The 71,708-nt window shown below is 45.2% G+C and overlaps 3 protein-coding genes and 1 pseudogene across 8 annotated transcripts; 1 reads left to right on the top strand and 3 right to left on the bottom strand.

Annotated features, from left to right (window-relative positions):
* Nucleotides 1–41,598: 41,598 nt before the first annotated feature.
* LOC136510110 (phosphoglycerate mutase-like protein AT74H) lies at nt 41,599–52,921 on the bottom strand. Of its 5 annotated transcripts, none has more exons than XM_066504674.1 (5): nt 52,779–52,903; nt 51,650–51,763; nt 44,233–44,406; nt 42,414–43,209; nt 41,599–42,295 (listed from the first exon to the last, which is right to left on the bottom strand). In XM_066504674.1, the coding sequence occupies exons 4-5, from the start codon at nt 43,012–43,014 to the stop codon at nt 41,853–41,855; spliced, it is 1,044 nt and encodes a 347-aa protein (XP_066360771.1). In that variant the 5' UTR covers nt 43,015–43,209; nt 44,233–44,406; nt 51,650–51,763; nt 52,779–52,903; the 3' UTR covers nt 41,599–41,852. The 5 variants fall into 5 exon arrangements, with proteins under 5 accessions (XP_066360771.1, XP_066360773.1, XP_066360770.1 ...); XM_066504676.1 differs by lacking the exon at nt 51,650–51,763 and adding an exon at nt 45,615–45,702 and having other exon boundaries at nt 52,779–52,861; XM_066504673.1 differs by lacking the exon at nt 44,233–44,406.
* A 1,891-nt stretch (nt 52,922–54,812) lies between these two features.
* LOC136513621 (uncharacterized) lies at nt 54,813–57,175 on the bottom strand (annotated as a pseudogene).
* Nucleotides 57,176–57,193: 18 nt separating this feature from the next.
* LOC136513620 (uncharacterized) lies at nt 57,194–63,757 on the top strand. 2 transcript variants are annotated; one of them, XR_010773397.1, is made up of 5 exons: nt 57,194–57,497; nt 57,630–57,734; nt 60,698–60,824; nt 61,939–62,368; nt 62,528–63,757. XR_010773397.1 is itself a non-coding variant. In XM_066507593.1 (4 exons), exons 1-4 carry the CDS (start codon nt 57,285–57,287, stop codon nt 62,154–62,156), a joined length of 663 nt encoding a protein of 220 aa, XP_066363690.1. In that variant the 5' UTR covers nt 57,194–57,284; the 3' UTR covers nt 62,157–62,509. The 2 variants fall into 2 exon arrangements, 1 of the variants encoding a protein (XP_066363690.1); XM_066507593.1 differs by lacking the exon at nt 62,528–63,757 and having other exon boundaries at nt 61,939–62,509.
* A 24-nt stretch (nt 63,758–63,781) lies between these two features.
* On the bottom strand, nt 63,782–67,078 carry LOC136510435 (probable LRR receptor-like serine/threonine-protein kinase At3g47570). The gene is made up of 2 exons (XM_066504878.1): nt 64,184–67,078; nt 63,782–64,062 (listed from the first exon to the last, which is right to left on the bottom strand). Exons 1-2 carry the CDS (start codon nt 66,489–66,491, stop codon nt 63,782–63,784), a joined length of 2,589 nt encoding a protein of 862 aa, XP_066360975.1. The 5' UTR covers nt 66,492–67,078.
* Nucleotides 67,079–71,708: the final 4,630 nt, after the last annotated feature.

Below are 71,708 nucleotides of genomic sequence, written 5' to 3'. Positions count from 1 at the left end.
ATTAGGGGCGTGCATGAATTCATAAATGTGGCCAAGACAAACACGCGGAATGGTTTCATGTGTTGCCCATGTGTTCTATGTAAGAATGAGAAGGATTATTCTTGCTCAAGGATCCTACACGAACACCTATTTATGGCCGGTTTCATCACAAACTATATTTGTTGGACTAAGCATGAAGAAAGAGGTGTTATAATGGAAGAAGATGAAGAAGAAGAAGAAGAAGGGGATGATGACAACATTATTATTCATGGTTTTGCTGAATACGGTGCCTTTGATGATACTACAATGGGGGAAGCTGAAGAAGAGGTAGCGGCAGAAGATGAGCCCACTAATGATCTTGGTTAGGCCATCCGTGATGCATAAAGAGAATGCGAAAGTGACAAGGAGAAGATCAAGTTCGAGCGCATACTAGAGGATCACAAGAAATTGCTATACCTGACTTGCGAAGAGGGCAAAAAAAGTTGGGTACCACACTTGAATTGCTAAATGGAAGGCAAAGAATGGTGTATCCAACAAGGGATTTGGGGAGTTACTGAAAATCCAAAAGAAGATGCTTCCGAAGGATAACGAACTGCCCGCCACTACGTACGAAGCAAAACAGGTAGTCTGCCCTTTGGGATTAGAAATCCAGAAGATACATGCATGTCCTAATGACTGCATCCTCTACTGTGGTGAGTATGAGAATTTGGATGCATGCCTGGTATGCCATGCATTGTGGTATAGGGCGACGGTGAACGTCCCAGGAAGATAATCCCTACCAAGGTGATGTGGTATGCTCCTATAATACCACGCCTGAAATGTTTGTTTAGAAACAAAGAGCATGCAAAGTGCTACGATGGCACAAAGAAGACCGTAAGCTAGACAATATGTTGAGACACCCCGCTGATGGGTCCTAGTGGAGAGCAATCGATAGAGAATTCTTGAAGTTTATAGAAGACGCAAGAAACTTAAGCTTTGCTTTAAGTATGGATGGCATGAATCCTTTTGGGGAGCAGAGCAGTAGTCATAGAGCTTGGCCTATTACTCTATGTATCTACAACCTTCCTCCATGGCTATGCATGAAGTGGAAGTTCATTATGATGCCAGTGCTCATCCAAGACCCAAAGCAACCTGGAAACGACATTGATGTGTACCTGAGGCCATTAGTAGAGGAACTTCTACTTTTATGGAGCAGCACAGGCGTACGTGTGTGGGATGAGTACAAACAGGAACACTTTGACCTGCGAGCATTGTTGTTCATAACAATCAATGATTGGCCTGCTCTTAGTAATCTTTCAGGACAGTCAAACAAGGGATATAATGCATGCACACTGTTGGTGGTCCTTATCGAGCAAATTCGATCGCCAAATAAGACACAAAAAGAGGAGAACTAGCATAACTTACACACATATGTTATTTATATTGATATATTTCCACATGTATTGGTGATTTACTGTTTTACAGACACAAACGCAAATATGGTGGAATTATAGTCAAAAGGCGCAACTCCGAAAGCGTAAACGCGGCATCCGCGCTAAGGAAAACAAAGAAGGCACATCCAACCTACACATCTGGGCCAAGCACCATGAAGGCTGCACTCCAAGTCCACCAAGGAACCGACCAGGCTAAGGAGGAGGCGAATGGGCCGGCCTAGGATGGTGCGGCCGCACCGCCCCCAAGCCCTCTCAACCTCTCTCTTCTCTAGCAGTTGCATGGCGGCATGTAATGATGGTGCATGGTGGTTTCCTATTTTTCCACCCCCGAAACCGACCTCACTTAGCTATAAATAGATGGGGAGAGTTCCATTCACAACACACAACACATTTGAGCCTATCTCCCTCAACTTGTATCTTTTACTATTTTTAGTGTTAGGAGCTTGGCAAAGCTTGTAATTGGAGATCAAGAACATTTTGATGATATTTGGTATGATCAATACAATGTTCTTCATTGTGATTCATGTCATGTTCTTCATCTTGTTCTTGTTCTTATCCTATCATTATAGCTATGTTATGAAACTAGAGCAAAGTCCTTATGTTATTCATTTAGCATATAGAACTTTATGCTTAATCTTTCATACATATATGTTTAGACCAAGACCTAAATTGAGGTAGTAGGTTCTACTTTAATATTAGTTTTGGTCGTTATATTCTTGCAGGTTCGTCGTCTGTCCCCATGGCAAGTGCCCTAGTAAGAGGACTCCTGATAAAGATGAAAGTTCCAGGCCACCGCTAGAGTAGTAACCGATAGCGTAGACATGGTGTCTATGTTAAAAGTTACCTTCGTTTGCCTTGTATCCCACGGTTGAGGGGTAGGCGATAGGTGGTGACAGCCCTGTCCGTCCCATGTAATCTCCCACGTTCGGATACGTCATAGAGCTACAGGCTGGCCTTGCCTGGCAGACCAGGTGTGATCTGATGCCCGAAGTAAGTTTATAGTGACCAAAGCTATCTTAACTTAGGATCCCTACCATTAGACATTCATGTATTTGTATAATCTGCTAATATTAGCATAGCTATAGAAGATAACCCTGCTCCAGTTTAGGTTTATTCTTTTATTCTTTATTCTTTCTTTTATCTTTATCCTTGAGATTGGCTTTAGTGTGTGTGTCACACTATCCAACATTTATCATGGTTTACCTCTATTATGAACTTTGGTCTAGTATACAGTCATGTTATCTTGCCCATGTCCCTACTAGAGACTTTTACACCATGCCTTCCTTTGGGAAAATATAAATGAATGATACCCGAATACTTTCGGGTGAAATGCTACAACAATATATCCGTGCACTTGCTGAATATTTCTGCATGCGTTCAAAAATATCATCATGGTGTTTCTGGTGCCATTGCAGGAAATAACAATCCTAGTGATTGCGCTAAGAAATGCCAATAAGCATTTCTAGCGCCGTTGCCGGGGATGGACTTAAAACCTCCATACTTGGTAATTGCGTTAAGAAATGCCAACCCATGCACTATTTTCATGACATGGAAGGTATATTTTTGAAAAAATGTTGAAAGGTCATGTACATGGGCCATCGTCAATTTCTTCCACTGAATCGTGCCCTAAGAAAGAGAGGCAAGCATTTTAAAGGTAAGACAGAGCGCCAAACAAAGCCTGACAACCATAGTTTTGAGGATGTATTCAATATGGTCAAGGATGTACAAGTAGTCTTTGGGAACGGACCTGGCGGCCAACCTATTCCAAATGATGCTAACAGACACGCACCCATGTGGAAGAAGAAGTCCATATTTTGGGAGCTACCCTACAGGCAAGTCCTAGAGGTCCACAGCATGATCGACGTGATGCACCTAACGAAGAATCTTTGTGTGAACCTTCTAGGCTTCATGGTTGTGTATAGGAAGTCTAAGGACACACTAGAAGCAAGACATGACCTACAGTGTATGAAAGAATGAGAGAACCTGCATCCAGAGAAGGTAGATGATGGACGCCAGTACTTAAGTCCTGCTAGCTACACTCTTAGCAAAGAAGAGAAGGAAAGCATGTTTGAATGCCTAAACAGCATCAAGATCCCATCTGGCTTCTCCTTGAATGTAAAGGGGATAATAAATGTGTCAGAGAAGAAATCCCTAAACTTAAAGTCTCATGACTACCACGTGCTTATGACGCAATTGCTTCTGGTTGCATTGAGAGGGATTCTACCTCCAAATGTACGATTAGCCACCGTGAAACTATGTGCATTCCTCAACACAATTTCTCATAAGGCAATCAATCCAGCGCATCTAGCAAAGCTACAGAATGACATGGTCCAATGTCTTGTCAGCTCTGAGGTGGTGTTCCCGCCATCCTTCTTTAATATTATGACGCACCTCCTAGTTCATTTGATCAAAGAGATTAGTATTCTAGGTCCTATGTTCCTACACGACATGTTCCTCTTTGAGAGGTTCATGGGAGTCCTGAACAAATATGTTCACAATCGTGCTCGGCCAGAAGGAAGCATCACCAAGGGCTACGGAACAGAGGAGGTCATTGAGTTCTGCATTGATTTTATTCCTGACCTCAACCTAATTGGTGTTCCTAAATCACGACATGAGGGGAGACTAAGTGGAAAGGGAACACTAGGGAAGAAAGCATATATTGGTAAGAAGGACGATTATTTCCGTAAAGCACACTACACAGTTCTACAAAACTCCTCACTGGTGGATCTGTATATCGAGGTACACAAGGACATTGTATATGGCGAATTCTCGGGGAGGACTGAAGCCTATATTACACATCGCCACATGGAAACTTTTGGCGGTTGGTTGCGAAAACGATGTCAGGGTGACGAGAGTTTAGATGAGCAACTGTACTTGTTGTCTAGGGAACCATCTTGGCATATCCTGACATTCAAAGGGTACGGGATAAATGGCAATACATTTTACACGATAGCCCAAGATAAAAGGAGCACCAACCAAAACAGTGGTATCCGCATAGATGCCACAGACCCAAATGGGAATAAGGAAACATATTATGGCCGCATAGAGGAGATATGGGAACTAGACTATGGACCTTATTTTAAGGTCCTTTTGTTTCGATGCCAATGGGTGAGGGTGACCGGAGGTGGGGTAACAGTTGACCATCAGTACGGAATGACAACAGTGGACCTCAACAATCTAGGGTACAGAGACGAACCATTCGTCTTAGCCAAGGATGTGAATCAGGTGTTCTATGTGAAGGACATGTCCACCAAACCAAGAAAGGGAAAACAACAATATCTCAAACAATAAGCCAAAGCACCACATAGTTCTTTTAGGGAAAAGAAACATCATGGGAATCGAGGATAGGTCTGACATGTCAGAAGATTATGAAAAGAATGACGAAATTCCACCCTTCACAGTGAACAGCAACCCAAGCGTCCTACTAAATGATGAGGACACTCCATGGTTATGGGCGATCATAACCAAGGGACATACGTCAAGAAGAAGTTCGTTGTTGTTCCCGCTTGATATGGTGATGTATTAGACCCATTATGTAATAATTGTGACTTCAAATTTTTCTATTGTGTTTTTCATATTTTCTACGATTTAAATGAATTTTCTGCTTGACGGTGGATTTTCTATGGAGAATGTGCGATGAAAAACCAAATGATCAACGTTAATAAGATGTGAAAACTAATTTCCTATCGAAAAGCAAAAGTTTTAATGATTTTAATTAAGAAGTACGTTTTTGCATGGTGGAAATTGTGATTATTATTTACACTATGTTAAATATTTATATGGTAAAACAAAAGAGTTTAGGTTATAGATTTTTCTTGTGTACAATAACACAAAACCAGGTCCAGGAATTTTTTTTGTATTTTTTTACTAATATTTTGTTTACTAGATAATTAACAACTCACTAGATATTTATATAAAAGAAATATATAAAAAAAAGGAAAAACTTCTAGAAACTAGCGGGAAGCCAAACTGCAGCCCACCTTTACTCCTGGGTGGATCAACCACTCGGGACTATAGATGGGCTGCGTTTTCGCGGCCCACCAAAAATCGCCTTTACTCCCGGGCCATGGCTGCACCCGGGACTAAAGGTTAGAACTTTAGTCCTAGTTCTAACCATCACCCGAGACTAAAGGACCTTTAGTCTCGGGCCGTGGCTTCACCCGGGACTAAAGGTCCCTCCTATATATCGCCTCCTCTCTTCTCCCCCTCCATCATCTCATCTTCTTCGCCCGAGAGCCACCGCGCCGTCGCCGCTCGATCATCAACTCCTCCATCACCGCCTCCATGCGCGCACACCTCTCTCATCGTCTTCACTAGTGGCTCAGCTCGTGCCTCTTAGGTCCATGCACAGCGCCCAGATCCGGATCCGCTGCCATCGTCCTCGTCCTCGTCCAGATCTGATTTGGATCTGCCGATGTCGTCGATCCTCATCCTCATCATCATTGGCTCCATGTGCCTACCTCTAGCACCGCCTCTCATCACGCGCGCGCTTCGTCCCTGGCTCCACGCGCGTCATCCTTGTCTACACCATCTTTGATCCACCACCAGCCCTCGTCCACGCGCGAACTTCATCCCTGTCTAGCTCTACGCGCACGCGCTCATCATCCTCGTCTCCGGCTGGCCGCTGGCGCATCGCGCGCGCCTCGGCCCCACTGTGCTAGATCGTGCTCATGCTCTTGTGCTCGTGCTTGTCGTCCTCGTCCCTCACCGTGCTCGCTGGAGGAACTCCATTTGCACACATGTGAGCAACAGTGTGTGCATATGTGGTGTGTGTATGAGTGTGTGTGTGTGTGTGTGTGTGTGTGTGTGTGATGTGTGTGTGAATATTATTTTTTGGCATAGAAAAAATAGATAGATTTTATTTGTAGACAAAATAGAAAAAAATGTAGTAGCTTACTTTAATATATATATATATAGAAAAAATGTTGAGTGCTATGAATTGTAGAAAAAATGTAGTTGTGTACTACAATATATAGTTATAGAAATATATTTGAATCTTTGTCATAATTCAAAAGATTGTTTTTATTAGTGCTATGAATTTTTGGGTATATATCTGAATTTTGATATATTGACATTATTAGTGTGACATGAATTTTCATATATTTATATACACTAATGTTGATATATATCCTAATATCCTGAGCTCCGCTCAAAACCCTAACCTGACCGAGCTCCGTTCCAAACCCTAACCCGGCTAAGCTCCGCTCCAAACACTAATGAAGGCGTAAATAATAACCCTAAATTCCATATAGTTATATATATTTGAATTTGATTCTTCATAATTATTGTGACATGAATCCGCCCCAAACCCTAACCAGATCGAGCTCGGCGTAAATAATAACCCCTGAAGTCTATATATAGTTATTTAAGTTTAAGCCACTGACTCGCTACATTTGCATATGCATGACTAGTGTATGGTTTTCATTTATATATAGTTGTAATACTTAAGATGGTCGAGCCGCAAGACGACTACGACCAGAATGAGGCCATGATGAACATTATCAATGCCGGCACTCAATATGGCCCCAACCAGAACGAGGCCGACCCGAAGTTCGATGACGGCTCTCAATACTTACTGAATTTTGAAGATGAGCAAGAACTTCTTGTGCAAGAAAATCTTATGTAAGAAAATGTTGCGCGAGGTATATTTGTTAATAATCTTGCATATCTTATATATATATGAAATTAAACATAGTTCCAATAATTCATATATATATATATGTATTACTGAATATTTGTGTTTCTACGTATGTAGCCCTCTGGATCGACGACGTCGATGAAAAGTAGTAAAAGTGTACGAGGCCCAACAAAACCATTGGAGGGCCACTACATAATCACAGAAGTCGATGCCACAGAAGTCGATGCTAATACCGGCGAAAACAATGCAAAGAAGTTCGTAAACCACTATGGGGTTCTTGTTAGGGATAGGGTCCCAATCAGCGTCCATAAATGGAAATAGAAGAAGGATGACCCTCTGATCAGTTTTGTCTCTGAGCGAGAGAAGGACCTTCTTTGGGATTCAGTCACTACAAATTTCAATCTACCAGTAGGTGAAGATTTAAGAAAACTAGTTAAAAGTTGGGCTCTCAAGAAGATAGCCACACAATTCTAGACCTAGAAAAAGAAGCTGTACAATGAATTTGTCAAGAAGAATCTAACTCTAGATTTTAGTCAAAATAGCCCATACCAAAAGTTGAGGGACGACTAGCCTAAATTTGTGAGGTACAAGACCTTAGAAGAGGGTGAGTAACGGGTGAGAAGGAACCAACAGAATACACGGCAGAAGGCATACCATCATAAAATGGGATCAGGTGGCTACAGGAGTGCCATTCCAAAGTAGCAAAGAATGGAAGTAGACCTGCTTGCCAAAGGGATCCATCCATTTTCACTCAAATGGCCCAAACGCTCCAAGAATTGGTTTTTCGCGCATGGGGGATCACTGGACCCACAGACCAAGGAGCCAATTATTGGTGGGGAAATCAGAACAGCAGCACAAAGACTTATTAATATTGTAGATGCTTCTGCTAGTGGTGCCTTTGTGCCCAACCGAGAGAAGGATGAGCTGACGTACGCCCTCCAGACTTTTGAACACCCTGGGCGAACATGAGGCAAAGGGTTGATTTTGTGGCAGCATGGCTTCCTTGAGGACGCCGCCACCTATAGAAGCCGCCAGTGAAGGAAGGATGAGGAGGTAGAGCGGATCCATGGGTTAGAGGAGGCGGCGCTTCAATCACGAGAGCGAGAACTAAACATGGACATGAGAGTGCAAGAGGAAATCAAACGGCAAGTGGCACTACAGTTGAGTAGCCAGATGTAGTCATCAACATCAGAGCATGTAGTCAACATTAGCCCCCCTCAACTAAGAAGCAGCTATGCTTCCACTGAGCTCCCAAATCAAGATGGCGCATTGTAGCACTTCCCCGTGGATGACATCATCGTGCCTTTGATGCCATGTGAGCTGCACATTCCCTTGGGGAATACCGGTGCCACAGTCTTGGTGGTGCATGGTATTGTTTCTCTTGTGGTCCCTAAGAAGACACCAACAAGCCATGGAAATCCAATTCCACCTGGCTATTATAGCGTCTCGGTGGATAGAGTTATCAAAGACTATAGGGAAGTGCCTCTTGACTTTCCTAGAGGTGATGGGGAGAAGACCCTAGGACAAGCAGAGCATTCATTCGTTTTATGGCGCAAGCTCTACATCATTATTCTCAGTGCGACGGCTAGGGTTCCATTGCCTCCTCCTCAACTACCTCATGATAGGTGCGGATGAAAGTGAATGAAACAGTTTTTCAATAATCATTCTCAATTATTGGCTTCTCGCGTAATAATCATTTTTGTATTCATAGGTCTTCCAACCTGAGTCCAGTTCTTCCATCCCATGATGATCATCAGAGTGCTATGGATGATGATGATGCGTTCTAGGGCACAGTTGCATCTACATCTACATCACCTCTAAGGCAGTTTCCCCCTCCTCCGCCTCCCGCACCGCAGAGCCAAAAGAGGCTCCCGCCCCCAGTGAAGTCCCCGGTGAAGAAGAAAGCCAGCCATCATAAAACAAAGCCCCTCCAGAGAAGTTTCCTTATAAGAAGTCTGAAGAGGAATCAAAAGCGGCGGCACAAAAAGATTTGGATAATTGGAAGCAAAGTTTAGCAGAATCAAGAGCAAGGAGGTTGGAACTTCAAAAAACCCACCAAAGCCGCACTACATAGCTCAACAAGAACTAAGGAAAAAAATCAATGAGCATGAGAAAAAGCAGTGTGATGCACATAAGCCCTTGCCATTATCGGACTATGAACGCTCTCTCGACAAGTCATATAAGGCGTCGCTAAAAGCGAAGAGAGCAGGGAAAGATATTGCATAGCTCGGGCAGCAATCTAAGCAATCAATCGACCCGCTAGTTGTTAAGGATGATTGTACAAACGCACAAGGCGGTCCAATCGATAGGGAGGCACTCCAAGACTTCATGGCCACAATAGGTCTCACACCTCAACAACTCATTGGAGGAGGATCCATACCAACAGCGAACTTTGATATTTACCGGACCTATAGTATGGCAGGAGTCTTGTCAACCCTAAGTCCTTCTCATCACTGGGTACGCAAATGTTCTTATTAAATAAGTGGTACTTAAGAGGATGTGACAACGAAGAGGCATGGCTTGTTATCATAATTACTCCAGTGGCTATGACGTTTTACATTTTGAGTTCAATGAATTACACCAACTATTAAACCGGGATGCTCTCGACAAATCTCTCCTCAGCTGCTGGTGTCTGTAAGTGATTCTTTCTACAATTGAAGTAACTTGCATGTTAGTTCATTGTCTATATATAGTTATCCTCACACTATATATATTCTTTTTGTACTCTATAAATGCAGATATGAGATGCTGAAACTAAAGAGAAAAGGGTTAACTGATGTTGGTTTCATGGATCCAAATCGCACACTCAAGGACATTGTTACTCCATATGATAGATGGCGACCTCAAGTGGAGAATAATCTGTTCAAGTTCTTAGATAACCAACATAACAAAACACTGATACTCTTCCCTTACAACTTCAATTGAGTGTTAATGTCTTGTGCCCATTTTATTTTGCTTACTCCATATTGACTTTAGTTAATGAATTATGCTTGCGTATAAACATGGAGCTATCACTGGATACTGCTGGTCATCGATATGCCCAGAGTGCTGTAAAGATCTTTGACTCAACGATAAAACCCCGAAAAGATTACCAAGAAATGATAGATATTCTCCAATGGTAATTTCGGTCTCGCACACTGTATACTCTCTTATGCCATTTTATTAATATAACTTTATTTATTTATTTTGTTGGGCAGTGCTTGGAAAAGGTTCATCGAGAAATGCCATTATGGTCAATGGAAAGTGCCTCTGAATGTAATCCAATACCCAATAAGTACTAGCTAGGTCACCGCATCTTTATTTAGTTCAATTCATTATTACCATGCTTCATTGGTTGATGATGAATCTTTTTCTCGTAAAGTGGTATCTACAGCAGGGATCGGAGAACAGCTTATGTGGATACTACGTCTATGAGTTCCTCGTGGAGTACTCAAGGAGAACAAGTTAAGAGATCCTCGAAGTACGTAAAAAATATACATAATTTATTTATTACCATTGTGTTGGTATATATAATCATATATATATATATATATATATTCATACTTTTCCTTTCATTCGAATTGAAGATTGAATGGATGAAGCAAAAGGTTATGCAATGTGATCAGATCAAAGCAATTCAAGAGGTATTGGCAGGATTTTTTATGGATGAGGTCATAGATCCCAAAGGCGCGTACCACCATGACCCTAAAGAATTAATACCTAGTAGTCATACGACTGAAGATTAGGGTTGAATGAAATCCCAAGGATATGAATACAAGGTTTTTGTGACTTTATTATGTACATATTTCATGCATGTACAACCTCTTGAAATATTTGTATATATGTAGTTTTATACATTCTAGTGTGTTATTTATGTATAATGCTCGAACAGAACCTTATACGTGGACGTATATTAGCAGCGTAGAATTCATATATGAAAAGCTAATCGAAACAAAAAAGAATTGAATTGAAAAGAAACCATAAAAAGAAAAGAAATAAAATAGACAAAAAATGAACCTTTAGTACCGGTTGGGAATACCAACCAGGACTACAGGTATCAACCCCGGTGCAATGCCTGGGGGGCCATTTAGTTAGTGACGGACCTAGATTTTTACCTCTGGGTATGCGCAGCAAAAAAAATTCTTATGCAATTCGGTGAAAATTTCCTTTTTTATTTTTTTTACATTGAAAATTTCTACCTATCTCTATGACTAGCGGACCCCAGGGTATGCGGTGGCCCACCCTGCATACCCTGTGGGTCCGTCCCTGCATTTAGTCCTGGTTGGTAATAGTAACCAGGACTAAAGGTCCACTTTTAGTCCTGATTGCCAGAACCGAGACTAAATTAAAGGGGGTCTTTAGTCTCGGATTCACAATTCCTGTTGGAAAACCGGGACTAAAGGGATTTTCCAACTGGGACTAATGCCCAGCCCTGCACCAGTGAGTGAGGGTAACTTGTCGATGGGCCGCTGGACTTGGATGGGCTCTAGCTCGATCATCGCTTAGGGCCTAGCTCTCCGTACAGTTTGCTGTGCTGGGCTCTGGTCCACCGCTCCGTCTGCGGAAATCTTTGCACTTTCTGATCCAGACACTGCTGACATACACGATTTCGATCGACTCGGATCGGATCGGAGGCTCCGAGTCCGCTTCCGGTCTCCCTCGACGTTACGTACATTATGCGTGTGCCCCACTAGTAGAGAACAGACCTTTGATCCTCTGCCAAAATGGGCTCTAGTCCTGACATTTTTTGCGCCCGGGACTAGAGATACCTTTAGTCCCGGTTGGTGGCTCCAACTAGGACTAAAGGTCCCTCCCAACGGCTACTGCGCCAGACAGAGGTGGCAGGGACCTTTAGTCCCGGTTGGAGCCACCAACCGGGACTAAAGGTAGACTTTTACTCCCGGTTGGTGGCTCCAACCGGGACTAAAGGTCGCTGCCACCTCTGTCTGGCGCAGTAGTCATTGGGAGGGACCTTTAGTCCTGGTTGGAGCCACCAACCGGGACTAAAGGTCCCCCCTTTATATCCCGGCCATCTCCTTCTTCCTCCCCGAGCCCGAGCTCAGCACATTTTGAAGCTCACTGCACTAGTGTTCTTGCTTCCTCCCTCCATTGTTCCTCCATCCATTCTTCGATTCCTCCATCGATTTCTTCGATTCCTCCATCGATTCTTCAGTTGTAAAGGTTACCAATCTCATACTCTCATTTTTTACCATTGTCTTATCTCATTTTGTTCACTATATATATATATGGTTCTTTATTGTGGTTTTTTCATTTGTAAGCAATTTGAGCTCAAAATCACTTCAAGCTTGCATATTTACATGAAGGAAGGTTAAAGTAGCTATTAAAAACTAGTATTCACCGTTCATTTGTAGCATGCATAGCACACTTCATTGTTTAGAGATATAGAGAATTTTAGAGTTTTTTAATTTTATTTGTTTATAAAATGAGAAATTTATAGTGTATTAAAAAATGAGTATAGGGACTAGTGCCTCCGACTGGTATGACAGATGCAATGCAAGGCCGTGCAATAGGAAGCAAATCCGTTCTCTTTTGATGATACGCCCGAACAGCAGGGCCTAACAGATTTGGTGGTTGAACGGGTCCATCGGCCATCGCCGTGCAACTGTACGACAAAGAACGGCATCGATCGACCATAGTATTTTATTGTCCGGAGTCCGGTCCGGGGTGCAATGCAACGCAATGACAATTGACAATGCGTTGCTAGGTCAAAATATGGTCATTTCTATGGACTCCGTGACTAAACATTTTATTTTAACTTTTTATGAAATGAAAAACTTAGAAAATAGTTAGAAAATTATAGAAAATCCGTACTAGTTGAACTTGCGGACCGTGTTCAGCTCGGCGAGCATGTTCTCTGCCGAGCGGTAATGGACATCAAGGAGGAGCTTTGATTCTACGAGGGAGAGCGGCAACGGTCGTGGAAGACCGTGTTCCCTTCCTCGTAGAATCGGAGCTCTTCCTTGACCAAGTACGGTGCCGTCCGGTGGAGAAATGCTTGCCGAGATGATCATGTAAGCAAGGTCAACTAGTATGGATGGTTATTTATTAAAACATATTTTTGAGCTATAAATCCTGCTGGCCGTCTTCTTCCTCCCCGAGCCCGCCCGAGAGCTTAAGTTCAAATTTAAGCAGTGTTCTTGCTCTTTCTCCATCCATTCTTCGATTCCTCCATCGATTTCTTCGATTCCTCCGTTGATTCTTCGGTTCTAAAGGTTACCAACTTCATACTCTCATGTTTCATCATTGTCTTATCCCATTTTGTTCACTATATATATGGTTCTTTATTGTGGTTTTTTTCATTTGTAAGCAATTTGAGCTCAAAATCACTTCAAGCTTGCATATTTACATGAAGGAAGGTTAAAGTAGCTAGTTGAACTAGCGGACCGTGTTCATTTCGGCGAGCATGTTCTCTGCCGAGCGGTAACGGACGTCAAGGAGGAGCTTTGATTCTACGAGGGAGAGCGGCAACGGTCGTGGAAGACCGTGTTCCCTTCCTCGTAGAATCGGAGCTCTTACGTGGCCAAGTACAGTGCCGTTCGGTGGAGAAATGCTCGCCGAGATGATCACGTAAGCAAGGTCAACTAGTACGGATGGTTATTTATTCACATGTCCCGATATCGTCGCAGTAGTCTGTCAATCACCGTACCCAAACGTAGTATATATATAAATATAAACGATAATCGATTGTTATGTGTGTACACTCCCATTCTTCTGTTAATTTGCGGAAATATCATGTGAATTACTTACCTACCGCAGTAAAAGATGAGAACACAATGACCATTAAAATATCATTGTTTAGAGACATAGATAATTTTATAGTTTCTTAATTTTATTTGTTTATAAAATGAGAAATTTATAGTGTATTAAAAAATGAGTATAGAGAGTAGATGGCAACTGCTTCCGGGTCCTCGGCCTCTCATGGGTTTCCAAAGCGACTTAGGCTGGGCCTCCCTCTCATTCCATGCGGCAAGTGTCATGATGAGATGAAGATTATGATGGAGTACCGAGTGAAGAAGGAGGGTCCCAACAAGGATCGTATCTTCTACAAGTGTCTAGATCGCAATGTGAGTTATTTTATCGTATTTAATGATTATGGTTAGTTTATACCTATTTTCATGATGGTTGTGATTAAAGTTCTAATTTTTTGTTTTAATTTCAGTGGGATGGCAGTGGACGATGTTCAGGCTTCTACTGGGAGGAAGAGTATGTTGAACTCGTGCAAAAATATCTTGCACAATAGGCAGATATGGCGGCTAATGAGGCAGTGATCCAGCCGAAGAAGGCCAAAGATGTTGCACAATCGGGGGATCTGTCTGTTTTAGTTGAGATTGGTTGCGAAATCCTTGTGCTCCTAAAATGTATTTTAGCTTTAGTTCTTTTAGTGGTAGTTGGGATTGTCTACATTGTAGCGATGCTTTCATAAATTTGTACCTTTTGTGGTGGCACGCATGTTGTATAAATAATTAATTATGATCTAGGTTTTAATATGGTATTTATATCATGTAATGCAGATGAGCCGGCATTGGATGTACAATGCTGATCGCCGCTCCCAAGAGTTCATTGACGGCGTGCATTCTTTATTACGTGCGGCCGAGGCAAACAAACGCGATAGTTTCATGTGCTACCCATGTGTCATATGTAAGAATACGGTGGAATATCCTTGCTCAAGGACTCTTCATTCACACTTGTTCAAGTCGGGTTTCATGCCAAACTATATTTGTTGGACGAAGCGCGGAGAAACCGGCGTTGTAATGGAAGAAGGTGAAGAAGAACAATGGGACGACAATTATATTATTCCTGATGGTGTGTGCTTCAATGATACTGCAATGGGAGAAGCTAAAGAAGAGGTAGCCATAGAAGATGAGCCTGCTGATGATCTTTGTCAGGTCATTCGTGACGCACAAAGAGAATGTGAAAGTGAAAAGGAGAAGATCAAGTTCGAGCGGATGCTAGAAGATCACAAGAAATTGTTGTACCCAACTTGTGATGCAGGGCAGAAAAAGTTGGGAATCACACTAGAATTGCTGCAATGGAAGGCAAAGAATGGTGTATCTGACAAGGGATTTGGAGAGTTACTAAAAATCCAAAAGAAGATGCTTCCGAAGGACAATGAATTGCCCGCCACTACCTACGAAACAAAACAAGTTGTCTGTCCTATGGGGCTAGAAATCGAGAAGATACATGCATGTCCTAATGACTGCATCCTGTACCATGACAAAGAGTACGAGAAATTGGATGCATGCCCGGTATGCCATGCATTGCGGTATAAGATCAGGCGAGATGACCCTGGTGATGTTGAGGGCGAACGTCCGCGGAAGAAAATCCCTGCCAAGGTTATGTGGTATGATCCTATAATACCACGCTTGAAACGTCTGTTCAGAAACAAAGAACATGCAAAATTGTTGCGATGGCACAAAGAAGACCGTAAGATAGACAATATGTTGAGACACCCTGCTGATGGGTCCCAGTGGAGAGCAATCGATAGAGAATTCCCGAAGTTTGCAAATGACGCAAGAAACTTAAGGTTTGCTTTAAGTACAGATGGTATCAATCCTTTTGGAGAGCAGAACAGTAGTCATAGCACTTGGCCTGTTACTCTAAGTATCTACAACCTTTCTCCTTGGTTATGCATGAAGCGGAAGTTCATTATGATGCCTGTGCTCATCCAAGGCCCGAAGCAACCTGGCAATGACATCGATATGTACCTGAGACCACTTATTGACGAACTTCTCATTTTGTGGAATAAAGAAGGTGTACATGTGTGGGATGAGTACAAACAGGAACACTTTGATCTGCGAGCATTGTTGTTCGTAACAATCAATGATTGGCCTGCTCTAAGTAATCTTTCGGGATAGTCAAACAAGGGATATAATGCATGCACACACTGCTTCGGTGATATTAGAGGTGTATTCTTGAAAAAATATCGAAAGGTCGTGTACCTTGGCCATCGTCGATTTCTTCCTGTAAATCACCTCGTAAGAAAGAAAGGCAAGCATTTTAAAGGGAAGGCAGACCACCTGACCAAGCCTCACAACCGAACCGGTAAGGATGTACTCGATATGGTCAATGATGTGAAAGTCGTCTTTGGAAAAGGACATGGCAGCCAACCTATTCCGAACGACGCTAACAGTCATGCACCCATGTGGAAGAAGAAGTCCATATTTTGGGACCTACCCTATTGGCAAGTCCTAGAGGTCTGCAGCTTGATCGACGTGATGCACCTAACGAAGAATCTTTGTGTGAACCTGCTAAGCTTCATGGGTGTGTATGGAAAGCCTAAGGACACATTTGAAGCACGACAGGACCTGCATTGTTTGAGAGAAAGAGACAACCTACATCTAGAGAAGACAGATGATGGACGCCATTACCTACGTCCTACCAGCTACACTCTAAGCAAAGAGGAGAAGGAAATCATGTTTGAATGCTTAAACAACATCAAGGTACCATCTAGATTCTCCTCGAATATAAAGGGTATTATAAATGTGCCAGAGAAGAAATTCTATAACTTAAAGTCCCATGACTGTCATGTTCTCATGACGTAATTACTTCCAGTTGCATTAAGAGGAATTCTACCTCCAAATGTATGTCTAGCCACCATGAAGCTATGTGCATTCCTCAATGCAATTTCTCAGAAGGCAATTGATCCAACTGATCTAGCTAAACTACAGAATGATGTGGTTCAATGTCTCGTCAGCTTTGAGTTGGTGTTCCCTCCTTCCTTCTTTGATATCATGACACACCTCCTAGTTCACCTAGTCACGGAGATTTTCATTCTCGGTCTTGTGTTCCTACACAACATGTTCCCCTTAGAGAGATTCATGGGAGTCCTGAAGAAATATGTTCACAACTATGCTCGCCCAGAAGGAAGCATCGCCAAGGGCTATGGAACAGAAGAGGTCATTGAGTTCTGTGTTGACTTTATTCCCGACCTTGACTCGATTGGTGTTCCTGAATCGAGACATGAGGGGAGACTAAGCGGAAAGGGGACACTAGGGAGGAAAACATATATTGGTACGGAGGATGATTATTTCAATAAAGCGCACTACACAGTTCTACAGAACTCCTCTTTGGTAGATCCATATATTGAGACACACAAGGATCTCTTACGATCTGAGTTTCCAGGGAAGACTAAAGCTTGGATTACGCGTAAGCACATAGAAACTTTCGGTGGTTGGTTGCGAAAAAAATGTCAAGGTGATGAGAGCATCCATGAGCAACTGTATTTATTGGCTATGCAACCATCATGGCATATCGTCACATACAGAGGATATGAGATAAATGGGAACATATTCTACACAGTAGCCCAAGATAAAAGAAGTACCAACCAAAATAGTGGTGTCCGCATAGATGCCACAGACCCGAATGGGAATAAGCAGACATATTATGGCCACATAGATGAAATATGGGAACTAGAATATGCACCTACTTTGAAGATCCCATTGTTCAAGTGCCAATGGGTCAAGGTGACCGGAGGCGGGGTAACAGTAGACAACGAGTATGGAATGACAACAGTAGACCTTAGTAATATTGGGTACAAAGACGAACCATTCGTCCTTGCCAAGGATGTGAATCTGTTGTTCTATGTCAATGATATGTCTACCAAACCAAAAAGAGGGAAAAATGATAATGACTCAACCAAAGAGCCAAAGCGCCACATAGTTCTTTCAGGGAAAAGAGTCATCGTGGGAATTGAGGACAAGTCAGACATGTCAGAAGATTATGAAAAGGATGACCGAATTCCGCCCTTCAAAGTGAACAAAGACCCTAGCATCTTGGTAAATGATGAGGACACTCCATGGTTACGACGCGAACATAACCAAGGGACATATGTAAAGAAGTTCACTGCTGTGCCCACTTGATGATATAGTGATTTAATGTAGTGTGTGTTTGAGATATTATGTAATAATTGTGAATTCAGATATTTATTATGTCGTGTTTCAAATTAAATCAATGTTTGATTTAGTGGGATTTCTCTCTCAAAAAGTTAAATTAGGATATTGAGTGATGAAAAATTAAAATATTAACGTTAAAATGATGTGAAAACAAATTTTCTGTCCAAAACCAATAGTTTTAATAATTTTAATTAAACACTACCTTTTTGCATTAACAAAATAATAAATATTAGTTACATTATGTTTTATAATTATAACAAAAAATAAAAAAAGTTAGGTTATACATTTTTCCTATGTGCAATAAAGAAAAAATCCATACTTTTAACAAAATAATTTTATGCCTTTTATTTAATTTACTATGTATTTAACAAGATTATTGCATTTTATTAAAAAAATTTGCTCAAAACGGGCCGGAAACGAAACTGCAGCCCATCTTTACTCCCGGGTGGGAAGCCCACTCGGGAGTAAAGGTGGGCTGCAGTTTCGTGGCCCGCCAAAAAAACCCTTTACTCCCGGTGCGTGTTACCAACCGGAAGTAAAGGTATACCTTTACTCCCGGTTGGTAACAAGCACCGAGAGTAAAGGTACCTTTACTTCCGGTTGGTAACATGCACCGGGAGTAAAGGACCTTTACTCCCGGCTGGTGGCTGGCACCGGGAGTAAATCTCCCTGGTATATATGCGCCAGTGCCTGGCGCAAATCGATCCCCTCCTCTTCTTCCTCGTCGAACAGCCGCCCTTTCTCCTCTTCTTCCTCGCGCCACCGTCGGTCACCACCCCACCTTGCGCCAACGAGCCCTCCACCGCGCGCGCCTCCATAGTCTTGAGGTGAGTTCTCTCAGACGCCGTCCTCTCCTCGGACAACAAGGCCGTGTCGTGCCGTGTTCGTGTTCGTCGAACAGCGCCGTGCCGTGTCAGTCCACAAGGCCGGCCACCTTGGACGGCGCCGTCCTCTCCTCGGCTGCGAAGAAGGGCCAGAGCAGGACGCACCCGGCGATCCGGATGACGGGGTCAAGGATGAGCTGCCCACTGCCATACCAGACGGCGACGTGGTGCGCGATGTTTGCCGCCGGCCGAGTCGCCGCAGACGAACACCCTGCCTAGGTCGGCCGAGTCGTCGGCCAGCCACGGGTCGGCCTCAGCCTGGGCGCGGAACCACGACAGGACTGCCTCGGCGTCGCGGTGCATCGCGGGGAGGCGGTGCTCGGGCGCCAGGCGGTAGTCGGCGGAGAGCACGAGTGCTGGAAGCTCCGCGGTGAGCCTGAGCGTGTCAGCATGGAAGTGGGGCAGCTCGAAGCTACACAGGCAGAAGCTGCCGCCGTGGAAGTAGACAAGCACCGGTAGCTTATTATTGGCCGTCGTCTGAAAGGTCCTTGTTGGTTTTGGTAATTGAGTGACAACCTAGGTGGACTAATTGTGTTTATGTGAGATACACAGGTGATTAGTCCACAGGTACATGTGTGTGAGCAACATATGCCATGAAGGTGAAAATGGCTTGGAGATGTTGCAAAGCTCACACATGTGATGATGAAGGAGCTTAAATGCACATGAGACATGACATTGAGTCATGTGATCAAGGTGGAGAAGATCAAGACAAGACTTGGCTTGATGGACCGGTTGCAAGCGTGAAGGGCAAGTCAAAGGCTTTGGAGTGATGGACCGCGTGGCGGTGAAGCTTGAGCAAGACTTGGCGCCGATGGACGATGGCAACGGTGAAGAGCAAGTAAAGTCAAGATCGATGAACCAATATGATCATGTGATGATATGAAGTGGATCATATCATTGTTGATCGTGTTGGTGCATGTGTTGCATCGACATTGAAGGAGATGGAATGGAATGCGCAAGGCAAAGGTATAACCTAGGGCATTTCATTTCACCGGTCATAGGTGAGTAGAGAAGTTTATGACCGGGTTTAGGATAGATGGCCGTACTATCAAGAGGGGCAAACTTGTTTGCATATCGGTCATCTAGTGCCACTCGAGTGATCTAACTTTGCATTGTCGCTAGGATCGAGTGGCGTGGCAAGTTGAGTGGCTAACATCCTTTGGGAAATGATTGTGAAAATGCTAACACACATACACATGATGGTGTACACTTGGTAGTGTTGGCACATTTACAAAGGAGGTGGTGTTTGCAAGCTCGGCGGGATTCGGCGCATTCGGGAAAATGGAATGCCTACTTTCTATTGCGCCGGATGCAAACTCTTGGTGGTTGGCACATTGGAGCAAGGGTGAAGAAGTTAGAGGAGAAAGGGATTCGGTCTCACTGTTTAACAGTGACTGGACGCTGAGTCCGAAACGACCGGACGCTGAAGTAGTGCGTCCGGTCAGGCTGTCGGTCGGCACAGTGCTTAGGGTTAAGCACCGGACGCTGGTGGTGCATCCGATCGCGTTCGACCGGACGCGTCCGGTCATGCTCGGGAGCTTACTGGAAACGACCGGACGCTGAGGTCCAGCGTCCGGTCAGTTGAAGCTGCTGCGTCCGGTCAGGCTGTCGGTCGGCACAGTGCTTAGGGTTAAGCACCGGACGCTGGTGGTGCGTCCGATCGCGTTCGACCGGACGCGTCCGGTCATGCTCGGGAGCTTACTGGAAACGACCGGACGCTGAGGTCCAACGTCCGGTCAGTTGAAGCTGCTGCGTCCGGTCAGGCTGTCGGTCGGCACAGTGCTTAGGGTTAAGCACCGGACGCTGGTGGTGCGTCCGATCGCGTTCGACCGGACGCGTCCGGTCATGCTCGGGAGCTTACTGGAAACGACCGGACACTGAGGTCCAGCATCCGGTCAGTTGAAGCTGCTGCGTCCGGTCAGGTCAAGTGACCGTTGGAATCGGGACACGTGGTCATCTGCGAGCGACCGGACACTGAGGTCCAGCGTCCGGTCAACACGACCGGAGCGTCCGGTCGTCCCGACCGTTGCCCAGTGAAGGGGTAACGGCTAGTTTAGCCCTTGGGGCTATAAATAGAAGTGGCCCTCGGCCATGGCTGGTGCTGAGTACCTCAAGGGACTTAGTGTCCATGCTTGTGAGTGCTTGGGAGCCCTCCATCTCACACATACTTGATAGCGATCATCCGATTGTGTGAGTGAGCGATTCTAGTGCGATTGCATCGTGAGGTTGCATCGAGTGGCACTAGGTGATCGAGTTGCAAGCCGGTGGTGCTTGTTACTCTTGGAGGTTGCCACCTCCTAGACGGCTTGGTGGTGGTCTCCGTCGAAGCCCACAAGAAGCTTGTGCGGCGCTCCGGAGAAGTGCTTGTGAGGGGCATTGTGCTCGCCCCGCGGGAGCCGCGAAGAGCAACTCTAGTAAAGCGTGTCATTGAGCTACCCTCACTCAAGGGGTAGGTTCTTGCGGCGCCCGACGTGCGGGCTTGGCGGGTGATGCCAATTAGCCGCCGAACCACCAAGTGAGCGGTCGACACAACGGGGACTAGCGTGTTGGCAAACACGTGAACCTCGGGAGAAAAATCATCGTGTCAACCTTGTTCTTCCCATTGGTTTGCATCTCCGTTACACAAGCTTGCGTTTACTTTCATATACATTAAGCTTGTGTTGTTGTTTTTGTAATTAGTTAGCTTGTGTAGCTTGCTAATTACCTTCATGCTTGTGTAGCATAGAAGTAGCTCCCTTGCGTGGCTAATTTGGTTTGTGTAACCTTGTTAGTCACATTACTTAGTTTGTGTAGCTAAGTCTTTGCGCTCTCTAATTAGGCATTGGTTGCCTTGTTATTGAGCATTGCTAGTGAGCTTAGTTAGCTTTGTGCTTTTGCTTACTAGCATGTGTAGGAGCTCCCTTGTAGCTTAAAGTACTAGTGGCATAGGTTTGTGTGACCTTGCTTCTAGAATTGGTTAGGAGAGCTCTAACTAGCCCGGCACCTTTGTTGCATAATTGTTATCTTTGCAAGGTGCTAGTGAACATATATAGTGGGGGTATAGTCTTGGCTAGACCGATAGTTTTAATTCCGCATTTGTATCGGTTAGCCGACGCGATTAATTTTAGAAAAGACTATTCACCCCCCCTCTAGTCTGCCATCTCGACCCTTCATCGTCGTGTTGTCGTCGGTGGGCCTATACATGTGGAGGCGGAGCGCGTGCGCGACATTTTAGACGACGTACTTCCACTGGACGGGCAGGTTGGACGGCACCTCGCCCTAGAGAGGGAGCGTGGAGTACTTTGCGGAGCGCGTCACGGTGCCATCGCTAAGAAGCTGCACGATGCCGAGGCAGTCGTCCACGACGTGCGGCGCGGTCGCTAAGAAGAAGTTCACTCCTTGGCTAGCTCCACGACGTTTAGGGTTTATACGACGGAGCAACGCCGCCCTCGTTAGGGTTTATACGGCGGAGCACCGCCGCCCTTGTTAGGGTTTATACGGTGGAGCACCGCCGCCCTCGTTCGCCCTAGGGTTTAGGGTTTATACGGCGGAGCACCACCGCCCTCGTTCACCCATGTGTACAAACATATATACGACAGAGCGGAGCACCGCCACTCTCGTCACACCGCCCTCTCTCACGACCTAGTCGATCAACATTCGTATTATCGTTATCATTAATGCTAAACAATCACACTAGGGCGAATTGCGTCGGTGGCTAGGGCGAACCGCATTGTTGATGTCACCGACGTGGTTCACCCTAGTCACCGACGCAATTCGCCCTCAGCCATTTATGTATAGCCCTAATTCACCCTAGTACCGACGCAGTTCGCCCTAGTGTGGCGAATTGTGTCCGTGACCGAGGGGCAAGATTTAATAATGCATATTGTTCGTAGATTTTATGCATGTAAGCAAAGATTTAACGTATTATATATTGGTTTTGTTTTTTGAAGCTAGATGGCCAACCCGAGAAACATGGATGAGGAGAAGTTGATGATGAATTTAATCAACACTAGCACTCAAGTTGCCGGCGATGATGGTGCTAAAAATAACGTGCAAGAGGATGCAGATGACGGGAGTCAGTACTTAGCTCTTGAACAAAATGAGCAACAACATATTGGCCAAGTATATATTTTTTATTATTAGCTATTTATATTATCATATGTCTTATGTGTGCTCATGACATTAAAAATAATGTTTATGTTTTGTAGCCCTCTGGATCGACATCAACAACTACAACGAAGAGTAAAAATGTTCGAGGTCCCAAAAAGCCATTGGAGGGCCGCTTCATCATCTCGGAGTTCAATGTGGATACAGGCGAACCGGGGGGGCAAATAAAACGAAATTCATGCACCACTGTGGTTACCTTGTATAGGACCGGCTCCCGATCAGTACCCGTGAATGGAAGAAGAAGACCAATGCTCCTCATATCAGTTTTGTCTCCGATCATGACAAGACGTTAATTTGGAATGATGTCTTGGAACATTTCACGCTCCAAACAGATGGTTATGATGATATAATAGATGGTGATGAATTGAAGGAGCGAGTTAGGGATTGGGCAATGAAGAAGATGGCCACCCAGTTTCAAACTTGGAAGAAACACCTATACACGACGTATGTCAAGAAGAACATAGCACCAGATTTTACTATCCCAGGCCCAATCTCAAACCAGAGGCCCTATTGGGATGAGTTTGTATAGTACAAGACATCAGAAGAGGGTGTGAGTCGGGTGATAAAGAACCAACGTAATGCCCAACAGAAGACATACCATCATAACTTGGGATTAGGTGGCTACCTGACTGCCATTAAGAAGTGGAACAAAATGGAAGCAGACCTTCTTGCCAAGGGTATCACACCAGAATCACTCGAGTGGGGAGAGCGTGCAAAGAATTGGTTTTTCGCTCATGGGGGAACACTGGACTAGGAGACAGGGAAGTGTGTTTATGGCACAAGACTGCAAGAAGCAGCAGAAAGATTGTTTTATGCTCAGAGAGCTACTGCTAGTGGTGCGTTCAGGCCCAACAGAGAGAAGGATGAACTGACATATGCCATCAGGACTATTAAACACGGTGGCCGAACTAGAGGCAAAGGAAGTGTCTCATGGGAGCATGGATTCCCTCAGGACAGACCTTCCTACAGAAGCCGCCAGAGAAGGAAGGAAGAAGAGGCACAACATCTCCAGAGGTTGGAGGAAGCGGTGCATGAAGCACAGGAGCGGGAAAAAAACCTTGAAGCGAGAATGCAGGAAGAAATCAAAAGGCAAGTGCAAATAGCAGTGAGTGCAAGCAAGCAGGCATCAGAGCCAGGAATCAACATTAGCCAATCTGTTCAGTTGAAAAGCAGTTGCGCTTCCACAGAGATACCAAATCAAGGGGACACAGGACTACTCTTCTCTGTGGATGACGTCACTGAACCTTGTACATCATGTGAGCTACACATTCCGAAGGGGAATTCCATAATCAAGGTGGCTATTGGTCTTGTTAATCCTATCGATCGAACCAAGACACCAAGGATTCATGGGAATATAATCCAAGAAGGATATGCTACCATCTCGGTAGATAAAGCTAAAAAAGGTTTTAGTGATTTGCCTCTTGACATTCCTGGAGGTGATGGCGAGAAGACTCTCGGAGAAGCAGAGAAGACATTCATTCTATGGCGCAAGCGCTACATCATCATTCCTAGGATGTCGCCTCCACCTCCTCCTGAACTACCTCACCATAGGTGCGGATGAAAACACTACATCATTAATTTATATTGGCTTAAATAATTAATAATCTGCTCATAATAATATGTCATTCCTTTTTTTGTAGCGGATCCTCCCCCAACCTAAGTCCAATTGTTCAATCGCCAGATCATCATAGTGCTCTGTATGATGACAATGTGTTGGAAGGCGAGGCTGCATCCACACCATCTCCAAGGAGGTCTCCAACGCCGCAGCTGCCACCTCCAAGGAGGTCTCCAACACCACTGCCACCACCTCTAAGAAGGTCTCCAACGCCTCCCCCACCCCCACCTACCAAGAAGCCAAGTACTAGCAAGAGGCCAGCCCCGCAAACGAAGAACCAGCCCCCGCCGGCAAAGAAAGCCACCGTGAAACCAAGGGCTATTCCCAAAATAATATCTGAAGAGAAGGAAGAAGTAACTGATGCATATAAAAAAGATATGTCTAGATTCTATGACAAACTTAAAAAAGATCAAGAAGCAAGGAGTAACCCGGAGAAACCGTACTTCTTCGTAGCTCCAGATATTCTAAGAAAAAAGGTGGCTTCTTACCAGCAACAACAGCGGGAATCTCGTAAGCCATCCAAATCAACGTTAACGGACTATGACCGCACTCTCACCAAGTCAATTGAGGCGGCACAGAAAAAGAAGCGGGCAGGGAAAGGAGTTGCACAACTCAGACAACAATCGCACCAATCAGTCCCCCCGCTAGTTGTTGGTAATGAATATGGTTCGAATTTAGGATTAATGCATCAGGCAAACATACCTCCAGATATCGATTTGGATCACCTTGGTGAATTTATTGAAGAGACTGGTCTCGACCTTTACCAGATGTTTGGTGATGGAAACATTGAGAGTGCGGCGAAGGTTGATATTTGGAAGAAAAAAATTTGTACTAGGCCAGAGTCTATACAACCCTCAAGCCTTAGGTGATCTGGGGACGCAAATGTACCTGCTAAACAAGTGGTACATGCAGGCGTCTACCGGTGGATACTTTTGCGTTGGTGTTAGAATTAGAGACGAACATTGGTTCCGTGGCGATGATGTTATGTATGTTGACTTTGCAGAATTTCATCAACTATGCCACCTGACCTCTCTGGACAAAGTTATCATTAGCTGCTATTGCCTGTAAGTAATAATTCTTTCGATCTATTATTAAACTCATCATATGTGTGTATATGCATATAAATTATCCTAACAAGTACTATATATATGCAGATTTACAATGACAGAGCACAGAAAGAAAGGCTGCAATGAAATTGGTTTTGTTGATCCCCATATAGTATTCAAATACCTAGTTACTCCAAAGCCTAATTGGAAGTCTGAGTCAGAGAGTAACCTCATGAACTTCTTAGTGAACCAACGCCACAAGAAGGATATACTCTTTCCCTACAACTTCAAGTGAGTGTTAATAATGTCGATCATCCTTAATGGCTCATATGTTGATTCTAGTTAATTAATGAGTGTTATACGTTATATCCTATAAACACATGCAGCAATCACTGGATATTGATGGACATCGATCTGGTGAAAAGTCACTTGATAATCTATGACTCGATGAGAAAACCACAACAAAACTACCAAGATATGATAGATATTATCCAGAGGTAATTTCGGTATCTCTAGCAATACACACAAACATGATGATTAACTATATCTCATGATGTGGCAAATTTTTTATTGGGTAGTGTTTGGAAAACCTTTATTGAGAAGCAACACATGGGAAAATGCAAAGCGCCACTGAATGTAATCCCTTTGAAAGTAAGTCTCCTAAATCGCATCATCTTTATTAATTAAACATATAGCTTTCACCGGATCACCAGATTGGATGACAAATCTTTTTCTCATAAAGTGGTGTCTGAGGCAGGAACAGGGGAACAACTACTGTGGTTACTATGTTTGCAAGTTTATCAAAGAGCTCTCCCAAATAACTCCTACAGAGAGACTCAAAGTACGTTAAAAATACACTATATATTCATTTAATTATTATTATTGATTGTGTTACTATGTCTATATATATATATATATATATATGTATGTATGTATGTACATATATTAATTTATTTTCCTTTAATTCAAACCTGTATGCTCGATGGTTGGAGGAAAAGGTCATACGACAAGACCAAATCAAAGCAATTCAAGAGTCTATAGCCGGATTTTTTTAATGACCAGGTCATCGATTCCAAGGGCGAGTTATACTTTGACCCAACACTGCCATGGAAGCCAAGCTAGAGGATGAGAAGAAACTTGTTATATCACAACAACTGTAGTGCAATCTTTTGTAATATATGCACATAAAATAATATAATGTAAAATACACATATGCATGCATGCATGTAAATATATATATGATGCATGCATGCATATATATATATATATATATATATATATATATATATATATATATATATATATATATATATATATATATATATATATATATTTCTATGCTTGAATTGTGTGATTTAATACGTTCATTGTGCTTGAACCGAAACATACTATACGCGCGTATAAATGTATTATTAGCAGCGTACAATACGACTTTGAAAACCTATTTTGAAAAGAAAACAAAAAATGAAAAGAAAAGAAAAAAGAAAAAAAACCTTTAGTCCCGGTTCGTATTACCAACCGGGACTAAAGGGTGCCGGCCTCGTGGCATGTCAGGAGGCACCTTTAGTCCCAGTTGGTGTTACCCACCGGGACTAAAGGTCCCCCTTTAGTCCCGGTTCCTGACCCGGGACTAAAGGACCCCTTTAGTCCTGGATGCTTGCTCCCGGGTGGGGAACCGGGACTAGAGGGGGTTCCTCACTGGGAGTAAAGGCCGTCTCTGTACCAGTGCCCTCTCCCTATATATATTCTAGGACAAGGCACGCGAGTTTTGAGCCCTAAAAACACGAGAAACAAATCGATCCAACAACAAGCAGACAAGCAAAAGAGGTAGCTAGCCAGCGATGTTAGATTAATTTGGGCCAGGCCCATTATTTATTCTAATTAATCAAATAAACTTCAAAGGCCCACAATTATTTTTAAGTGGAAAAGTGATTAGTACCACATGGGAAATTCACTAAAAATGTTCTCAACTTAAATAGTGAGTCTTAGGACTCTCACATAGACAAGTTGAGAGGGAGCACCGGGAGGCCACACGCGCGCGCCGCCGCCGCCGCCGAGCCGAGCCGCGCCGCCCGCCCGCACGACGCACCGGGCCATGGGCGTGGGCGTGGGCGTGGGCCATGGCCTGGCTTGGTTTGGTTTGGCCTGGTTTTGTCGCTTGGCCCAACCGAAACCCTAGCCGCCGCAAGCCGCCGCAGCCAACTCCCAACGCCCAACCACCCTGTCTAGGTTCATTCCCCCGACAAGGCCTAATGGACAGATGGGGAACGGCGCGGCTATATGGGGGGCGCCCCTGTCCGGCAGGGGATAGACCCGACTCTTCCTCTTCCTCCTCTCCGCAACATCTGAGCGTTGAGCTGTTCGTCTGCATCTCCGACTGGAGTTCCCTACGCGCACAGGGAGCTTCAGTAGCAGGCCTCCGGAACTTCCCCCGTCAAGCGTACCTACACGGGTAGGTGGGGAATCAAGTTTTTGGGGAGCGCCGGCTTCCCGGCGCGACTGCTGCCTCGTCGTCACTTCTGTAGGTTCCTGTTCGGGGGCTTCTGCTTCCTGACAGGAGAGTCCCGTGCTACTGCTCCGAAACCGCACCTACAGGAGCTTCCCGTGCCACTGCTCCAACACCGCACCTGCAGGAGTCTCCCAGCGCGACCTCCTCTGCAACATGGTGGACACGAGGAGGACTGGTGGCCGCACCAACACCACCGACGGAGAAGATGGTGGCTCACTATCCGCGGGTACCGGCAGTCCCACCCTAGGGTATAAATCTAATCCCACTGTGCGCTATTGTTCATATGCTATTCTGTTAGCATTGTTAGCGTACTTGGTTGCTGCACTGTTAAATACTATCTGCAGTAGTGGTGGTGTTACAGTATGGTTAGTGGTACTGTTACTATTGTTTAAGTCATTTTTATGGATTAATATAAGTCATAAATTGACCAAATGTTCAACAATCCAAAAACTTGATAGGTCTTTTTCGGCTGCTAGTTTTGCTGCATCACTAAAACCACCACCATTGAAAGATGATGGATCCAACTATAAAGTGTGGCGTGTCCGTTCCAAGCTGTGGTTCACTAGTATGCGTTGTGAGCACGTGATCAAGGGAAAGCGCATTGAACCTCCTTTCTCTCACGAGGAGGAGATTAAGTTCAATGCGGCAGATAACTTGTTCAAGGGGGCTCTCATCAGCATATTAGCTGAAAGCACAGTGCAAGTGTACATGGATATGGACACTGGCAAGGACATGTGGGATGCACTTGAGGCCAAGTTCGATGTTGCCGATGCTAGCACTGAGCTGTACATCATGGAGAAGTTCTATGACTACAAGATGGTCGATGACCGATCTGTAGTAGAGCAGGCTCATGAGATACAGATGCTGGCAAAGGAACTCTAGAACAATGAGTGTGAGTTGCCTGACAAGTTTGTGGCTGGCGGTATCATCGCTAAGCTGCCACCTACTTGGTCGAGCTTTGCCACTACTCTAAAGCACAGGAGGCAAGTGTTCAGTGTGACTGATCTCATTGCTACTCTTGGTGTGGAGGAGAATGCTAGGGCAAAGGACACTCATGGCAACAAAAGCGCATGAGGAAGGTTCTAGCGCCAATCTGATGCAAAAGAAGAACTTTCATGCCGCACAGAGGAAGAAGAAAAACAAGCCTGCAATCAAGCCTAAAGCTGCAACTTTTAAGAAGAAGAGCAAGGAAAAAGAAAAGGGTCTCTGCTCTGTCTGCGGTGCATCTGACCATTGGGCAAAAGAGTGCCCTGACCGCAAGGACAAGCAGAAGAAGACCGCAAACATGGTTGTTAGCGAATCTGGAGGATCTGGGTACGGTAATCATCTACCTATAGTTTTTTCAGTTTGTCTCTCGCCTGAGTGGTGGGTTGACACGGGTGCTAACATTCATGTATGTTCTGATGTTTCTTTGTTTTCTTCTTATCAGGAACAAAGAGGTTGCTCCTTGCTGATGGGAAACGGTACGCATGCTGTTGTACTTGGTGTTGGTACGATCAATCTAAAGTTTACTTCGGGAAAGATCGTGCAGCTAAAGAACGTGCAGCATGTCCCCTCCATCAAGAAGAATCTCGTTAGTGGGTCTCTATTGTGTAGAGATGGCTTTAGACTTGTGTTTGAGTCCAATAAATGTGTTGTATCCAAGTATGGAACCTTTGTTGGAAAAGGCTATGAAAGTGGAGGCTTGTTCCGCTTCTCTTTGATGGATTCTTGTGATAAAATTGTGAACCATGTGAGAAATAATGATGAGTCTAATGTTTGGCATTCCCGACTCTGTCACATCAATGTTGGTTGTATGACGCGCTTAGCTAGTTTAAAATTAATCCCTAAAATCAATCTGGTCAAAGGGTCTAAGTGCCATGCTTGTGTTCAAGCAAAGCAACCTCGCAAGCCTCACAAGGCTATGAAAGAGGCGAGAAATTTGGCACCGCTAGATCTCATTCATTCCGATCTGTGCGAGATGAATGGTGTATTGACCAAAGGAGGAAAGAAATATTTCATGACTCTTATTGATGATAGCACTAGATTTTGCTATGTGTACTTGCTAAAAACAAAGGATGAAGCAATGCATTATTTTAAAATCTATAAAGCTGAAGTAGAGAACCAATTGGAAAGAAAAATCAAATGGTTGAGGTCTGATCGTGGGGGAGAATACTTTTCACATGAGTTTGATTCATTCTGCGAGGAACATGGAATTATTCATGAGAGGACGCCTCCATACTCCCCCTAATCCAATGGGATTGCCGAACGAAAGAATCGCACTCTAACTGATTTGGTTAACGCCATGTTAGACACTGTGGGACTTTCCAACGAATGGTGGGATGAGGCTATATTAATGGCATGTCATGTCCTGAATAGAGTTCCTACAAAGAATAAAGAAGTAACACCATTCGAGGAATGGGAAAAGAAAAGGTTGACTCTCTCATACCTACATACTTGGGGATGCTTGGCCAAGGTAAATGTGCCAATCATCAAAAAGCACAAACTTGGACCAAAAAACTATAGATTGTGTGTTCCTCGGTTACGCTTTACACAGCGTCGGCTATAGATTCCTAGTTGTAAGCTCTGGAGTACCTGACATGCGTGTCAGTGCAGTGATTGAGTCTAGAGATGCTACATTCTTTGAGAATGAATTTCCTATGAGAGAAAATGTACCTAGCACATCTAGTCAAAAACCTATTGATTCCCCCGTGGCACCAACAGAACATCTTGAACAAACATGTGTTGAGAATCCTGAGGAGGATAATAGTGGAGCTACTCGAAAGAGTAAGAGACAGAGGACTGTAAAGTCTTTTGGTGATGATTTCACTATATACCTCATGGATGACACTCCAAGCACCATTGCTGAGGCATTTTGCTCTCCCGACGCTGACTACTGGAAGGAAGCAGTGCGAAGTGAGATGGATTCAATTATGACCAATGGAACTTGGGAGATTGTTGATTGTCCTTATGGGTGCAAGACTGTAGGATGTAAATGGGTGTTCAAGAAAAAGCTTAGGCCTGATGGTACGATTGAAAAGTACAAGGCAAGGCTTGTGGCTAAGGGTTATACCTAGAAAGAAGGCGAGGACTTCTTTGATACTTATTCACCAGTGGCCCGATTGACCACAATCCGAGTACTGCTTGCCCTGGCTGCGTCTCATGGTCTTTTCATTCATCAGATGGATGTTAAGACGGCTTTCCTAAATGGAGAGCTAGATGAGGAGATCTACATGGATCAGCCTGATGGTTTCATAGTAGAAGGTCAAGAAGGAAAGGTGTGTAAATTATTGAAGTCTTTGTATGGCCTAAAACAAGCACCTAAGCAATGGCATGAAAAGTTTGATAAAACTATGACATCTGCTGGCTTTGTTGTGAATGAAGCCGACAAATGTGTGTACTACCGCTATGGTGGGGGAGAAGGAGTAATCCTGTGCTTGTATGTGGATGACATACTAATCTTTGGGACAAGCCTCAATGTGATTGAGGAAGTCAAGGACTTTCTGTCAAAGAGCTTTGACATGAAGGATTTGGGAGTGGCTGATGTGATACTAAACATCAAACTACTAAGGGGAGAAAATGGTGGGGTAACACTTGTACAAACTCACTATGTGGAAAAGGTACTGAGTCGCTTTGGTTATAGTGACTGCAAGCCTGTGTCCACTCCCTATGATCCAAGTGTGATCCTGAGAAAGAACCGAAGAATAATGAGGGATCAGTTGAGATACTCCCAAATCATCGGCTCGCTAATGTACTTGGCTAGTGCAACGAGGCCTGACATCTCATTTGCTGTGAGCAAATTAAGCCGGTTTGTTTCAAATCTGGGAGATGATCACTGGCGTGCTCTTGAAAGAGTATTGCGCTATCTAAAGGGAACATCGAGCTTTGGCATTCACTATACTGGGTACCCGAAGGTACTCGAGGGCTATTGTGATGCAAATTGGATATCTGATGCTGATGAGTTAAAAGCCACAAGTGGATATACATTCACACTTGGAGGTGGCGCTGTTTCCTAGAAGTCTTGCAAGCAGACCATCTTAACGAGGTCAACAATGGAAGCAGAACTTGCAGCACTTGATACCGCTACTATTGAGGTTGAATGGCTCCATGAGCTCCTTATGGATTTGTCGGTGGTTGAAAAACCTGTGCCCGCAATTTCTATGAACTGTGATAATCAAACAGTAATTATCAAGATAAACAGTTCAAAGGACAACATGAAGACCACTAGGCATGTAAAGCGGCGGTTAAAATCTGTCAGAAAATTGAGAAACTCCAGAGTAATAGCATTGGACTATGTCCATACGTCTAAAAATCTGGCAGATCAATTTACTAAGGGACTATCGCGTAATGTGATAGATAGTGCATCGAGTGAGATGGGACTGAGACCCACATGAAGTTCTAACGTAGTGGCAACCTGTCCTATGTGATCGGAGATCCCGTGAATTAGGATGGTGAAACAAGCTATGGGTAGACTGAGGGAAGAGACCCTTTTAATAAAGGTCAATCTCTTGAGTAATGCACTTCTCTTCCTATCTGTATGGCAGGTTGGTAAATACCTCAATGTGATCCGAGTGGCTTAATGAGAAGCAAAGATGTCGGCCTACAGGGCATCTTAAAGGAACACACCTATGTGAGTTTGATTGCTAGTCACAATCTATGAGATTTGGGTGATCTCTAGATACTCATGAATAGGCCAGGAGTATGACTTATATGCTCCAACCAGAGGGGATGCTACAGGCAGCCTAGTATCAGTAAAGGAATCGAGTGAGCCTCACTTTGCACAAAACTGTCAATTCAAGGCATAGTCCATTGGTCAGTTGTAAATGAGTGTAAACTCCTTTTCTAGATGGATGTTCAACTTAACAGTCTCCATTGAAACACTGGTATATCAAACAAGCTCAGAACTGAAGTCATTAACTGTGGACTTCTGAAGTTTGGTGGGGATTGTTAGATTAATTTGGGCCAGGCCCACTATTTATTCTAATTAATCAAATAAACTTCAAAGGCCCACAATTATTGTTAAGTGGAAAAGTCATTAGTACCACATGGGAAATTCACTAAAAAGGTTCTCAACTTAAATAGTGAGTCTTAGGACTCTCACATAGACAAGTTGAGAGGGAGAACCGGGAGGCCACACACGCGTGCCGCCGCCGCCGCCGAGCCGCGACGTGTCGGGCCAAGGCCGAGGCTGAGGGCGTGGGCGTGGGCCGTGGCCTGGCCTGGTTTTGTCGCTTGGCCCAACCGAAACCCTAGCCGCCGCAGCCAACGCCCAACCACCCTGTCTAACGGACAGATGGGGAATGGCGTGGCTATATGGGGGGGCTTGTCCGGCAGGGGATAGACCCGACTCTTCCTCTTCCTCCTCTTTGCAACATCTGAGCACTGAGTTATTCGTCTGCATCTCTGACCGGAGTTCCCTATGCGCATAGGGAGCTTCAGTAGCAGGCCTCCGGAACTTCCCCCGTCAAGCGTACCTGCATGGGTAGGCAGGGAATCAAGTTTTTGGGGAGTGCCGCGCTTCCCGGTGCGACTGCTGCCCCGTCGCCGCTTCTGCAGCTTCCTGTTTGGGGGCTTCTGCTTCCTGACGGGAGAGTCCCGTGCTACTGCTCCGAAACTGCACCTATAGGAGCTTCCCGTGCCACTGCTCCAACACCGCACCTGCAGGAGTCTCCCGGTGCGACCTCCTCTGCAACATGGTGGACACGAGGAGGACTGGTGGCCGCACCAACACCACCGACGGAGAAGATGGTGGCTCACTGTCCGCAAGTACCGGCAGTCCCACCCTAGGGTATAAATCTAATCCCACTGTGCGCTATTGTTCATATGCTATTCTGTTAGTGTTGTTAGCGTACTTGGTTGCTGCACTGTTAAATACTATCTGCAGTAGTGGTGGTGTTACAGTATGGTTAGTGGTACTGTTACTATTGTTTAAGTCGTTTTTATGGATTAATATAAGTCATAAATTGACCAAATGTTCAACAAGCGAGAGGATCGATCGATAGGAAGAAAGCCGATCGAAACCCAAGGAATCGAGCAAGCATGAACTCCGTGGCACGCGCGCTTCACCGGTGGGAGGTGCGCGACCGGCTCCAGCGGCCGGCGGCTACGGTTGGGAACAAGAACAAGCAGGCGGCGACGGCGGCCTACAGCACAGCAGACCGGCTGGCGGTGTACCAGTACAGAAGCGATAGCAGCTACCTGCTGGTGCCGCTTGTGGCGGTCGGCGCTGGCACCTGGCTCATCGCGATGACCGCCATGCGCTATTTCATGACGCCGCCTCGTCAGGGGAAGGCGACAACGACGACACCAGTGGAGGGATGGAGGCTGCCGGAGGTTGCCGCCGCTTCGCCGTCGGACTGAACGAAGGACCAGCCTACTAGTAGCTAGGGCAAAGAATTAGTCGGTGCTGGTTGCTCGCGTTGACCACACCTGATCCTGATCGATCGTACGTGTGCATGCTTGGTTCTAGAGTCTAGAAAATTGTTTTTTGTTTCTAAAATTCTACTGAACTGGGGCTTTGTTTCAATCGGATTATTGTCAATGCATGCTGCTGTGCATGTTGTGAGAAGAATAAAATTGATGCGTGCTGTTCTTTTTTGTATGCTGTGGATTGAAGTTATATTGGTGCCCGCTTAAAGGCCACGTTCTGCCAACAGTTACAAGAATCACCACCAAACAGACCGGCCGTATATATCTAAACAAAACTCCAATTCAAGTTATACCTTGTAGTTGTTTCAAAAAGATCTACCTTGTGTTAGATTGATCTCTAATCCTAACTGGACCCAATGGCCCACTTAGGCCTTTGATTCGCGCCTTGATCGGCCCACCATGATTGGAGGACCCCTGTCACACTGTGCTATAAAAAGAGGTGGATCAGGACGGCGGCTCTTATCACGAGGTTCGCCTAAGCCGAGCTCCCCACCGACACCTAAACTCTAACCTGATCTAGAGAGGAACGCAGCTAGTGACAGGAAGCCACCAGCCGCGCCGCCCGTTCCATCGACGTCGACATCTTCACCGCCCTCTTCACCGGTCGTCACTGCCCGTGTGCAGACTACACCGACGAACGTGATGGCGTCCTCTGAACCCTCCCCCTCTGCAGTGTCAGGTTCAACACCTTCTCCCTTCTCTCACTGTCTCTCTAGTTCTACATGTATTATGATGTACTGCGTCTTTTATCCCGAATAGGATCACTCTACCGGCAAGATCTATGATCCTAGTGATCCTATAAGTTTAACAATGGTACCAGAGCCATCGGTTTCTAGGGTTTTTAGATCTATAACGGATAAACCGATTAGAAAAGGACGTAGAAGGTTAGATCCCATGCGTGTCTAAGAAGAACAGAGGGTTCGGTTGAACCCTAACCCTAACTGGGTTAAGGAAAGGAGAAGAAAAAGAGGGTTTTGGCCATAAGAAGGTAAGAGCCGAACCCTAAACCCGTGAAGACTTCATGGGGAAGATAAACAGTGGAACCCTAACCCTAACTTCGATCCGTATCCCCAATCGGTTGAATCCGAGAACAGAAACAGAGAATCAAATCAGAGGAGATGTTACGAAAGGGGAGGCCTACCTCGCCGCTGTGCAGCGCTGCTGCCTCACCGGCGCGCGGGGAGAAGAAGGCCGAGCTGGGGACGCTGCTCGTCGGGCTCTGGCCAAAGAGGCACCGTGGCCAGGCCGCTCGACGACGGTGCGCTCACCCGCTGGGGAGCACGCACGCCGGCGAGGGGGCCGGCAACGCCGCTGGGGCTCTCTACTCGCTCTCGTCGTCGTTTGCTCTTCGCTCGGCTGCTTGGTTCTGCTGTGCTGAGGAGAGACAAGTGCGCGGCGAAGAGAGAGAGGAAAGAATAGAATGAGCTAGGGTTTCGGGTCGGATGGCCGCGACCACGATTTTGTTTACGCGATATCGCCGCTCGGCCGTCGGATCGGCATGGACGGCTCAGATCGAGCGGGCCTTTCCGCGGCCCAGGCGGGTGAGCACGCCGCGTGGCTTTGCCGTCCCAGGCCCAAGTTGCGGCCTGGGTGCGGGCAGCGCGGGCGGAGAGAAGTTGGGCCGGGCCGTTTTGTCGGCTAGGCCAAATCAATAGTGCTGAAATGAATCGGTTTTTCTTTTTCTTTTTCCAGTAAATGTTTAATTTCCTAGAAATTGATTAATGGCTTAAAGAAAATAGAAAAGAGAATTTTCCTATAGGTAAAATTCACAAAATTGAGATTATTTCTCCGCTGCATATTTAAAGATGTTATTTTCATTATTAAATTCAAACCAACGGGAGAATTTAATTTTAAAAATGGGTATGTTTTAATTGATTATAATATTGTTATTATTCTGACCAATGTTTATTAATGGCAATATTATGATGTTTTGTCATGCATTAATTCTATTTCTGCCCAATGGTGATATAGAATTAGTGTAGAGGACAATTGTATGTTTTAATTTTGACCAACGTTGGAACTAAGGCATGCAATTGTTATTGTTATTATTTATGTTCTCATTCTATATGAATTGTGTTTTCAGGCGGATATAACTTGATGGGTTGTATCAAAGAGATCCCCACTCTAAAAGGTGATAACTACACGGAGTGGAAGAAAAAGATTGACCTGGCCTTTATCTTGGCTGAGGTGGACTGGGTAGTCACCTCACCGTGTCCCACTGAACCTATGGCGCCGGTGAAGGAGACAAACGAGGCTGATGCCGCTTGGACAACCAAAGAGAGGGATTTTGCATCCCAAAGAATGTCCTATGACCTTGAGCATAGAAAGTGAGTCACTGCCAACAAGAAATATTTGGCTGTGATAAAGAACACGATTAAGCCTGCAATTGTGGGCTCAATCCCAGAGTATGACACCATCACCAAGTACCTCGAAAGAATAAAGAGTCAGTTCAGTGGCTCTTCAAAGACATGCTACCCAGTTGATAAAGCAGCTGGTGACAGAGAGATACTCAGGTAATGGTGGCATAAGAGAGCACATACTAAGGATGAGCAATTTAACATCCAAGCTAAAACCAATGAATCTGGCTCTCAAGGAAGAGTTCCTTATCCATCTGATTTTTGCTTTTTTGCCAAAAGAGTTTGACACTTTTATTGTCAACTACAATATACAGCCCGAGAAATGGGACATGGAGAGGCTCATGGCTATGTGTTTGCAAGAGGAGGAGAGAATGAAAGCTACCAATGGTGGCACTATCAATTATCTAAAAGACAATAAGAAAAAGAATAATAATACTAACTTCTCCTCAAAGTCAAAGGAAAAGGGTCCCATGCTGCATCAGCCTCAGCAGAACAAGTTCACAGTAGAGAAAGACAAGTGTCTCTATTGTAAGAAGACGTGACATTATAAGAAAGATTGTCCCGATTACTTAAAGATGATCATGGCAAAGAAAGGTGAGAACAATATTACGTTCATAAATGAATCCCTGTATGTACAGTATTCGAAATCTACTTGGTGGATTGACTTAGGTGCAACTGTTCATGTTGCTAATTCTTTATAGGGATTCCGTTCGATGAGGACTACGCAAAGAAGCGAAAGACACGTTAAAGTTGCAAATGGAGTCTGAGCAGATGTTGAAGCCGTTGGCGATCTTTCTCTAGAACTTGCTGATGGCTTCACACTTATACTTAGAGATGTTCTTTATGTTCCCTCGTTACAGAGAAACTTGATTAGTGTTTCATGCTTGGACAATGATGGATATGATTGCCATTTTGGAAATGGAAAATGTAAGATAACATTTAATAATGCATGCGTTGGTCTTGCTATCTTACAAAATGAGCTTTATTTGTTATCACTACGTGATGATGTAAATGTTGTATGCGATGATGGGAACGTTGCGTGCGACAATGTGAATGTATCCTCGTATGCGGATGTAAACAGAAAACGAAAGAGAGCTCATGATGCGATGTCGAAATTATGGCACTGTCGTTTAGGCTATATTTTGAGGGGGAGAATAGAAAGACTAGTTAAGAATGATATTCTTCCTCCATTAGAGCTCTTAGATTTAGAACAATGCAGAGAATGCATAAAAGGAATGTATGTAAAGAAAATTAAGAAAGATGTCAAACGAAGCGCATGAATTTTACAGATTATTCACACAGATATCTGTGGTCCGTTTCCTGTAAAGAGTGTGGATGGTTATGATTCATTCATAACATTCACAGATGATTACTCCCATTATGGCTATATTTATCCAATCAAAGAAAGAACAGAAGTATTAGATAAATTTAAGATATTTAAGGCAGAAATTAAAAACCAACATAATTTAAAGATTAAGATAGTCAGATCCGACCGTGGGGGAATACTACGGTCAGCATACCCCATATGGCCAAGTTCCTAGACCTTTTGCAAGGTTCTTAGAGGAGAATGGCATAGTAGCCTAGTATTCTACACTAGGCGAACCTCAGCAGAATAGAGTAGCTGAAAGACACAATCGTACCCTGATGGATATGGTGCGCAGTATGATAAGTTACTCCACCTTACCGATGAGCTTGTGGATGGAGGCGTTAAAAACCACCATTCATATTATCAATAGAGTACCAAGTAAGTCGGTGCTCAAAACACCGTATGAGTTGTGGACAGGAAGAGTACCCTCACTAAATCACTTACGTGTGTGGAGGAGTCCTACTGAGGCTAAAGTATGTAACCCAAACATTGGGATGCTAGATCTCAAAATAGTGAGTTGTCATTTCATTGGTTACCTAGAAAAGTCAAAAGGTTTTCATTTCTACTGTCCAGACAGACATATAAAGTTTGTGGAAACGACACACGCTGTCTTCCTAGAGGATGAAATGATGAGGGGGAGCATGGTAGCTCGAGAAATTGACCTTGAAAAGAAGTTGGTGTATGGCCCACTCTAATGATTCATGAGTCATTTTTCTCACTACCTGCTGTCGCTGCACCAACAGTACAAGATACTGTGGTGCCAGCACCTGTTGTTATTCCGTCTGTGGCAATAATGAATGATGATGAGGAACCTGTTCTTTAGGATTCTATAGAACCTATTGCCACACATGAGGGGAAGCAACAACAGCCTCAAACAGAAGATGTGCCAAATGTGGAGGCCCCTAGAATGTCTCAAAGAGTTAGAAAATCAGCTATTTCTGCTGACTATGAAGTATACAACACTGATTCTAGTTAGGATTAGAGATCAATCTAACACTTTGCACTCCCCACATCAACAATCGTTTCAAGCACCCACTCAACATGCATACCATCTGCCAAATATAAACACACAGCCAAATGCTTCACTAGTGGGGCAGTTAAAGAAGCGTGGTCTTCTCCACTTCGGTGAGAGGACGAATAAAAGGGAAAAAAAATAAAGACGATGCCATGACAATTCAACGCTGCTGATGCTCTAAGCCACTGGATGCAATTTTATAAAATTTAGATCTTACTCCCTTAATCCGCCAAGGATGCAATTTTCAGATCCCAAGGAGGGAGTAGTCAGAAAGGTAAAAGACACTCTTGCCCCTATATCTGTCATTCACGTGCATCTCACCCGATGTGCGAATTATTCAAGTAGAATTTTAACACTTTCAGGACGGACAGATATCGTCCCGTTAGTCATCCCTACCAATGCTATTTTAGCAGCCACAAGGCTCACGAACTCAAATCGACCCCAGGCAGGCAGGCACTACATTGTCATGGTGCATCGTTGCTTTGGATCCCAAATGGGCCTTTTAGGTCCGCCTAGATTTTTTTTTTTTTTTTTGAGCAAAGGTCGAAAGAGGAGAAAGCTCGCCTTCCGTTCCAGTAAAGGGCCAAAGGCCCATCGTCCTTGGTGCGATGGCCAAGCCCGCGCGACCGCTGATGACGTGACGAGGTCGCGCGTCCGTCCGGCGACCGGCGTCCCCGGGCAGGGCTGCGGCGCACCGGGCACCGGCTCCGGATGTGGGGGATCATGCCGCGCCCGTGACCACCTGACCAGGGGTTGCGTTGCGACTCCTGAATCTTCTCGTAACGGCCGATGTTGAGTTCGTCCACAAGTTACTAGATGCGTGTGTACCATGGGATCTATCAGGATTTGGTCTCATTGTTTTCTTCTCTGTTGTTTGCTAAGCTTTAATAACGACTTTTGTTAATCAACTGCATCGTATAATACTCTAGTAGTCCAATGGCACCGTCTCAATCTCAAACAGCATACGACCTTGATTCTATTCTTCTTTGACGATGATTTCTCTATAAAAAAAAGCTATTTTAGTTTTATCCTAGTCAAACCATTTAAAGTTGAACCAAGTCATAGGAAAGCATGTCTAACAATTACTCCCTCCGTCTCAAAAAAAAAAGTGTAAATCTTGCTTTACGAGAAGTCAAAGAATGTTAAGTTTGTCAAAGTTTATAGAAGATATTATCTGTATTTAGATCTCAGGTTTATTATGAAAATATATTTCGTTATTAATCTAATGATACTTAATACACATCATTCCCTATATATATATATATATGATTGATACTTAATGCATGAACTTTATCAAGAGTTTAGATAGTTTTACTTAAGAGTACGTGTCATGCAAATCCTAGTGCTTAGAGCATCTCCAACACTCACTCTCTAAATGCTCATTTAGAGAGCCATTTCGATAAAAAATCATTCCCTATATATTTCTATATACCAACAGCTTCTCCTTATGCACACTTTGTGGAGGAGATGTTATAGAAATAAAATGGCACTATTTGAAAATATAATTAGAAAAACTGTTGGAGAGTCTTTTTCTCCAAAATCTCTATTCCCATGATCAAAATCTCTATCCGTTCTCTAAAATCTCTATTCGCATCCATGCAAAATCTCTATTCGTATTGATACAGAAGGATATAGCATGGGATGAAAGGATATGGTATGGGATTATGATACGAGGCTCTTCCGGTTGCCCTTAGATACGCAAATCAGTTGCTGGACCAGCGAGCAAACCAAAGGACAGCCTTAATGTGTCTTTCATCCTTGGGACAACCTTTGCACTGCTTCTCTAGTGCGTTGCACGAGAGCAGAGCTTCGGACAACCGTTGCACTGTCTCTCTAGTGCGCAGCACGAAATTTGTTTGGAGTATCCAGCCTTGTTCACTGCTTGGCTAGATTACAAAAATCATGGAGGAACATGCTGCCCCATGCCAGCTGTATGGAAAAGAATCTCTGCGTTTGCGTCTTGACAAGTGTATGCTGATGACCAGCATGTGTACCGCTAGTACTGTTCATTGACAGTAATAGCCAAACAATTTTGCTGGAAAAAATGGATGTTGCTAGCCAACAAGATGCAGAGGTATATAGTATCCGGTACGCTCTCTTTTCAGAAAGGAACTTGAAATGTTGTTAGAATGCCAACGTACCCTGTAATGTGTGAAAGGACCTTGCTTAAATAAAGAAAGCTGTAGGTAAAGGAGCCATCTTTATTTTATTAGTTAATCAAAGACAGCCAACCACTGAGTTTTGTCAGTTTTCCAGCTAGGAACATACAGAATCAAGTTAGAGCTAGCACCTTCAGATACAGTGGCAGTATGTCTTTTTAGCATTTTCTGAATTTGCCCCCAAAAACATTCTAGCTAATAGCTATTATGAACATGTTACAGACTCTTGACTGTTGAGGAAGAAAGAGATGAGCAATGGCTGATGCACCATCACTGCTCTGAAGCTCTTCACCCCCATGGTATAAAATCTACTAGCAGCAGAAAACGTCATCCAATCCAATGGAAAAAATTTCAAAGAGGCAGAGAAAGAAAGGAAGAAGCGAGTGGATTGATGAATAGTTATCGTTACTCCAGCAGCTTGGTCTTGCCATTCTCCTTGTCCTCTGGTTCTTCGTCGTCCGAGGAGGAGGTCTCCGACGAGTCGTTGGGCTCCTCGAAGAAGGTGTCGATGAAGGAGGAGCACTCCTCGGCCCAGCTGCGGCGGTTGGCGGAGGCGCGCCACTGCTGGTCGGCGATCATCTCGGGCGACATGCCCCACTGCTGGAGCTCCTCCTTGGTGTGGTGCACGAGGAGGGAGTACTCACCGCCGGGGCCCAGCTGCATGACCCTGAACTCGCAGTTGTCGAAGTTGTTGAGGCGCTCGAACTGCGCCACCGTCCACTTGAACCACTTCATGAGGAACACCCGCGAGGTGAGGCCGTGGGAGACGATCACCAGGTTGGTCTCGCAGCTGGGGTCCTGGTCCAGCCTCCCCATGTCGATGTCCCGCCACAGCGACTCCAGGAAGCCTGCAATGCAATCATCCAATCCATGGGTTGGTTGATGAGTCGTCAATGGTGGAGGAGAAGAGCAGAAGCAGAGCAGAGGAGACGGTGGATCGGAAGGGAAGGGATGGGATCATCATACTGGCGACGCGGTCGAAGACGTCGGCGGCGGACTCGCCCTCGGGGAACCGAAAGAAGAAGCGGCCGAAGCGCTGGCGAGTCTCCTTTACGGCGCGCATGCGCTCCTCGACCTGGAAGTTGCCGAAGTCCTGCTCGCGGACGCGGCATTCCTCGCGGGCGCCGATGACGCGGTCCCGCGGGAAGGCGCGGCCGATCTCGCGCAGCGTGGCGCGGGTGCGCGCGTAGGGGGACACGTAGAAGTAGACCTTCCAGTTGCCTCCCGCCGACGCCACCACGTCGTGGATGCGGCGCCCCGCGGCGCGCGCCTGCTCCGCGCCCAGCGCCGTCAGCGGGATGCGGTAGTCGGGCGTGGTGGTGTAGGCCGACATGTCCAGGTTCCCCTGGCTCTCGCCGTGCCGCACCAGGATGATGCGCTTCGGCAGCCGCCGCGCGCACTGCGGGTGGTGCTGCCGCGTCATCTCGCAGAACCGGCACTCGCTTCCGCCGAGGTCGTGTGCCGCCGCCGCCGGTGGTGGTGCTTCTTCTTCTTCTTCTTCTTCTGCTGCTTGGCCTGTTGCGGCGACGGGGTGGTGGTGGTGGCGCGATGCCGTGTCGAGTGACATGGGTAGCTGGCACCGGGGGTATATAAAGCCGGTGAGGTGGTTGGGTGATGGGTGGGGCCGTGAGGGCAACGAAAGCAGTTTATTTTGTGGGGTTCCGGGCAGCGGCGCTCCGATCACCAGCTGGAGCCATGGAGGAGGAGGTGGCTGCCGCAAACAAGCCGCGGGATTCGGCCTCGCTGGCAGCCAAGCCTTACACTGCAAGGAATAATCAGGAGATTAGTAGGAATGGTATGATTACCACCACTACTGCCACAGTCATCAGGATAAAACTATCGCTGCCAGTTTTGTGAACTCCAATTGAGATCGATCACTGCCTTCAACATGACATAAGATAAAATAAATTAGTATATTGTACGGCATCTGATTTTTGTAAAGACAAGCAACACATGAACCAAATTTCACGGGGAAAAAAAAGGATAATAGGTCAGCTACAATCCTCAGGTAGATCATAATGAACCCCGGTCGATGAATTAACCAACAGCGATGCTACAAAATGTAAGTTAACAAATCAAGTACACGATCAAGTTAAACCTGAATTATTGTTACCACGGATCTAGTAGGAGTTCATATAGGTTAACATTCCCAGGCGCATAGTTCATTTGTTTTCAGAGGGTGGTGGACTGGTGACAGAGACAGACCCGACCAAGCAAAGCTCGCTAAAAAAAGGAGTACGAGTATTCCCCGTGCCTGCCACGTGATCACGGGGGACGAGGCCTTTCATGCGGACTGCAGAGGGTGTGGCCTGACTGATACGGTGGCTAGCGTATCCAAGTGTCCTTGCTCCCGTGTGAAGGAGTCGGTGCACGTGCGCCGCACCCGCAAGGGGCCACGAGAAGCAGCCGACCTCCTGCCCTGCCCCCGGGTCGGTGGGTTGAGTGAGCCATTCGCCACCCCCATCGTAAAGGCGGCACCGAAGGGCAAAACCGTGTGCGCTGACACGGCACCCACGCACCGCCGCCCCAGACGGGTAGCTACCCCACACAGCCCAGGTCCAATCTTAACACCGTACAGACAAGAGAGGACTCGGGCAGAACTGCTACACATCGCGCCGACACCCACGTCACGTCTCACCCAACACCGATCGTAACATACCATGATGAACGCTCGCCAGCATGCAGACCTGCGACGACAGCTGATGCAAGCAACAACTCTAATCTAATCCAAACGGCACAGTTTCCCCTTCCATTAGTGAACCGGATTGTCTCCCGTAAAACTCACATTTTTTTAGACCTCCGAATAGGGTGCTTGCCAAGCCTGACTTGCGTGTTGCTGTTGCTATCCTTCAGGTAATTGTTGCAAATCTGAGAGAGCAAAATTGTTGCAACCAACTATGCTATGTTCACCTACAATAATGCCGCTCTCCAATTGGGGCGGACAGGTGCATGTGATTCCCTGCAAAAGTTGATTGTTTGCAGCTTAAACCACTTTTGCACCGATAACTAACAGAATAAAAGCTTGCTCTCTCTAGTATAGAAAGGAAGAATCATGGACATGGAGTGAAGCAATGTATATGCAGGGTGCAAACGGAAACATGCAAGTGCCCCTATGATGATGTCCAGCTCCTCAAGCAGTGGCGGATGCAGAATAGGAATAAAGGGGCGCTAAATAATAAAAATTTAGAGCTAGAGCTAGCGATTAATGGTGATTTGAGACTAAATAACCGTGGTTTAATGAAGAAATCAGGCTCACTAGGAGGGTTGTAGCCCCGGCAGCCCTCTCTTTGGATCCGCCCCAGTCCTCGAGATACTAGGAATAGCTTTGAAGCTTTGTCTTTTGGGGACAGCGTTGGTGTCCCCGAAGAAGCAACGTGAATCATGCAAAAGCAAGCGTTCGGCAAAGCAACTCTAGTGTGAAGGTCGATCAGGTAGGCCTAATCTTCCGAGGACCACAGAATCCACTTTAAAACTCAAAGGCCAAATTAATGTCAGCTACCATTAACATCATCGTAAGATTGTTAAACCACTAACCAATGCAGATGTTTGTCTAAGGTTAAACATAGCAGGATATGGCTTCACCTCACCCTGTAAACTATGGGGCATTCTTCCCATGCCAGTTGAATCCGTGATCCCAACCAACACTTCACGTTCTAAGCAAAAAGAGCCTGGGCAGCAGGTCCAGCCGTGTAGCCCAATATATATATATATATATATATATATATATATATATATATATATATATATATATATATATATATATATATATATATATATATATATATATATATATATATATATATATATATATATATATGGTCTCCACCACATGCCCCCAAAGGTAGGCAAGTTTTTGGGAGCAAGTCTTCTCCCCTAAGGAAGAAGAACATCTCATGTGGCAATGTGGTGCTCCACCAATGCACCGATCCGGATAAGATAAATGGGTACAGCTTGGATTGCACTACAGTCTCAGTTCAGTTTCTTCCCATAAATTCGGTCACTTTCACACCCCCAGCAATCCATTAAACTAAGGCAAGGTTTAGTGTAGTCTGATAGTCCAACCGATTTATCCATGTTTTTTAATATTAAACAGATCACCAACCATCAAACGAAAAAAAAATGAGAGAGAGATCGATCACAAGTGAGGTGAGAAGCGACTGAACTGACATTTGTTTGGGTTGGGGGTTGGGGACGGTCGCAATGTCACTCTGTTCTTTCGGCTCCAGGCGCCGGCAACTCGTCCAGATCAGAGAGGCTGGCAGCCAGAGTAAAAAGAGAGTAAATAGAGGGAGCAATACAAGGTGCGAACAATGACAAATTTGTGTGCAATGCAACGGCGATTTTTCCTCCTAGTTTCTCGGTAGAAAATGATGGGATGAGAATGTGAGAGCTGGGAGATGAGATGAATAAGCTTTGCCGACTTCGGTGCTAAATAATGAGGTATGCATGTTTGGGCATTGAAAATTATTTCCGATGACTGACCGAGGTGTGCCCAGTTTCGCTTGCATGAGGCTCCGCCCCTGCCCTCAGAAGCAAACTCATCAAAATGTGATGGCAACAATTCGCAATTCTGCACAGGGGGAAGTTCACTGGAGTAAGCCTGGACCTCCACAAACCTCTCCCCACCTACCCACCTCCAAAACAAAACAAAAAAGGAGAAGGGGGTGCATAAACGGTCTCTGAAGCAGACAAGTGATTTCTAAAGAGATCTACTATCAAAAAATAGCATTGATATTATACAACAACAACAACAAAGCCTTTAAGTCCCAAATAAGTTGGGGTAGGCTAGAGTTGAAACCCAGCAGAAGCAATCAAGGTTCAGGCACGTAAATAGCTATCTTCCAAACACTCCTATCTAAGGCTAAATATTTGGGTATATTCCATCATTTCAAGTCTCCTTTTATTGCCTCTACCCAAGTCAACTTCGGTCTTCCTCTGCCTCTCGTCACGTTACTATCCTGGTTTAGGATTCCACTACGCACCGATGCCTCTAGAGGTCTCCGTTGGACATGTCCAAACCACCTCAACCGGTGTTGGACAAGCTTTTCTTCAATTGGTGCTACCTCTAATCTATCACGTATATCATTGTTCCGAACTCGATCCTTTCTTGTATGACCGCAAATCCAACGCGACATACACATTTCCGCGACACTTATCTGTTGAACATGTCGTCCTTTCGTAGGCTAACATCTGCACCATACAACATAGCAGGTCTAATCGTCGTCCTATAAAACTTGTCTTTTAGCTTCTGTGGTACCCTTTTGTCACATAGGACACCAGATGCTTGCCGCCACTTCATCCACCCTGCTTTGATTCTATGGCTAACATCTTCATCAATATCCCCGTCTCTCTGTAGCATTGATCCTAAATATCAAAAGGTGTCCTTCCTAGGCACTACTTGACCTTCCAAACTAATATCTTCCTCCTCCCAAGTAGTAGTGCCGAAGTCACATCTCATATACTCAGTTATAGTTCTACTAAGTCTAAAACCTTTGGACTCCAAAGTCTCCCGCCATAACTCTAGTTTCTGATTCACTCCTGTCCGGCTTTCATCAACTAGCACTACATCGTCCGCGAAAAGCATACACCAAGGGATGTCCCCTTGTATGTCCCTTGTGACCTCGTCCATCACTAAGGCAAACAAAAAAGGGCTCAAAATTGACCCTTGATGTAGTCCTATCCTAATCGGGAAGTCATCCGTGTCTCCATCACTTATTCGAACTCTAGTCACAACATTGTTGTACATGCCCTTAATGAGCCTGACGTACTTCGTTGGAACTTTATGTTTGTCCAAAGCCCACCACATAATATTTCTTGGTATTTTATCATAAGCCTTCTCCAAGTCAATAAAACCATGTGTATGTCCTTCTTCTTCTCCCTATACCGCTCCATAACTTGTCTTATTAAGAAAATGGCTTCCATGGTTGACCTTCTGGGCATGAAACCAAATTGGTTCATAGAGACCCGCGTTATTGCTCTCAAGTGATACTCGATAACTCTCTCACATAGCTTCATAGTATGGCTCATCAACTTAATTCCCCGGTAATTAGTACAACTTTGAATATCCCCTTTATTCTTGTATATCAGTACCAATATACTTCTCCTCCACTCATTAGGCATCTTGTTCGATCGAAAAATATGGTTGAACAGCTTGGTTAGCCATACTATAGCTATGTTCCCAAGGCATCTCCACACCTCGATTGAGATACCATCCAATCCCATCGCCTTACCTTCTTTCATCCTTTTCAACGCCTCTCTGACCTCAGATTCTTGGATTCTCCGCACAAAGCGCATATTGGTGTCATCAAAAGAGTCATCCAACTGAAAGGTTGTGTCCGTATTCTCACCATTGAACAATTTGTCAAAATACTCTTGCCATCGATGTCGGATCTCATCCTCCTTCACCAAGAGATGCTCCCTTTCATCCTTAATGCACTTAACTTGGTTGAATTCCCTTGTCTTTCTCTCACGAACTCTAGTCGTCCTATAAATATCCTTCTCCTTCCTTCGTACTCAAACGTTGGTAAAGATCCTCGTACGCTCTACCCTTTGTCACACTTACAGCTCGCTTTGTAGTCTTCTTTGCCACCTTGTACTTCTCTATGTTGTCCACACCCCTGTCATGGTACAAGCGTCTATAGCACTCTTTCTTCTCCTTAATAGCTCTTTGGAATTCCTCGTTCCACCACCAAGTATCTTTAGCCTCGCCTCCATTTCCTTTGGTTACTCCACACACCTCTGAGGCCACCTTTCGAATGTTGGATGCCATCTTCTCCCACATGTTGTTTATGTCCTCTTCTTCCTTCCAAGAGCTCTCTTTGATAACCCTTTCCCTGAATACCTCTGACGTCTCCCCTTTCAGTTTCCATCACTTTCTTTCAATCTTAGCTTATTTATCCCTACGGGCACGCACCTAAAAATGAAAGTCGACCACCAAAAGCTTATGTTGAGAAACAACACACTCCTATAGTATCACCTTGCACCCCAAGCATGATCGTTTGTCATTTCTTCTTGTGAGGACAAAGTCAATCTGGCTAGAGTGTTGTCCGCTACTGAAGGTCACTAGATGAGATTCTCTCTTTCTAAAGAAAGTGTTGGCTATCATCAGATCAAAAGCTACCGTGAAGTCCAGAACTTTCTTCCCCTCCTGATTCCTACTACCATACCCAAAACCTCCATGAACTGCCTCGAAACCTGCGCTTGTAGTACCTACATACACATTAAGATCTCCTTCTATAAAAAGCTTCTCACTACTAGATACAGCTCTAATCAGGCCATCTAAGTCTTCCCAGAACTGTCTCTTAGCACTCTCGTCGAGGCCTACTTGGGGGGCATATGCCCTAATTATGTTCAAAACCATATCACCAATGACAAGCTTGACTAAGATAATCCTATCTCCTTGCCTTCTCACTTCCACCACACTATTTTTGAGGCTCTTATCAATTAAAACTTCTACTCTATTTCTATTCACAACTGTCCCTGTGTACCAAAGCTTGAAACATGTATTGTCCACCTCCTTCGCCTTCTGACCCTTCCATTTAGTCTCTTGAACGCATAATATATTTACACGCCTCCTAGTCGCGGTATCAACTAATTCTCTTAACTTACCTGTAAGCGACCCTACATTCTAACTACCTAAACGGATCCTAGTTGGTTCGACTAGCTTCCTTACCCTTCGCACCCGTCGACTCAGATGTGAAGACACTTGCTTATTTTTCACTACACCCGGGCGCCGATGTAGCACGCCACTAAGGATGCGACGACCCGATCCTTACTCACTTGACACCGTGCCCATATCACGACACGGCGCGTCACGGGGGTGACGACCCGGCCCTTGCTCATTTAACACCATACCCGGGTTCCGATATGGCGTGTCGCTAAAAGGGTTACGCCCCAATGGTTTTCTTTCGGGTTTCATCTCTATTAGAATAGCTAGATTTAACGTTGGCTCACCACGCCTATCACAACCCTCCTCCTTTACCAGGGCTTGGGACCTGCTATGTTGAGACAACATATTGATATTATATTAAAGAAAAAAAAAAGAAGAAGAAAACGACAAAAAATCCTAATTTAGTGGTCCATCTGGTGACCACACGTTCCTCTAACCATGCAATGGGACAATTCAAATGTCTGCTGCATCGCTTAATTATGCCTTTCCCTGACAGACATTAAAAGAAAACTACTGTCACCAACCTAAATCACACAACTCAGGAGTCACTCATACCAAAGAATCCAACAAATACACCCAACTGTTAGGGCGCACTGATGAACATCTTACCTAACCATCAACAGATAAGCTGAATATTGGCACACTGCTGCCTTAAATGACATGCAACAATCGACACTGAAGAACTACTCTTTCCATGGATATATTCAAAAGAGTTAGAGAGAGAGATATTCTCATGCATGAATCATACTAAGAGCATGGTTTAGTCTTTGGCAAAAGAAGGAATACTTTGACAAACTATCAACAGTGAAGGAACATCAATGGTTCTCATCTCTTTGTTGCCTGACATTCCATGGCAAGCTTTCCGTTCAACAATCAGGGCATATAAACCTAACACGGAACATTCATGTTTAATGGTATAAAGTGACAGAATCTGGTTCTTCTTTAACAAATGCCATTCTACTGCAGAGGGCACAAATCAAGTAGAACCCCAACCAATGTCCAGAACGCGGTAGAATATTGATGGGCTGGTGAGATAATGTGCCTAAAAATGCATATCATCACAATAATTTTTAAGGCTAAGGGCAACTGTGAGTGCTTGGCCAACCGGAGGCAACCATAGCAAAAAAACAAAAGAAGTCAAAACAGATCTCTGGGTCATGTGAGCACTTTGTCTGACTAATTGGGCACCCAAATGCAGCATCTTATTAACTAAACTGGTGATGGGAAATGGGGAAAAGACAGTCTAACTGGTTCTGTGCTCAAATACTGTATATTATTAATTACCACTGATGGTAATGGAAAAAATATGTAGAATATTAATGGGAAAATGTCTAAAGCACACCATTTTCCTGTCTCTTGTAGCCCATAATTACTAAGCGAAATGATATTAACATCATCTTTATTAGGCAACTGCAGATATACCCCACGAACTCATGATACATCTAAAAGAAACAAATTAAAGTTCTTCCAAGGTGTCAGGGTGAGGTATCAACTCAAAATGCTCTCTTCCTCTGCTGATTTTCTCTTTTTTTAACGCAATCTGCTGATTTTCTCAGTTATGTACTGAACTTTTCTGTCAATGTCACAAAATCTTTGTGTTAATAATTCATATTTCTATGTGAATTCATCACGGATTATTAAATGCAGCAGAGCTATAGTCTAGTTCCATTAAATCCCATGTGCTGGAATACTTCCTGGACTAAAAATATCCCCTTAGTTGTTCTCACCGTGATGTTACCTCCATAGCCCTGCACCCCTAGTCATCCCTTGAGCACTGCACCATCGAGTTCTTCCTGGCTACAACATTTCTAGCTAGAAATTTCTAACTAAGTTCTAGAGTGTTAGACTGTTAATAGTTGTTATTAGTATCTCAGTGACTCTGCCAACAACATAACTTGGGTGTTTTCCAACATAAATAGTATGACAATATTGATACACTGTACAACAGCTATCTTTCATTACAAATAGATGGCTGCTAGTCGAACAACATAGTAAATTCTAAAATGTCGCTTTAAGGTAAGTTGAGCTAAGAAATTCCTCTATGACTTTAATTATATCACTAAAGTACTTCAGAAGATATTAATATTCAGTTTCAAGACAATAGAGATTAATTTAAATAAGACTACTTGGTCAGAGTTTGCAGATTCAGAGTGCACATAGAATTTTTTAAGTGGCAGATAATTTAAACTGACACTCAGAGTTTTTAGTTTCTAAATGCCCAACCTATAAAATAAAAAGGGAAAGACAAAATTATATTTAATACATATAGTTGTCTAACTTAGGAGTTTCAGATTTAGCTTCTGCATGATAAATCTAACAGGAACATGTTTGGTGTGTCATGGATAGAATACAATCGTTTTAATGCAGTTAGCTTGCTTGTCATGACATTATGTAATATTTCATGACACCAACAAGCAAGGACTCATAGGAGAAGCAACAGCTCTAATCATAAAAATTCAAATAAAATGGGAGGGGGGGGATCAATTGTACTTTGGCAAAACGGCAGTGACTAAAGGCAGGAGTTAGTGCTTACCAAGAAGGTGTTCTTTATTCCAAGATGATTAATATATTCTGCCCTAAGGTTGGAAGCATAAGCATGCTTTACTTGCTTAAAGCCTTAGGTTGAAATGATGAAAACTGAAAATATCTACACCAGAAAAGTGAAGTTAGTAGCAAACCCTAATAGTAGTATCAACGGTCTTTTCAGAAACATGTTATAAGAAAATTTGGTATTGCTGTGTAAGTCACTAAGTCCTTTACATTCGCGATGGTTATTACAAGAATTTCACAACCAGTGAGTCTTTGCAAATAGCCATATTGAAATAATGCACACAAGGAATTCAGATTTTGAAGCTTGTCTAGAGAGGCCATCTTTTAAGGGACACCATTTGTTTAGGGAATTGATTCATGATTCGTTATTCTAAAATCATATTTATTTAAACATAGTCATCACTTGCCACGTGTGGGGGCGATAAATGACATGTTGCTATACAGAAGGGGGAAACAACCTGATCAGTTGAGCTTCGCTGTATGACAAAGGACAGGATGTATTCTAAACATCCTCAGGCTTTGGTCACTACTGCATCTTTTAGCTCCCACCAATTCAGCAAGCTAATATGTCTATCCCGCGTACGGTGCCTTATTAATCCTCGCCTGCTTCCATCAACCACGTCATTAATCCCCACACTATGATGGTACTTTGGCTGATAATCCGCAACACCCCCTGGAACCCAAATTCTATGAGCTCGTACGTCACAGCGCTACCTGCAGTTCAATATTTCCCCAATCTATGCACCTGGGAAGCGAGGCGAAGCCCTCCACGAAGCACGAAGTGCTTCTCAGCATGCTCGCAACCGGATTGCTCGAGGAACGCCAATTTTCTGAATGCCAGGGGTCCAATGAAGCCCCCGTTTCGCGCCGTAAACCCGATCGGACCCAATACGCTTCAATCGATCGAGGGAAACATCAAGACAAATAACGCGTCCCAGCTGAATTCGCTCCCCTGATCCCAATTCCCCCACCAGCTATTTGATGTCCAGCGAAACTAATCAATCAACCTAGCGCCAGGCAGAGCGAATCGGCGCGGATTAAGACGAGCAGCCGAAGCTTGCAAAGCAACTAAGAATAAGGAAAGTCCATCTCGAGGGGAATAGCGCGCTTACCTCGTCGCCGTTGTCTCCGTCGCTGTCACGGGAGGAGACGCGTCGGTTTCTGAGGACCCAGAATGGCAGGAAGAGGGGCAGAGATTTTGAATCTAATTTTAGCTTATCTCTGTGTGCTTCTAGATCTGTGGTAGGTGGTGGTGTAGGAGAAGATCAGGCCGCCAATCACGTGAGATGCACGCGTAGAGGCCCAACGAAGGATTCCATTTATTTTTATCGCTCTCTTCGCCTGCCTTATAACGCTAATTTTTTTAGTCAATAAACAGTATTTTTCTCTTACAATAAATTAGCCAATAATACTTTCAGCAATAACTTATTAGCGAAGCGAACAGAGCAATCACCTTTCTAACTTCCGCTAAATCGATATTTCCGCCGAGACAAACTTGTAAATTTGTCAACAAAAAGAAGTCGCTGCGGCCCTGCTACTGTGTGCGACGTGGCCGTGGCCCGTGGGATCCATGCTCGATCTCTAGCATTGAAGGGGTTTGTAAAATATTGGCCCCGTTCTGTTTTACTACTTTAGTATTTCTAAACATTCTGGTAGTTCGACCGTGGATTTTTTTTTTTGTATCTCTGGAATATGAGTGTGTGATTTGTTTTTTTAGCTAATGAATAATAATTTTCTCTCACAACAAATCAGCGTAAGCATCAGCATGAGCCAAATTTCATCGAAACGAACAGGGCCATTATCTTTTGTTTGAGAAATTTAGAATCTCGGAAACTTATTTATTATGAGACTGAGATTTATAACCATCAATTAGTTTGTCTTAGTTTTTATTAATCTATGTTTAGTCTTTCTATTTAAGCATCCAAAACCTAGAACTATCTTTTTAGTCCTAGGATCCAAGCATCCTTCCTCTTCTTTGCTTTATTTATCCAACAATCAATCTCCGTTGCCACCAATGGAGAATTTATCGACTGGGCTCCTCCATATCTCGCGTTGCAACTTGAGAGTTTTATCGACTGAGCTCCTCCATGTCTCACCCACTTTAGTGCTACGTAGTGACAATACTACCTTCTCGTCCACCCTTGCATCCATGTTATTGCTCTTAGCCACAACGTCATCCCCAACGTTCACAGACCAAGACTAGGAGTGAGAGGCACCGAGCTCCCCTACCCTGTTGGGTTATTGCTAGTGCTACCCTATTGGGTTATCGCTAGTGGGACGCTATCACTCCCAAATTTTTATTTTGGGATGGTACTTGATGATGAATACTTTGTATCGTAGGTACCATTATCAGCAACCAACACCTTATTCGACTTCTACTAATCGGACAGGGGCTCGGGGGCTACTAGGTGGCTCACGCGCCCTCGGGATGGAGAGTGGAGATGACCTCTAGTAGGCCAAGACAACCCGATAGGAAAGTTATGTTCGATTACAATGTCTGTCTGCCTTGACACTCGAAGCCTCACGGAGAGGTTTGCCTGGATAGATGCGCGATTAGCCATAATTTCATGAAGGTTGAGAGTGAGAGATGACAAAACTTTAAAATCACTTTTGTTGATTGCACCAGTGGACCATGTAGAGAGAGATAAGAATGACTGTGGGCTCGAGGACAACACATGATTTTTTTTTGTTGATTACACCTTATACGAAAATCATCAAGCACCTCAACTAGTGATGGTGCTTTATAGCACTCCACGCTTCAAAGTATTGTCATTATTTATCCCATAAAATCTCTCTTTCATTGTATATAAACCTTTACAGCACATGCTGATTTGCATTGGAATACTGGATTCTATTTGCTAGCTACTGAGGACTCTACGGCCTAGGGGGTGACAGAAACTTCGGAAACAAATGGAAAAAAAAACTAAAAAGTGCCCTTAACAAACCGTCAATTTTCAACCCTACAAATCCAATAATTTTTGTTCTTTTCTATCATATATAAGGGCACATACGCCAAGAATTTTTGTTCTTTTCTATCATATATAAGTGCACATACGGCAAGTTTTATCCATGGCACTTTGTATAATAATGTGTAACAAACATATAACACGTCCAACTTAAAGAACAGATTATAACAAGGAGGATTGGCAAACAGGCAGAGTACAGTAGTATTAGCGTTCACTTAAGGAGGGTGTTAACAATGGACTTGGCATTCAGCTTCTTGAGGTCAGTGTAAGACTGACCGCAGCCAACGAACATGACCGGAGCTCCAGACACGTAAACCATGGAGAGCGCCGCACCAACCTTAGTCGTCAACAGTGTCAAACTTGCTGAGCAGGATGCCATCGATCAACCTCCTCTCTGCAGGAACAGGCGACAGGTCCACGAGTTTCTGGTTGAACTGGGTGAGCTGATCGACGGCGTTGTTCCCAACCAACGCCTCTCCGACGAACAGGACCAGGTCCGGGCTGTTGACGGCGATGAGCTTGGAGAGCGCCCTCATGAGCGGCTCGTTGTCCTGCATACGCCCAGCGGTGTCGACAAGGACGACGTCTGACCTGCTCCGCGCCGCTTCCTCTATGGCCTGCTTCGCCACGACCGCCGGGTCTCTCTGGTACCCCTCTACTCGAAGACGGGTATCTGGAGCCTGCGCGCGTGGGTGCGCAGCTGCTCGACGGCGCCGGACCGGAAGGTGTCGCACGCCGCGAGTGTGACGGTGAGGTCGTGCTGGAGGAGCCAGTAGGCGACCTTGGCGAGGTTGGTGGATTTGCCGACGCCGTTCACCCCGACGAAGACGATGACGTACGGCCTCCCGCTGCCCTTGGCCGCGTGCACGTCTCTCAGTACGTCGATGGACCGGCTTGGGGTCAGGATGCGCACCAGAGCCGCCTCCATGGCGGCCTGGACGGTGGATGCTGTGCTCGTGAAAGACCCCTGCTTCTTGCCCTCGAGGCTTGCCGCGACGGACTCGCAGAGCTTCTCGGCGATCTCCTCCGCCACGTTCTTGGTCATGAGCCTGTCCTTGAGAGCCTTGAGCGTGGGTTGCAGATCGGGCCTTTTGATTACGCTGTTGCCACCTGCAATGCTCTGGAAAACTGAGGAGAACCATCCTTTGGTTCTTGGGTCATCTTCAACCGTTTCAGCAAGATCGATCTTGCTCTGTCCCTGATTAACTCGCGCATTATCCGTCCGCTTGCTCTCATCGGCAAGGTTTGAGAAATACAGCTTCTTGTCTGAATGCCCATTGTTGTTCCAATCCCCAGGGGTTTTCCTCTTATTAACATCTTTATTGGTCGGCTTGTTGGTGTTAGTGTTATTCTGGTTTAGAAATGCTATACAACACACATGTATTTTAGTATAAAAAAACACATGGATTTTTTTATCTCTCTTTCTCACCGGTGACCACCGGTGCCGGCGACGGTGACCAGCGAGCTCGCCCTGGCGCGCCTCCCCACGCCGCCGGCAGCAGCGAATTTGTGATTTTTTCCTTCCATAGAAAAAAATTGTGATCTGTGATCTATGGAGGCTGAAGGCTAGAGATAGAAGAAAAATGGAGGCTGTTGGATCTTAATTCTATAATGCAAAAAAAAAATTCACGTGTTGAACTATGTAAAACACACGATTGTTGACTAGCCAGACCCGTTCTTGTTACTGTGGGTGAACGTTGTTCGAAGATTCGAAGAGAAACTCAGATCAAAGGCCTGGCCATCTTCCTTCTCCTCCCCGGAGACGCCATCGGAGGCATCATCCTGCTTGCTCCCATCACCATCACCATCACCATTGCCGTCAGATTCAGAATCACCAGGAGCATTGTGGACGACAGGTTGTGGCCGCGGACGACGGGGCGGTGCAGCATCAACGGGCTTCTGCTTATTAGGCCTGCTCATCTCCTCGGCTCGTGCATGGGCCTCGAGGTGGAGCTGCCGGAACACGTCGCCGAAGCCGTCGTAGGAGGTGCGCTTGGGATGGTAGACCCGCGTGAACTCGGCGCGGACGGCCGCGAGGAGGTCGTCGACGTAGAGGAGGCGGAGCACGCGCCGGTACACCTCCACGAAGACGAGGCCGAGCCCGTTGTGGAACGCCCACTTGAGCGCGCGCTTGCCGTCCTGTGAGAAGCCGGGCCCGTCGCCGGCGGACCGCTCCTCGAGGAGGCAGTTGCGGATGAGCGCGTCGACCGGCGAGCCCTTGCCGCCGCCGCCGCGGATCAGGCCGCCGCGCGTGAAGATGAGCAGCTCCTCCAACATCTTGCCTGCCGCCAAACCTTCGGATCGATGCGGAATTGCGGATCAAGGAGATCCCTTCTCTTCTTGTATGTGCAGAGCGATGCCTCCGATCGGATCCGACTCTCTGGATTCCGGTTGTCTCCTCCAGTACGACGTCGACGTACGAGTCGATCTCGGCTCTCAGGACTCCGGGTTGGAGCGCACGATACGAGCACGATGACAGGTGGGGCCCGCTGCGTGGCAAACCGATCCGCAACGTGCACGGTGCGCGGTTGGATTAGTTCTAAGCTCCGGGCCCACTCATCAGTGAGACGGTGCACGGGAACTCTTTCCATTTGCCGAGCGTAACCCGAGCCAGACGCGGCGGCGGCGGCGAATCGAGCAGGCGCGTCGGGCATGGCGGCGGCGGTGGAGAGCGTGGTGGTGGTCCACAACGTGGCGAAGCGGCACAACGTGGGGACGCTGGCGCGGAGCGCGACGGCGTTCGGCGTCTCGGAGGTGGTCGTCGTCGGCCGCCGCGACGTCAGCGCCTTCGGCAGCCACGGCGCCACCTCGCACCTCCGCTTCCGCCACTTCGCCTCCCTCGCCCTCGCCCGCGCTTACCTCAAGGCAAGCTAGCCCGCCCTGTCCTCGAGCAGGCCCCTGGCCTCACCAAACCCCTAAACCCTAGTCCCCTGTCCTGTCCTCCGTTTGCTTTTGCTGAGTATGAATGCTATGTGTTTGGGCCGCGTTTTGTTGCAGGACGAGAGAGGGTGTGACATCTGCGGCGTGGAGATCACCGAAGACGCGAAGCCGGTGACCGCGCACCCGTTCCGTCGGAGCACAGCGTTCCTCTTCGGCAATGAGGTTGGTGGGTTTCTCCTTGTCATTCAGTACAGCCGGCGAAGTTAGGTTGGTTGGTATGCAATTTGAATGGGGAAATTGTGGATATACCTTGGTTTCGCGGACTGAGATGGAAATTAGCGCAATTCAGTTGCTAAATTCACTGCCATGTCACTCACATATTTGCATTGGGCACTTTTAAATTGTGTGTAAACACCAAATGCCTTACAATTAGCATTCCTTTTGATGTTTCAGTCAGGTATCTATTGAAGTCAGCATAGTATTCAATAATTGATTAGCTTGACCAAAGTGTAATTCTGGAGAAAAATGCATCTCACTTACAAAAGGGCATTAATTGTAGAACTCCTAGGATACAATTAAGATGTTAGCTAGAGATGCTATTTGAGTTTTGTAATGTAAATTCTATTAAGGGGCCGTTGCAAGATGCTATCCTACTTTCTTGATTCTGGAATATGGAGATGTGTTGAAATCCTAATTAACAATAGGAAAAAGTCCATTTTTGGCCCTCCAACTATGGCTGCAGTTTCTTTCTAGCCCTCTAACTTCAAAACCAGACACGCGCAGTCCCTTAACTCTCAAAACCAGTTAAAATTGGCCCTCGCGCCCATTCGACCGCGGTTTCCGCACGGTAAACCCGCCACGACCCTACCTGTCAGGCCTTTCCCTCTCATCGCCAGGTTGGGACCACCTGTCACCCCCCTCCCTCTCTTCACGGCGGCGCTTGGCGTGTGAGAGAGCGAGAGCGGAGCGGGGAAACAGACCAGGGGCGGCAGCGGTGCTTGCTGCGGCACGGCGGAGCAAGGCGAGGGCGCGGCGGACGACATCTTCCGTCCTTCCCTGTTGTCCGCGCGCAGCAGCAGGGGAGAAAAGGGCAGGGTAGAGCTGGGGGAGAAAGGGAGAGCAGAGGTGCGGTGGAGCAGGGCGTAGCGACGGCGGCAGAGCAGAGAGCAGAGGAGAGGAGGAAGAAGAGGGAGCAGAGGAGGCGGCGGAGGCGCGGGACTCCGACGAGCGGACGGACAGCCTGTCATCCCCTCCCTCTCTTCGCGGGCCCCGCCTGTCAGGCCTTTCCCCAACCTCCCACCCTGTACGGCTGCGCGCTCGCGCGTGCGGGTGCGTGCGCCGGGGAGTGGCGCAAGGGCGCCCGTGGCCTGCCTCGGCAGTGCCCGGAGACGGGGGTCGCCAGAGCTTCCGGCAGCGGCGCAAGCGGCGGCGCCATGGGCGGGATTGGGGAGAGCTCAGCGGCCGCGTCGCGTCACGTGTGCCCGTGGCCAGCCTGCTCCGGGCTCCCTCTGGCCGAGAAGAGGCCAGCCTCGGGGACGCTGAGGCCAAGCACAGCTCGCCGGCTCTCAACACGAGCGTCGCGCGAGCCGTGCTGCTCACGGGCAGGGCAACCACCGACGTGGACAGCTAGCCATTTGCCCGCACCGCGATGCCGCGTCCGCGCCCAGAGCCGCGTCGCCTTCGCGTGCGCCGCGTCAACACCGCGTTGACACCGCGTGGCCACCGTCCATCTTGAGCACATGAAGAACGCCGCGGCCGACAGCTCGCCCACTGACTTACTGTGCCGAGGTCGCCGCTGTCCATCCGCTCGCCGGAGTCCCGCGCCTCCTCTGCTCCCTCTTCTTCCTCCTCCTCTCCTCTGCTCTCTGCTCTGCCGCCGTCGCCGCGCCCTGCTCCACCGCGCCTCTGCTCTCCCTTTCTCCCCCAGCTCTGCCCTACCCTTTTCTCCCCTGCTGCCGCGCGCGGACAACAGGGAAGGACGGAAGATGCCGTCCGCCGCGCCCTCGCCTTGCTCCGCCGTGCCGCCCCTGCTCTGTTTCCCCGCTCCGCTCTCGCTCTCTCACACGTAGTGGCGGAGCCAAGGGGGGACTGGCAGGGGCCATGCCCCCCCCCCCCCCCCCCCCAAATATTTCACAACAAAAAAAATTAGTAGTATGACTTAATATTTTTTATTTATATTAAGAGGGAGATTATATAAAATTCTTGTCATATATACCTATTAATATCTTCTAGATAATATAATCATACAAAACATAACTAGATAATAAAATTATCGCAATGAAAAAGACTGAGTCGGTACTCAAGATTTACAAAGTCACCCTAGACGTCTTGCTGTTAACGGGCATGTCACTTACCACTGAAAAAATAGCGCCTTAGATCCTAGGATACATATAAGAAATTACGAGCACCCATTCAAGTCAATGAATTAATTCCGACGGTTATCACAAGGAACCTAACGAGTTGAATTGCACTTAGTTTTTACATGGCTCTTTTGGCTGCCCCCCCCCCTAAGTATAATTCCTGGCTCCGCCACTGCTCACACGCCAAGCGCCGCCGTGAAGAGAGGGAGGGGGATGACAGGTGGTCCCAACCTGGCGGTGAGAGGGAAAGGCCTGACAGGCGGGGTCGTGGCGGGTTTACTGTGCGGAAACCGCGGTCGAATGGGCGCGAGGGCCAATTTTAACTGGTTTTGAGAGTTAAGGGACTGCGCGTGTCTGGTTTTGGAGTTAGAGGGCTAGAAAGAAACTGCAACCATAGTTGGAGGGCCAAAAATGGACTTTTTCCTTAACAATATCTTGAACAAGTCTTGTGGAAATGTAATCTATCACCAGAACCTTTGCTCTGTCACCAGAAATTGTAAAAAGGTAAAAGAAGGAGAAGCCAATCCCAAGTCTCAGGGCAGATGAGTTCATAAAAGAATCCCATGACTTGTACAGATTACTTGAATATACTTGCAAACAGAAGATATAAGCTCAATGATGTATTTCAAGCTAACCATTATTTGTACAAGAATACTCCATTATTTTACATTAAGATGTTTTATTGCTCAGTTGGTCACTATAATTCCCCAGTTACTAGATTAAACAAAATTTTGTATCTGAGGTTACTATTAATACGCAAGCATAGCTTACAATCTCCCTTTGTTTGATTTAAATCCTGCCAGTTCTGTTTGTTTCATCTTATAGGGCACAGGACTCTCACAAAAAGAGTGTGATATCTGTGACTTCTTTGTTTACATTCCTCAGTATGGTGGTGGAACTGCATCTCTCAATGTTACAGTTGCAGCTTCAATTGTTCTCCACCACTTTGGGGGTAAGAGATTCCATCCTGCTCCAGCCATCACCACATATTTTTGGTAATGTATAACAATTTAATTGAAATTGGATTTTGTGAAGCTGCAAATAGTCATATAAAGTTCTTCTTTTGAAATTAACTGTTTTGTGGAGCTGCAGAGCTCTAAATTTACATATTCCCACTCTTAAAAAGTCACATTTGCTCTCTGCCAACCATGTTGGGCATTTATTTGTGGGCATATATACATCTCTCTCTATAGTAGGCAGTAACTTGGGTTATTTATATATCTTTTATACACTATGGCCTTATATACCAAACCTTCTATTGGAGTATATATATTACCCTGAAAAAGTTAGAGTTGAATTTTTTGTACATAAAAAAAGATTTATATGCGTATGTTATCAAGCACTGTGGAATCTCTACTTTAATCTGCATATAGGTGCATCCAGAGGAAAACCTGATCCATTATTCTGTCTCATTTGGTGATGTCTGAATGTTCACAATACTAACTGATTTGCATATATGTAAAGCTTGTTTGGCGGGGGCAGTATGATTGATTGAATATTACAGCTGTAGCCTGAAGTCCAGGTCTTACAAATTCCTAGCTGTTTGCTAGAATTTGTTTCAGATTTTACATTATATAAGTTCTTTAGCAGCTTTTGGTTTTTGTATGATCATCCACAGTGTGGGCCATGGACATAAATTATGCATAAAAGCTTGCATGATCCTTCTTAGTTTATACTTGCCCAGTATGCCAAGTTTGTTACCTTTGTTATTAGGTGTTCTTCTAAGATGATGAAACAAATCAATATACTTACCACTAGCCATGAAGAATTTCTTGTAAACCCGATCATGCACTCTTATTGGTTCAATGAAAGCACACCGTATCATAAACCTGGGTACTGTTGGTTGTCCACTGGTTTTATCTCATCAGATTTTCATTTTCTTGGTTTATAGAAGCATCATATGTCATTAAACGATACATCTAATCATAACTACACTTATTCACATTTTAATTTCTGAAGTTGAACTTGATAAAGTTCTGACAGCCATTTGCGCATAAAGTTGTCAGTATCCTAGGTTGCATCGACATGTTACAGTCACCTAATTTGTTTTGCATGGCTTTCTGCAGTCTGGGTTGGCTTTCCTGAACGAGGCCGAGAGGGCAACAAATTCATTGTGGCTGATAGACCACAGGGGCACTCAAGGGGCCTTTACTGCACAGACTCAATTGAAGCAGTGATTGAAGAGCGGAAAATGCGAAAAGAAAATGCATGTGATATACTTGAGGAAAATGGAGGCAGCAATCCTCAGGAATCAAATGGCCTAGATTTGATGTTTACAGACTAGACAATATTACATCTCTGTTGTTGAATCAAGTCACAGCTTTGGTGTTGATGGCACGAATTTGCAATACTACAATGCATGACAGGAATCTCTTTCCAAGGGAAAGAAGTAGAACACTTTTTGTTTTTTGCTAGCTTGGCATGGAGAAGGTGCACTGACCTTTTTGTGAAGCCATGGGGGATGGTTAATAGTGTACCTTGAAACCAAGGGTACAGGTAAAGCACTTGTTTGCTCAGATTGTTTGTGTTTTATGTTCTAAACAAATAAACAATGTGTTGCACTTGAAAAAATGTGTTACATGTTATCAGAATTCCTCTGTTGTAATGTACCATGTAGGTGGTTGATTCTTGGCATCTGACTTCCTCATTTTGCAGGAAGTTGGATGGTTTACTTCAAGGATGATTTTTCAACATTATCTTTGGGGAACTTGTATTTGATCTTCTATTATGAAGCTTATTTATTGTTTGTTGCCATCCTACGAGATCTGATTTTTGATCCTTCAAGATCATGGAGCACCCCAGGCCACGGGTTCACTCTTCGGTGCTAGCATCCTCGCCACTGAGTCAATGGCAGGAACAGCAACAGGGAGAATGCCGTGGCTGTCTATACAATTCTGCTACAAAGAATGAATTAATAAAGCACCCTATTGGCTGTCTATCCTTTTGGAGTTTCAAGTTTCCCCTTCCAAGGATGAATTAATAAAGCACCCTATTGGCTGTCTATACATTCTGCTTTGGGGGGTATCCAACTCTGTTGTTGAATGGAGTCCCGTTGTCCATTGACACAAACTTGCAGTATAACAGCACATAATTGGGATGTCTTTTGTTGACAGAGAAGTTGACCCCCATGCAAAATGAAAAAGAAAAAAAAAACAATTGGAGTGGAAAAGGAGGTGGCATATACTTTTCAGAAGCATATATCTTGGAAGTTATTTGGACATCTTACAATAACTGAACCTTCAGGAACCATGAAGATTGTGCATGCATAATAAAAGCTTACAAACTAGTAGGTAAACTTGCCAGTGCTCTATCCTTGTTCCATTGATGTGGCGACACAGATATTTGCACAAGGTCAACTGAACGCCAAGCAATCTTTCAAAAGAGCCACCTCAATGGTGAAGTTGCATGCATTGGAGTTTAGATGTTACAACTGAAGTGCTCCATGTTGGAAGAATTACAGACAATGCTTTATACCCATTTAAGTCCTAAGGGATTTCTGCAAATACTCCTTGATTCTGTGCAGCTCAGCAGCAGCATCTTTCATGTTCATTCTGTTTGACGGGTTGTCCTTCAAACATGAAATTCCAACTCCTACTACAGAAGCTAAGCAACTGAGGGGGTGTTTGGTTGAGCTTTTGGCTTTGGCTTTTGGCCCCAAAAGCCAAAAGCTCAACCAAAGGGGCTGCTTTTGGATGCTGCTTTTTCAGAAGCAGCTGCTTTTTCGTAGTTTATTTTTGAAAGCTGGTTTGACCCTGCTTTTGGCTTTTGGCTTTCTGCTTTTCGAAATTGATGGAATAAAAAGCTCTTTCATAGTTGTTTCAAGAGAGATAAAGATAGATGATATATTTTATACTTGTTTAACCAAACAACTTTCAGCTTTTCTACAGCTCACAGCCCACAGCAGCTTTCTCACAGCTCACAGCCCACAGCAGCTTTTTCCCACAGCCACAGCTCAACCAAACACCCCCTGAGTATCCCCGAACCATCGTCATGCACTTCATCATGCAATAGTTCTGGGTCAATGATTTCTGATATCTTGTCAGGTAATCCTGCCTCAGCAAGCAACTGCAGGGTCAAGCCATCTATGAACATACCATCAGTTGGTGCCTTCCCTGTGAACATCTCAAGCAGAGTAACCCCAAAGCTGTAGGCATCACCAGCAACTGATGCCTGACCACCTGCTCCATATTCTGCGACAATGGAAATATTATGACAAATTGACAATATCATAAGAAGGCAATACAGCAGGGGCACTAAATTAAGGCAGTATGATTGATCGTAAGAAATGTGAATAATGAACAGTGGAGGTACCTGGAGCAACATATCCAATGGTTCCTCTTATGCCAATAGTGCTTTCAGTCCCAATATTCAAATTTGATCGGTCCATGGATTCACCAATGAGCTTTGCAAGCCCAAAGTCAGCAACATAAGCAGTCCAGTCACTACCAAGGAGGATGTTGCTAGGGTTCAAATCACAGTGGACCACTGTTGGACAACTACTGTTGTGAAGATAGTCTAGTGCATCTGCTACATCAATCGCAATGTTCAACAGTTGGGTAAGGCTTAACTTGTGTGTCTGCTCATTGCTTCTTGGAAGCAGCCACCTGTCCAAGCTGTACCTGGGCATGAAGTCGAACACTAGAGCTTGGAAGTCATTCCCTCTAGAGTCCATACTGGAGCAACAGGTGATAATATTGATCAAATTCCTATGTTTCACTTGTCGCAGAGCCTCGCATTCAGCCAGAGAACTTCTGGAAGAACCAGATTGCTGAGGAGTGAACACTTTGACAGCCACTACAGAATCCCTAGCAACTGTAAGAGACAAGTTTCCTTTATACACAGATCCATATTTTCCGGCTTCTATCAGATTAGTAGGGGCAAAACCATCTGTAGCTTCAAAAAGTTGGAGGTATGAAACTCTAGGGTACTTGTCCAACAAACAGTTTTGTGTAGCATTGATCCTGTCCAATCCTCTTCTCCCTTTGAATAGAAAGAGCACAAGAAATAGAAGAGATGAACATATAGCGATGCCGGCGGTGGGGAGAAAAATCTTGAGCTGCAACCGTTTTCTGTGGCTGCTGTGTGGCTTGACCTCACATGGTGGCAATTTCAGCTCTACAACACCATCACAAAGCCCATCATTTCCAATTACAGAAAACCTAGTTATGTTAGCGAACACCCCATGTGATGGCACCTCACCATCTAGATGGTTATAGGAGAGATCCAGCTCTACAAGAGCGCTTGAGTTCTGGAGAAGTTGTGGAATGGCTCCAGACAGGTTGTTGTGAGCTAGGTAAAGCTTTTGCAGCCCATAAATCTTGCTCAACTCTTGAGGGATGCTACCAGACAGACCATTCCTTGTGAAATTCAGCGTGCTCAAGCCCTTCAAATTACCAATTGATGGAGGGATGCTCCCAGTGAAGTAATTGTCATCTAGAGATAAGTACACTAAACTTGCACAGTCTCCAAGTGCTCCTGGTACTTCACCAGATAAGTTGTTTCTTGACAGATCCAATGTTGTTGCACGCTTGAGGCTACCAATTTGTGGGGGAAGAACACCAGAAAGGTAGTTATGAGAAAGCAACAATGCATCAGTGAGTGATGAGAGGCTGAATATTACTTCAGGGATAGCACCGGTAAGCCTGTTGAAGGATAATGTCATGGATGTTAACCTGTGCAAGCTCCCAAGGTTCTCAGGAATGGAACCGTTGAGCTCATTGTTTGATAATATAAGGGTGAGCAGTTCTGTGAGGTTGCCAAAGGAGGGTGGTATACCTCCTGATAGGAGATTCGCCTCCAGCGTGAAAAAATTCATGTTTTGAAGTCTTCCAATGTCCTCAGGTATAACACCATGCAGATTATTTCCAGCGAATTCTAGGTCCTCAAGGCTGATGAGGTTTCCGATACCTGGAGGGATTACCCCACACATCCCATTCATTGACATGAGTAGCAGCTGTATTGGACCTGTGAAATTGGCTACAAAACTTGGAAGCACTCCTCCCAGGGTGTTATTACTAACATCCAGAACCTCTAGACGGGTGCAGTTGGTGAAATATCTGAGGAACTCCCAGCCCGCATCATCCTCAGCTTTCAGCATGTTGTTCCCCATCTCAACAAGCACCGGGCAGAGCGTCCCTATCTCAGGAGGCACCCTTCCTCCGAAGTGGTTGTTGGCAACGACCAGCTGCTGTAGTTTGGTGGCATTTGAGAGGGACGCAGGGAGTGTTCCGGAGAAGCTGTTCTTGTTCGTAGCGCCACCCAAAAGAAGCACTTCAAGGTCAGGCAGGTGCCAGCCTGCATCTGGTGGCAATCTGCCATGCAGATTATTTGAGCTGAAACCGAAATACTGGAGGGACGATATGTTAAAGAAGAGAGGTGGAATTGTGCCCGTGAGGTTGTTCCTCCCAGCTTGGATGAATTGGAGATATCTCAAACGGGAAAGACCCTCTGGGATGGTTCCTTCCAGCGTGTTCTGAAAGAGTGATATTCCTTCCAGTAGAGAGACGTTACCGAGTGATGGAGGTATACGTCCTACGAGATTATTCTGGCCAACATAGAGGATTTGCAGCTGAGATAGCGACCCTAGACCACTAGGAATTCCCCCACGAATCTGGTTCATCGCTAAGGTTGGAACAGTTGGCTAGGCCTGCAGGAATCTCACCGGCAAGAGAGCTGTTGCCCAATTGGAGAGAGCGCAGACGGTGTAGCCGATTGATGGTGTGCGGTATGTCCCCTGACAGCATGTTGCCAAGGATATCGAGCGTCCGAAGGAAGGTGAGGTTGCTGATGACAGGAGAGATGGTGCTTCCTAGGTTGCAGTAGCTCAGCCTCAGAGAAACCACCCTGCCCGGATGCCGGCGGCTGCATGTCACGCCGAGCCAACGGCAGAAGTCGGAGCTGCTGCCGTTCCATGATCTTTGAATGCCAACAGTGCTTCTTTGAATGCCAACAGTGCTTCACGGTCGCCATGCTTTCCAACAAGCGACGAGGAACCAGCCGGCCAGACTGTGAGGAGCACCAGCAGCACAAGGGTGAGCATAGAGTGCAGAGTTGCCGCCATGGTTCCTACTTGCTAGCATGAGCTGCAAGGCTTCATCCTGAAACCATGGATATAGATGAGTAAGATACACCGTTGGTTCTATCGCCCTGTTCGCTTAAGCTTATCAGTCAGAATCAGCCCTATTTTTTAGCCATGGAAACATTATTTTTTTTCTTATAAGAAATCAGCCCTACAAATCAGCCGCAGCAGCAATAAGTTCTGCCGAACATGGCAAATCAAGATCACTTCAAGAAACAGAGGACAAGGAAGATTTTTTGTTTTGGGCTGTCACTTTCGTGTGATTTAGGGGGTGTTTGGGACTGCTCCACAAACTCTGCTCCACAAACTCCACCGTGGAGCAACTCCACAAAAAACTGGAGTTTGTGGAGTACCTCTTTAGGTGCTCTCACAACTCCACCCTTTTTTCTGGAGCAGAGTGCGTGGAGCTAAAATCGTTTGGCTAAAAAACATGGAGCAGAGCTAAAAAACGTGGAGCGGAGCAGTCCCAAACACGCCCTTAAAGGCCGGCAACAACGGCACCTCATGGCTCATAGGGCCCGATCGGTCGCCGCTAAGGACCATGCTGACCATTACACCACATGCTATTTAGTGCTCCGCGTGATTAATGTTTAGGCTGCTCTACGTGCTTTGCTGGTCTTCTTGTTATTCACGTGGGAAGATTTCAGAAGAAAACGAATTAGATGTCATGATGAAATTAAAAAATCCATAATTTACAAATTAGGCATCAAAATTAAATTTTGATTACACTATTGTGTTTCTTATCATAAATCTTACAAAACAAGATCCCATTTGGATATATTTATATAATATTTCATCAACGAACATTTGTTTCATGAAGATAAAACTTTTTTTTATTAAGCAAAGCAATGTTCTAGGATGCAGAAACAATGTTCTGCCTTCACGAGAATATATTCTTGTGATAATAATGTTCCATATTTAAAAGAATAAAATTAGGTTCAGGTGAACGGTATTTAAAATTATTTCATGTATACCAAAAACAATTAAATTATACAATTGAAGATCCTATGGATATTTGAAAAATGACTTAAAAATATATCATAGAACACCTCATAGGTGTCAAGTTAACAATTGAAAAATACATCATGGAACATCTCATGATCCCATGCATAGTATACAAACACCTAAAAATGCACTATGGCACATCTCATAGGTATTATAGAAAAACTGAAAAATGCATCATGTTTGGAACCTGGATACTTGGAAAAAAATCCAGAATACATTATAGAACATCTAAAAAATATTATATATAACAGTAATTAGCAATACACCTCATAAGTAGAGTATGAGAATAGTCTTATTATGCTATAGAAAAATCGTTCAAGTAAACATCACTACAAGATTATGGATACAAGAAAGAGTGGTATGAAAAATATAGGAAAAGATATTAACAAGAGAAAAAACATGACATAAAGGGAAAAAAAGAAAGGGTTCAAGTAAACATCACTACAAGATCATGATACAAGAAAGAGTGCTATGAAATATATAGGAAAAGATATTAACAAGAGAAAAACATAACAAAAAGGGAGGAAAAGAGACAGGAAATGTATCAGAAAAATGAAATAAAATACAAAAGAAATAATGAGAAAACATAATAATATAATAAGCTAAAGAAAATACGCAAAAGATAAAATAAATGTACCAAACATTTCATGCGTAGTGACATATTATGTGAACTGTAAAAAAACATATATCATGGAACATCCAACAAATACTAAACAATGCAAGATATATGAAAAATTAAAAACTAAATAAAAAATACTATCAAAGGAGAGGGATGAGGCTGGACACTTTATGCCCAGCTTGCCGTCGACTGGATGAGGATGGCGGCCATTGCTTCCTCAAATGTAAACTCGTGACGTGAGACTGGGCCGATCTAGAGCTCGAGCATGTCCGGCAGGGTCTGCTGTCCAAGAATTCAACATGGGAAGTAGTTCAGGGGGTGCTGCAGTTAAAAGAGGACGACCGACTGAAAACGGTGATCTTTCTATGGAAATGGTGGAGCGTTCGTAATAAAGCGAATAATGGAGAACGAGGGCTAACAAGGAGGGAGGTTACAGGTGAAGTCTTGAATTTTGTCTCAGACTCGAAGGGAAGGGAGACGAGTGCATCAAATTCAAGTAGCAGAATAGTTCAACGATGGTGTGCTCCGCCAGCGGGATTGCTGGAAATCAGTAGCGATGGTGCCTTTGTACAAAATACTCTGAAGTGGCTGGGGATTCATCATCAGGGGTCATCAAGGTGATGCTATGGTAGCTGGTGCAGGACGCGTGTCAGCAGTACCGGATGCTCTTACTGCTGAAGCGGCGGCATGTGCAAAAAGCGCTACAGTCGGCAACGGATCTTGGAATTTCTCGGATACAGCTTGAAATGGACTCGTCGGTACTAAAGCAGGCTCTACTATCATCCTCGATGGATTTAGCTGCAAGCGGGATGCTCATTAGGGACACTCGAGATCTTCTCCGTAGTTCTTCTGTGTGCAATGATGTCCGATTAGTGTCTCGAGTCTGTAATTCAGTTGCCCATGAGCTAGCTAGGATGGGTATGAGTTGGTGAAAACATCTAGGCCTCTAGTTGGGTTTCGATGATTAATGACGACATATGATTACTATAACTAACGTGTGTTTTGCAGAGGCAATTTGAGTTAGGTCATGGTAATAAAAATTGATTGGGCAATCATGGTTGTTATGTCCCCGTCGATGAAAATCGTTTCGGTTTTAAAATGATGGACAATAAGGTTAATGACGGACTAATTCTAAGTATCGTTTGGTGTTGAAGAGACACTTAGGGTAGTTTAGAACTTTGTATTTTCTTTGGTCGTACTATAAGGGGGTATAGACTAGTAGCTAGGTGAGTCTAATGGATTAGGTGTGGTGCACACTTGTTAAACTTAGCACTATGTAGCTTAGGAATAGCCCTAAGATCAATTAGAGTTAACTTCATTCACATAGGATTTCGAGTTGAAAGTGAATGAAGGGTCAAATGACTGACCGGACGCTGGTCTGGTTGTGACCGGACGCTGGAGGGTATGTTCGGTCAGCTCATTTGATCAAGTGCAGTCGTCTGGTACTGACCGAACACTGGTCTGGTTGTGACCGGACGCTGGAAGGTGAGTCCGGTCAGTTCATTTGATCAACTGCAGTCGTCTGGTACTGACCGGACGCTGAGTGGAGGAGCACCGGACGCTGGGGTGCCTACGTCCGGTCGACTCCAGTAAGGTTCCAGAAAGGTTTTTTCTTGACCGGACGTGTCCGGTTGGTGCTGACCGGACGCTGGTCAGAGTCCAGTCAGAGCTTAACGGCTCTCTCTGACACAGTGGCGGGCACAACTGACCGGAGCATCCGGTCAGCCCGCAGAGTGGTAACTTAGCCTCCAAATGTTATGTTTTGAATGAGGGGGTATAAATACTTACTCCACTCGTTCATAGGAGCTCTCTTACCCATTTGTTCAGCTGAGAAACACCTTTGTAGTGCAAGAAAGAGCAAGAGCCTAGTGAGGTGATTGAGATTTGATAATCCAAGATTAAGGACCTCATTAGTGCATAGGGAGTAGAAAGTGTGCATCCACCCTTTCTCATTAGGCTTGTCTTGGTCAAGTGAGAGTTTGTGCTTGTTACTCTTGGTGATCGCCATCACCTAGACGGCTCGGTGGCGATTGGGAGTTTGGTGATCATCCGACGGAGCTTGTGGATGACCCAAGTCATGTTGTGAGCGGTTGTGGGCGATTCATCGCGATAGAGTGTCAAAGAATCAGCCCGTAGAGAGCACTTAATCCTTACGCGGATCAAGGGGGAGCTACACCCTTACGTGGGTGCTCCAACAAGCACTAGTGGGGAGTGGCGACTCTCCGATACCTCGAGAAAATATCACCGTATTCCTTTCCCTCTCTTTACTTTGAGCATTTACATTTGAGCAATTCATTTCATGACTTTACATTCCTAGAATTACCATGCTAGAGTAGAATTGGAACTTAGAGTGCAAAACTTTTATGCAGGAGAGCAATAAAAACACATTCTAGGCATAAGGGGTGAAATGGGCTACGTGTAGGACTTAATTATTGCAAAAATTTAGAATTAGTCCAATTTACCCCCCCCCCCTTTTGGGCATCTTGATCCTTTCAATTGGCATCGGAGCCTCGTGCTCTCTAAATTAGGCTTAACCGCCTAGAGCAAGATGTCCCATGAGGATGGACCCCCTCCTATCTTTGAGGGAGATGATTTTCCTTATTAGAAAATTCACATGGAAGCATACCTAGAGGCTTTAGATGTTGGAGTTCTTAGAGCCACCTCACAAGGCTTCCCAAAACCTAAGGATCCCGCCAACCTTCAAGGCGATGAGGTTAACTACGAGAATTGGAATGCAAAGGCTAGAAACACCCTCTTTAGAGGCCTTTGCAAGGATGTCTTTAACCGTGTGCGAAACCACAAAGACACCCATGCACTATGGTTAGACATTTGTGCGCTCCATGAGGGAACCAAGAGTGAGCGTGAGGAACACTATCACCTAATGATGAAAAAGCTTAATTCATTTGAGATGCTTCCTAGAGAAAGTGCCAATAAGATGTATTCACGCTTGAATGTTCTTGTAGAGAAAGTCAATGGGCTTGGACTCACACAAATGCAACCATTCGATGTTGTGAGAAAGATCTTGAGTGTCCTCTCCATTGACAAATATGATTATATTGTGACAGTGCTTCATCAAGGTGATCTTTCTACCGCTACACCAACTCAAATATTGGGGAAGATCAATGCACTGAGAT

This window comes from Miscanthus floridulus, chromosome 16 (assembly GCF_019320115.1).
Source record: "Miscanthus floridulus cultivar M001 chromosome 16, ASM1932011v1, whole genome shotgun sequence".
In the NCBI taxonomy this organism is placed as follows: Eukaryota; Viridiplantae; Streptophyta; class Magnoliopsida; order Poales; family Poaceae; genus Miscanthus; species Miscanthus floridulus.
Note: the sequence above shows the minus strand (reverse complement) of the source record. Positions and strands in the feature narration are given on the sequence as shown.

What these genes read in the sequence shown, in the direction of transcription:
- LOC136510435 (XM_066504878.1), bottom strand. Translation starts at nt 66,491, where the DNA reads ATGAACCAGATTCGTGGGGGAATTCCTAGTGGTCTAGGGTCGCTATCT. An exon ending in CATTGGATATGTTGCTCCAG is followed by an intron (nt 64,063 to 64,183) that starts GTACCTCCACTG and finishes CCATTGTCGCAG; the next exon opens with AATATGGAGCAGGTGGTCAG.
- LOC136510110 (XM_066504675.1), bottom strand. Translation starts at nt 43,014, where the DNA reads ATGTCACTCGACACGGCATCGCGCCACCACCACCACCCCGTCGCCGCA. An exon ending in CGTCTTCGACCGCGTCGCCA is followed by an intron (nt 42,296 to 42,413) that starts GTATGATGATCC and finishes ATTGCATTGCAG; the next exon opens with GCTTCCTGGAGTCGCTGTGG.
- LOC136513620 (XM_066507593.1), top strand. Translation starts at nt 57,285, where the DNA reads ATGGCGGCGGCGGTGGAGAGCGTGGTGGTGGTCCACAACGTGGCGAAG. An exon ending in TCGCCCGCGCTTACCTCAAG is followed by an intron (nt 57,498 to 57,629) that starts GCAAGCTAGCCC and finishes GTTTTGTTGCAG; the next exon opens with GACGAGAGAGGGTGTGACAT. An exon ending in CGTTCCTCTTCGGCAATGAG is followed by an intron (nt 57,735 to 60,697) that starts GTTGGTGGGTTT and finishes TTCATCTTATAG; the next exon opens with GGCACAGGACTCTCACAAAA.